Source organism: Mus musculus, chromosome Y (assembly GCF_000001635.26).
Source record: "Mus musculus strain C57BL/6J chromosome Y, GRCm38.p6 C57BL/6J".
Taxonomy (NCBI): domain Eukaryota; kingdom Metazoa; phylum Chordata; class Mammalia; order Rodentia; family Muridae; genus Mus; species Mus musculus.
Window position 1 is genome coordinate 1,715,888 of NC_000087.7, and position 72,089 is coordinate 1,787,976.

At 38.9% G+C, this 72,089-nt stretch overlaps 1 pseudogene; it reads left to right on the forward strand.

The window, feature by feature from the left end:
• Gm17790 (predicted gene, 17790) lies at window positions 20,308–29,286 on the forward strand (annotated as a pseudogene).

Below are 72,089 nucleotides of genomic sequence, written 5' to 3' on the forward strand. Positions count from 1 at the left end.
CAAACTATTCATGATAATCCAAGACAACTACAGATGAAATAGAATTTATGTTTCTTCTACATCTATGTCTGTCTCTCCACCTATGGAACTGTAAGCCATGCATTGTTGTCTAATTTATCTTAGATTATCAAATATAAATACATATATATGTCAAATATATATCAAATATATACTTATATATTTGAAAAGAGTCTACAGAAACACAAATGAAGTAATATATAGTGTGACACCTGTTTAAACTTTCAGCACCCAACAGTAACAGCTAAAATCTCCATAATTTCATAGCAGATCTGATTTCTGTACTAAACTACAGCGCTGCTAGAGCTACAAAAATTGTCTCAAAAATATCCAGCCATGAACCTAAACAAAAGATACTGCAAATTTCATTTCATACAAAAAAGTACTGTACTAAAAACTGAATACTACCTTTCAATACAGACAGTTTTAAGCAAGATGCAAATATTTGAAAAGTTTTGACTATAACTGTAACATTTAGCATTCATTTTCTACTTAAGATATCCTATAATCCACAGGAAAAAGAAAGACAAACAAAAGAATTAACAATTGAGTGATTGTTATTACCAAGATGATCTGTGGACATGTTTATGTGGGATTTTTAAAATTTCTGTTGGTGGGGAGAGTGGACCACTGTGAGGTTCAGTCAGCACTACGATTTGGTTATGGGTTATATAAGAATGCTTGTGATGCATGTGCTTATGAAAAAGTCACATAATATACATTTGAGAAGCACTTCTCCATGGTTTCCCACTTGCCTGCCTGTCACCAAGAAGTGTTTAAAACCAAGATCCTGTTCTCCACCATCTTCTTTTTCATCAGAATGTTTTATGATAGAAGCACTGAAACTAGAATAAATACTGATGATATGGTGCTCACTATAGAAAGAAAAATATGAATATTTAAGAAAACACATGCATCAAATCTTTAAAATTCAAAAAGTGAGTCAGAACACACTCAGATATATGACCAGAAGCAAAAACAAAGAAAATCCTTTTATAGCATATGTGCTTATACAGGGTTTTGCTAACTGAATATGGACATTCAAATTTATAAATGTATATTTACACTCTAGAAACAAGCACTATTTTTAATGATAGAATCTAGTGAAAGCTAATTGTGCATATGTCAGAAAAAGCCCATTCCAGCAACTGAGGAGTTGAGTAAGGTGGAACAGGATTTTGCTGGTCAGCAGAGCTTTAGATTAAATTGAGGACTAGCCTGACCTTGTGAACCCTGACTTTCAGTGAAAAATAAAAGAAAGCACAAAAGACAAGAGAGAAAGCAAAATATTATTTTGAGAGTCTACGATATCATTTGAATTTTGTCTACATTTTCTTAGCATGGTCTCATCAAATGTATAAAAAGATGATTACTGAAGAACTTGACACAACAGGAAGGATTAAGAGAAAAGAATAACCATAGAGTATTATGAACATTTGAAAATGAGCATATGTATGTATACTACAGAGAAGGAATGCTAACATATGTTTTAGAAGTGAATCTGGAAGTAGAAAATGACACCTTTTGTCAATGAAATATCTGAATATGTCAATGGGAGGGATTAATACATTAATTTATATTTGTGTTTCAGATTAAAGAGCAGTGTTCAAAATGTTTATATTGAACATGCCTTTCTCTTAAAATACTGATAATACAACTCATTTTTATAAATATGATAAAAACGATGTCCCCCAAGTATTATATTAGAGGATAAAATATTTTTGGTGAATCAGAACATGGTTGTAGTATTTCAAGTATTAGGTAGAGAGTATGAGAATCATATTGTCTGTGTTTGTCAGTCTGTATGCAAAATCAACTGCAAATTGCAAATGTCATCCTCAGTTAAAGGTTGATAAAAGGTGAAGTGGGCCTTTGACAAGTTTGATACTTTATGACACCAGTATTTATAATACTGAAGCAAACAATGTATAAGTTAGTAAAATTTTTTTGGAGATAAAATAAATTATAAGAATATGCATTGTAGAGAACTTAGGAAATTAGTCTGAACAGGTGAGAGGGTGCGCCAGAGAACCGGACAGCTTCTGGGAAAGGCGGAAGCACAGAGCCACTGAGGCAGCACCCTTGGCTGGCCGCAGACAGCCGGCACCGTCCGAACCAGAGGACAGGTGTCCGCATGGCTTGGAGGCGGCCTCAGCCTCAGGAGCAGCGGTCGCCACCTTGGTTCCGGGACTTCCTGGAACTTAGGAATTTAGTCTGCACAGGTGAGAGTCTGCACCACAGAAGCTGACAGCTTCTGGGAACTGACAAAGCAACACAGCTTCTGAGAAAGGCCCTGTTTTGGGCCTTCTTCTTCGGCACACCTTCCCTGTAAGAGAGCTTGCCAGCAGAGAGTGCTCTGAGCACTGAAACTCAGAGGAGAGAATCTGTCTCCCAGGTCTGCTGAGAGACGGTAACAGAATCACCAGAAGAACAATCTCTAAACAGAGTCAACTATAACTACTAACTCCAGAGATTACCAGATGGCGAAAGGTAAACGTAGGAATCTTACTAACAGGAACCAAGACCACTCACCATCATCAGAACCCAGCACTCCCACTTCGTCCAGTCCAGGACACTCCAACACACCCGAAAACCTAGACCTAGATTTAAAAGCATATCTCATGATGATGGTAGAGGACATCAAGAAGGACTTTAATAAATCACTTAAAGAAATACAGGAGAACACTGCTAAAGAGTTACAAGTCCTTAAAGAAAAACAGGAAAACACAATCAAACAGGTAGAAGTCCTTACAGAAAAAGAGGAAAAAACATACAAACAGGTGATGGAAATGAACAAAACCATACTAGAACTAAAAAGGGAAGTAGACACAATAAAGGAAACCCAAAGCGAGGCAACGCTGGAGATAGAAACCCTAGGAAAGAGATCTGGAACCATAGATGCGAGCATCAGCAACAGAATACAAGAAATGGAAGAGAGAATCTCAGGTGCAGAAGATTGCATAGAGAACATCGACACAACAGTCAAAGAAAATACAAAATGCAAAAGGATCCTAACTCAAAACATCCAGGTAATCCAGGACACAATGAGAAGACCAAACCTACGGATAATAGGAATTGATGAGAATGAAGATTTTCAAGTTAGGGCCAGCTAATATCTTCAACAAAATAATAGAAGAAAACTTCCCAAATCTAAAGAAAGAGATGCCCATGACCATACAAGAAGCCTACTGAACTACAAATAGACTGGACCAGAAAAGAAATTCCTCCAGACACATAATAATCAGAACAACAAATGCACTAAATAAACATAGAATACTAAAAGCAGTAAGGGAAAAAGGTCAAGTAACATATAAAGGCAAGCCTATCAGAATTACACCAGATTTCTCACCAGAGACTATGAAAGCCAGAAGAGCCTGGACAGATGTTATACAGACACTAAGAGAACACAAATGCCAGCCCAGGCTACTATACCCAGCCAAACTCTCAATTACCATAGATGGAGAAACCAAAGTATTCCATGACAAAACCAAATTCACACATTATCTCTCCACGAATCCAGCCCTTCAAAGGATAATATCAGAAAAAAACCAATACAAGAACGGGAACAACGCCCTAGAAAAAACAGGAAGGTAATCCCTCAACAAACCTTAAAGAAAACAGCTACAAGAACAGAATGCCAACTTTAACAACAAAAATAACAGGAAGCAACAATTACTTTTCCTTAATATCTCTGAACATCAATGGTCTCAACTCCCCAATAAAAAGACATATACTAACAAAACTGGCTACACAAACAAGACCCAACATTTTGCTGCTTACAGGAAAGACATCTCAGAGAAAAAGATAGACACTACCTCAGAATGAAAGGCTGGAAAACAATTTTCCAAGCAAATGGTATGAAGAAACAAGCTGGAGTAGCCATCCTAATATCTAATAAGATTGACTTCCATCCCAAAGTCATCAAAAAAGACAAGGAGGGGCACTTCGATCTCATCAAAGGTAAAATCCTCCAAGAGGAACTCTCTATTCTGAATATCTATGCTCCAAATACAAGGGCAGCCACATTCATTAAAGAAACTTTAGTAAAGCTCAAAGCACACATTGCACCTCACACAATAATAGTGGGAGACTTCAACACACCACTTACACCAATGGACAGATCATGGAAACTGAAACAAAACAGGGACACACTAAAACTAACAGAAGTGATGAAACAAATGGATCTGACAGATATCTACAGAACATTTTATCCTAAAACAAAAGGATATACCTTCTTCTCAGCACCTCATGGTACCTTCTCCAAAATTGACTACATAATACGTTACAAATCAGGCCACAACAGATTCAAAAATATTGAAATTGTCCCATGTATCCTATCTGATCACCATGCACTAAGGCTGATCTTCAATCACAAAAAAAATATAATAGAAAGCCAACACTCACGTGGAAACTGAACACACTCTTCTCAATGATACCTTGGTCAAGGAAGGAATAAAGAAAGAAATTAAAGACTTTTTAGAGTTTAATAAAAATGAAGCCACAATGTACCCAAACCTTTGGGACACAATGAAAGCATTTCTAAGAGGGAAACTCATAGCTCTGAGTGCCTCCAAGAAGAAACGGGAGAGAGCACATACTAGCAGCTTGACAACACATCTAAAAGCTCTAGAAAAAAAGAAAGCAAATTCACCCAAGAGGAGTAGATGGCAGGAAATAATCAAACTCAGGGGTGAAATCAACCAAGTGGAAACAAGAAGAACTATTCAAAGAATTAACCAAACGAGGAGTTGGTTCTTTGAGAAAATCAACAAGATAGATAAACCCTTAGCTAAACTCACTAGAAGGCACAGAGACAAAATCCTAATTAACAAAATCAGAAATGAAAAGGGAGACATAACAACAGATCCTGAAGAAATCCAAAACACCATCAGATCCTTCTACAAAAGTCTATACTCACCAAAACTGGAAAACCTGGATGAAATGGACAAATTTCTGGACAGATACCAGGTACCAAAGTTGAATCAGGATCAAGATGAACATCTAAACAGTCCCATATCACCTAAAGAAATAGAAGAAGTTATTAATAGTCTCCCAGCCCAAAAAAGCCCAGGACCAGACAGGTTTAGTGCAGAGTTCTATCAGACCTTCAAAGAAGATCTAATTCCAGTTCTGCACGAACTTTTTCACAAGATATAAGTAGAAGGTACTCTACCCAACTCATTTTATGAAGCCACTATTACTCTGATACCTAAACCACAGAAAGATCCAACAAAGAAATAGAACTTCAGTCCAGTTTCTCTTATGAATATCGATGCAAAAATCCTCAATAAAATTCTCGCTAACCGAATCCAAGAACACATTAAAGCAATCATCCATCCTGACCAAGTAGGTTTTATTCCAGGGATGCAGGGATGGTTTAATATACGAAAATCCATCAATGTAATCCATTATATAAACAAACTCAAAGACAAAAACCACATGATCATCTCGTTAGATGCAGAAAAAGCATTTGACAAGATCCAACACCCATTCATGATAAAAGTTCTGGAAAGATCAGGAATTCAAGGCCCATACCTAAACATGATAAAAGCAATCTACAGCAAACCAGTAGCCAACATCAAAGTAAATGGTGAGAAGCTGGACGCAATTCCACTAAAATCAGGGACTAGACAAGGTTGCCCACTTTCTCCCTATCTTTTCAACAAAGTACTTGAAGTATTAGCCAGAGCAATTCGACAACAAAAGGAGATCAAGGGGATACAAATTGGAAAAGAGGAAGTCAAAATATCACTTTTTGCAGATGATATGATAGTATATATAAGTGACCCCAAAAATTCCACCAGAGAACTCCTAAACCTGATAAACAGCTTCAGTGAAGTAGCTGGATATAAAATAAACTTAAACAAGTCAATGGCCTTTCTCTATACAAAGAATAAACAGGCTGAGAAAGAAATTAGGGAAACAACACCCTTCTCAATAGTCACAAATAATATAAAATATCTCGGCGTGACTCTAACTAAGGAAATGAAAGATCTGTATGATATGAACTTCAAGTCTCTAAAGAAAGAAATAAAAGAAGATCTCAGAAGATGGAAGGATCTCCCATGCTCATGGATTGGCAGGATCAACATTGTAAAAATGGCTATCTTGCCAAAAGCAATCTACAGATTCAATGCAATCCCCATCAAAATTCCAACTCAATTCTTCAATGAATTAGAAGGAGCAATTTGCAAATTCATCTGGAATAACAAAAAACCTAGGATAGCAAAAACTCTTCTCAAGGATAAAAGAACTTCTGTTGGAATCACCATGCCTGACCTAACGCTTTACTACAGAGCAATTGTGATAAAAACTGCATGGTACTGGTATAGAGACAGACAAGTAGACCAATGGAGTAGAATTGAAGACCCAGAAATGAACCCACACACCTATGGTCACTTGATCTTCGACAAGGGAGCTAAAACCATCCAGTGGAAGAAAGACAGCATTTTCAACAATTGGTGCTGGCACAACTGGTTGTTATCGTGTAGAAGAATGCGAATCGATCCATACTTATCTCCTTGTACTAAGGTCAAATCTAAGTGGATCAAGGAACTTCACATAAAACCAGAGACACTGAAACTTATAGAGGAGAAAGTGGGGAAAAGCCTTGAAGATATGGGCACAGGGGGAAAATTCCTGAAGAGAACAGCAATGGCTTGTGCTGTAAGATCGAGAATTGACAAATGGGACCTAATGAAACTCCAAAGTTTCTGCAAGGCAAAAGACACCGTCAATAAGACAAAAAGACCACCAACAGATTGGGAAAGGATCTTTACCTATCCTAAATCTGATAGGGGACTAATATTCAACATATATAAAGAACTCAATAAGGTGGACTTCAGAAAATCAAATAACCCCATTAAAAAATGGGGCTCAGAACTGAACAAAGAATTCTCACCTGAGGAATACCGAATTGCAGAGAAGCACCTGAAAAAAATGTTCAACATCCTTAATCATCAGGGAAATGCAAATCAAAACAACCCTGAGATTCCAGGTCACACCAGTCAGAATGGCTAAGATCAAAAATTCAGGTGACAGCAGATGCTGGCGTGGATGTGGAGAAAGAGGAACACTACTCCATTGTTGGTGGGATTGCAGGCTTGTACAACCACTCTGGAAATCAGTCTGGCGGTTTCTCAGAAAATTGGACATAGTACTACCAGAGGATCCAGCAATACCTCTCCTGGGCTTCTACCCAAAAGATGCCCCAACTGGTAAGAAGGACACATGCTCCACTATGTTCATGGCAGCCTTATTTATAATAGCCCGAAGCTGGAAAGAACCCAGATGCCCCTCAACAGAGGAATGGATACAGAAAATGTGGTACATCTACACAATGGAGTACTACTCAGCTATTAAAAAGAATGAATTTATGAAATTCCTAGCCAAGTGGATGGACCTGGAGGGCATTATCCTGAGTGAGGTAACACATTCACAAAGGAACTCACACAATATGTACTCACTGATAAGTGTATATTAGCCCAAAACCTAGGATACCCAAGATATAAGATACAATTTCCTAAACACATGAAACTCAAGAAAAATGAAGACTGAAGTGTGGACACTATGCCCCTCCTTAGGAGTGGGAACAAAACACCCATGGAAGGAGTTTCAGAGACAAAGTTTGGAGCTGAGATGAAAGTATGGACCATGTAGAGACTGCCATATCCAGGGATCCACCCCATAATCAGCATCCAAACGCTGACACCATTGCATACACTAGCAAGATTTTGCTGAAAGGACCCAGATATAGCTGTCTCTTGTGAGACTATGCTGGGGCCTAGCAAACACAGAAGTGGATGCTCACAGTCAGCTAATGGATGGATCACAGTCTTCCAATGGAGGAGCTAGTGAAAGTACCCAAGGAGCTAAAGGGATCTGCAACCCTATAGGTGGAACAACATTATGAACTAACCAGTACCCTGGAACTCTTGACTCTAGCTGCATATGTATCAAAAGATGACCTAGTCGGCCATCACTGGAAAGAGAGGCCCATTGGACTTGCAAACTTTATATGCCCCAGTACAGGGGAACACCAGGGCCAAAAAGGGGGAGTGGGTGGGCAGGGGAGTGGGGGTGGGTGGATATGGGGGACTTTTGGTATAGCATTGGAAATGTAAATGAGTTAAATATCTAATAAAAAATGGAAAAAAAAGATATTTTGCCACAACAATAAAAAAAAAAAAGAAACTCCAAAGTTTCTGCAAGACAAAAGATACCGTCAATAAGACAAAAAAAACACCAACAGATTGGGAAAGGATCTTAACCTATCCTAAATCAGATAGGGGACTAATATCCAACATATATAAAGAACTTAAGCAGGTGGACTTCATAAAATCAAATAACCCCATTAAAAAATGGGGCTCAGAACTGAACAAAGATTTCTCACCTGAGGAATACAGAATGGCAGAGAAGCACCTGAAAAAAATGTTCAACATCCTTAATCATCAGGGAAATGCAAATCAAAACAACCCTGAGATTCCACCTCACACCAGTCAGAATGGCTAAGATCAAAAATTCAGGTGACAGCAGATGCTGGCGTGGATGTGGAGAAAGAGGAACACTCCTCCATTGTTGGTGGGATTGCAGGCTTGTACAACCACTCTGGAAATCAGTCTGGCGGTTCTTCAGAAAATTGGACATAGTACTACCAGAGGATCCAGCAATACCTCTCCTGGGCATATACCCAAAATTTGCCCCAACTGGTAAGAAGGACACATGCTCCACTATGTTCATAGCAGCCTTGTTTATAATAGCCAGAAGCTGGAAAGAACCCAGATGCCCCTCAACAGAGGAATGGATACAGAAAATGTGGTACATCTACACAATGGAGTACTACTCAGCTATTAAAAAGAATGAATTCATGAATTTCCTTGCCAAATGGATGGACCTGGAGGGCTTCATCCTGAGTGAGCTAACACATTCACAAAGGAATTCACACAACATGTACTCACTGATAAGTGGATATTAGCCCAAAACCTAGGATACCCAAGATATAAGATACAATTTCCTAAACACATGAAACTCAAGAAAAATGAAGACTGAAGTGTGGACACTATGCCCCTCCTTAGAAGTGAGAACAAAACACCCATGGAAGAAGTTACAGAGACAAAGTTTGGAGCTGAGATGAAAGGATGGACCATGTAGAGACTGCCATATCCAGGGATCCACCCCATAATCAGCATCCAAATGCTGACACCATTGCATACACTAGCAAGATTTTATCGAAAGGACCCAGATGTAGCTGTCTCTTGTGAGACTATGCCGGGGCCTAGCAATCACAGAAGTGGATGCTCACAGTCAGCTAATGGATGGATCACAGGGCTCCCAATGGAGGAGCTAGAGAAAGTACCCAAGTAGCTAAAGGGATCTGCAACCCTGTAGGTGAACAACATTATGAACTAACCAGTACCCCGGAGCTCTTGACTCTAGCTGCATATGTTTCAAATGATGGCCTAGTTGGCCATCACTGGAAAGAAAGGCCCATTGGACATGCAAACTTTATATGCCCCAGTACAGGGGAACTCCACGGCCAAAAAGGGGTAGTGGGTGGATAAGGGAGTGGGGGTGGGTGGGTATGGGGGACTTTTGGTATAGCATTGGAAATGTAAATGAGCTAAATACCTAATAAAAATGAAAAAATTATTTTAAACAGCAATAACAACAGCAAAAGTAGAACAAATAAAAAAACTCAAACACAAATCACTGTTCTTGACTTACAGATCAAAGACCAGAAGTGTGAAATAACATATGAGAACTAAATTTATTCACAAAGATTGAGTTGTAGCCTGTTTAGTTTTCCAGTGGTTTGTTGACCAGGCAAGGGGAGTAATGTATCAGTCTGACTAATAGTTAACTATATTTAGATTATTCATACAGATGTGAATCCAAAAAGAGTCACATTTTTTTAAACTAAACAGCAAAATCTTTTTTATTTAAGAAGAAAACTCAAAAGCTAGTGTCCAACAAAGAGGTTTGTCAGTTAACAAATGTAAGGGCACTTGATACCTTTGAAAGACCAACACACATTATGTATTGGCATCCTGGACAGTCTATGACTGTTCTTCATAAGACCTTTTAATATTTTTCTCAGAACCATTATTCAGTCTATGGTTTGTATCTGAAATTGGAGGAATGCTAATCTATGTTTTCCACTGCTGCAATAAATCATGTCCCCATAAGTTCATGGTTATATTAGCCACATATAGCTTTAATTTTCCTATTTCTCTCCCTGGCCCCATAAAATAGACCCATCTTATACATTGTTTTACCTGAGATAAAGTTCCAATCCCCAGAAGCTCAATATTTACCTTCTGAAGAGGCCAGTGGAGCCACAGGGTCATACATTGTTATTAAGTCTCCATACTTGCCAAGAATAAGTTTATTTCCTAAGTCTAATATATTCTACAAACCATGTTTATCAAACTATGCTGAACTTGTATCCCTGTGATATATACTTATCACATTTGCCTTGTTATATCCCTGAAAACATGATATATAATATTCCTTTTGCACTTTGTAATAGTGTCTTCCCAAATACTTTTATGACTCCCCTTCAGCATAAGATATTCCTTCACTTATCAGCCCCACGGACAACAATGTACCCTGAGTACTCCTATACTTCTACCCAGGTGCTAATAGTTAATTATCTGAATGGCTGATTTCTATCAATTCTAACTACTTCTTATATAAAATTTCTTAAAAGTAAGTAGGGGGCTGATCTCTGAAACCCTGACTGGGCATTTGTTCGGTTATTCCCTGGCACATTTCTAAATACAACTTTCAATAATCAGACTGCTATGAAAATGTTTTTTTCCTCATGTCTAACAGAGATTGAGATCCAATGAACTATTCTTTTTTTTTTAATTTTCAGTAGTAGAAATTTATTTATTTTTGTTATTTTTTTAATTAGATATTTTCTTTATTTACATTTCAAATGCTATCCCGAAAGTTCCCTATATCCTCCCCCTCACCCTGCTGCCATACCCACCCATAATCAGCCACCAAATCCAGACACTATTGCATATGCCAGCAAGATTTTGCTGAAAGGACCCTGATATAGCTGTCTCATGTGAGGCTATGCCAGTGCCTGGCAAATATAGAAGTGGATACTCACAGTCATCTATAGGATGGAACACAGGGCCCACAATGGAGGAGCTAGAGAAAGTACCCAAGAGCTGAAGGGGTCTGCAACCCTATAGGAGGAACAACAATATGAACTAACCAGGACCCCCAGAGCTTGTGCCTTTAGCTGCATATGTAGCAAAAGATGGCCTAGTTGACCATCATTGAGAAGAGAGGTCCCGAGGTCTTGCAAACTTTATATGCCCCAGTACAGGGGAACACCAGGGCCAAGAAGTGGGAGTGGGTGGGTAGGGGAGCAGGGTGGGGGGAGGGTATAGCAAACCAACAACAAAGAAGGTTTTATGTCAATGAAATCTAAAATAGAATATGCTCAAATAAATTTTATCTGATGTTGACCAAATTATATGTAGAGAACTAAAAAGGATTTAGTTGGGCCAATTTACAAGACACATTTTCTTTTTACTAAGTGGCTTCTTCAATATAATATCAGTAAAAATATTTAATCTATGTTCCTGAAACAGCAAATTACATTGATGAGCATCATTTACTTCTATAAACTTAATCAGTTAAATTCCATTTTGTTAGAAACAACTCAATATCCTGACATAGCAAAGAATTGCAACATGATGGAGGAACATATTTTATTATCTCATTGCTATGATTGATTTTATTCTAAATGAGACAACCAAGACAGTTTAATGAAACATTACATAACCTTAAAAATTAACTTTTGCCAAAAATGATGTCTTTCCACAGGTTTACATTTATGGTGCTAACTCACACATAGTATAATAATTGAATTTTAACACCTAAAATATGTAAATTACAAAAAGCAAGTGGTATTATATACTGCTTGTGCTGTCAAGTTATGAGAAATCAGATTTCCACTTTTATATCTGGATTATTATTTTCTGGATTATCATTTATACACGTATATGTATGTCAGAGTGTATGCTTCCTCGATGCCAGAAAGGGTGCAGGATACTCTGGAGACAGGATTACTGATGGCTAAGAGAAGAAGGAATAGAGTCAGGCCTACAAATTCTATAGTCCAGAAAAAAAAGAAAGGCAGAAATTTTCATTCCACAATTGGAGGACTCCCAGACAGGCACTTCCTGATTAGAAGTCTGTCTCCTTGAGAATATTGTGATTTTCTCAGTCTCCAATGTTCTCATTTCTAAGCTCTGCAGGTCAAACAAGGCCTCCTTATGGTGTATTTTTTGCTTCTCATAGAAAGATTCATCTCTTGGTAGGCCATGACTTGAGGAAGGTATAACTCCCTGAACACAGGCCTGAAACATCATGGGAATTAAGGCTGTCCTTGATGACTCCAACACAGGGAATGGCATATTCTAAATCCTATGTACTGAAAAATTATGGTGATTATGAAACTTGTTATTCTGGTCCAAGGTTAACAAAATATAGGTGTCCAGGTGGAGGGTCCCCTGGATGCATAAGCTCTTTCAGAAGGCCTGGTATCCCAGTCTATCCTTCTGGGTTCTCAGGAGCCTATGCTACAGGTCATGACCCAACAAAAACTGTGATTTCATCTCTCCTTTTTTCATAGGCTTTCTAGTTCTGTGTAGGTACTACTGTAAGATCAGATATTGCACATAATTTTGGGTATGAAATCCAACAGCAGAACACTTATATAAACTGCCCATCAGAGTCCAAAGTGTCTCCAAGATGATCAAATAGCCTAAGAGCAATGCTGTTTAAAGTGTGGCTCTTAGACCTCAACACTAGAATCACCTTGAAATTGTGAAACAGAAAAATGCACAGGCCCAATGTAGTCCCCTGGATCCCATAGTCTAGAGTGACACATAAATATGAAAATGTTTATGCAAAAATGCACAGAGGAGAGAAAGGAAACAATGAGAAATAGAAAGAGAGAGAGATGGAGAAAGATAGAGACAGAGAGACAAATATAGTGAAAGAGAGAAAGAAAGAAAGAAAGAAAGAAAGAAAGAAAGAGAGAAAGAAAGAAAGAGCACAATAGGATGCAGAAGAAATGGATTGAGCAATATTGTCTCAGAGTATAAGGAACAAAGAACAGGATGAAGGATAATGACCCAAGAGACAAAAGACTTATCAATTCACCACACTGAATGGTCAAAAGACAACTTGAGCTGGCAAAAGTATCTGTCCCATCCAGCAGGACCCAGTTATTTGTGGATACAAGGGGGACCACAAACCTGGAAGAGAAATGGGCAGAAGGGAAAGAGAAGCAGAGACCAAGGAGGGAATTCCTGTCAAGGTCTCAGTTTATTACTCTGAAAGCCAGGTATTAAGCACACAGCGAGAGGAATAGGTAGGGGATGAAGGGGATTAACTAAGAACAAAGAAGTGGGCATCTGGGGGCATGAAGGCTGAATTCAGGCTGCAAGCAGGAGGCACTCTGAGTCCTATCTCCAGAATGTAGATCTCTCCTTAACAGCCTTGCGTGGTAGGCTGGGCTCAGTACATAACTCAGGTCCTTAGAAGTGTTGGGAGTCAGGAAGAGATAAGGAAGAGGGGACTATAATTCAGCTTTTTATAGTCACAGGTGCCAGGAAGGGAATAGGGAGGAGGGGGTAATGAATCGCTCCTTAGCACAAGGCCATTTGGCTTGTTATGGTGGGAAGCTGTGAAAGGCCCACTTTCTCATGGTATGGTCTCCAACAAGTATCAACTCCCTGCCTTGAACTAATGGCTCTGACAGTTGTTTGGCTACACTAGAGATATACCTGCCTCCCACAATGGATGAGCCACCAAACAAAGAAGGTCACTCACAGGGAGAAGTTGACAGAGATTTGAGAACATCAGGTTACATAGGCTGATAAACATTTCTTTCCTTAATACTATTGTCAGATAGATATAGCACCTACAAGAATCCACTGGGAGTAAAATGCTGTGATGTACTTGGAAATATTATTTCATGCCTGAAAACTGAATGTCTTCTTTTCCCTCCATTTTACACCCCAATGCCCAGGAAGAGTAAAAGCTAGGCACTTACAGTATAATGGGTTTGACATGTCAGATCTTAGCTTATGAGATGGACAAAATAATATTCCAGAATCCTTGACCTTTAGAAATTATGATAATTAGGAGAGTTAATTATCTTCCCAGTGGCATTATTTCTTGTGCCTTATTACTCAAAAGTCAAACTCAAATCTATCTTCTCCAGGAAGTTCCACACACTTTGCCAAGAAGTTACTTGCCTTTCCCTTACTGTTTTATACTTAGATGTAAGTCAGCTTCCTTCTAACTCTATTTGATCTCTCTATGCTCCCTATAATCTCTCCCAAGTGGACTTCCTAGTCACGTAAACACAACTATGGATGAACTGTATAGGTACAGATTGAATGCCTTGAGAGCAGTTGATGTTTCTACAACACTGGTGATATCACAGGGGATACCAGGAGATGTCCAGGATACAATTGAATGTTCAGAGAAGGAACAGAGTAATAAGAATAGAAGAGAGCAAAACTTCCCAGCTTAAAGGACAGGAAAACATTTTCAACTAGATGATAAAAGAAAACTTCTCTAACCTAAAGAAAAAGATGAATATACATGTACAGGAAGCCTACAAAACACCAAGTAGATTGTACCAAAAAATAAAATTATCTCATTTCATAATAATCAAACCACTAAGTTCACAGAACAAAGAGTATTAAAACTCTAAGGAAAAAAATGTCAAGTAACATATAAAGACAGACATAAACTAGTTACACCAGACTTTTCAACAGAGACTCTAAAAGCCAGAGAGACTGGACAGAAGTCATGCAGACCCTAAGAGAACACAGATGCCAGCGCAGGATACTATACCCTGTAAAACTGTCAATCATCATAGATGGAGAAACCAAAATATTCCTTGGAAAAACAAAATTTAAACAATAATTATATATTAGCCCATCCTTACAAAAGATAATAGAAGAAAAACTCCAACCTAAAGATAGTATCTACACAAAAGAAAAAATGAGGAATTAATAACATGTTGCAACAAACCCAAAAGGAGAGAATGACATAAATAATGCTAACCTACAATAAGAAACATAACAGGAACAATAATCTGTCTTTAATATCTCTATCAACTGACTCACTTTTCCAATAAAACAGACTGGGTATGCAAGCAGGCTCCACTATTTTGCTGCTTACAACAAAAACACCTATATGACATAGATAGACACTATCTCAGAACTAAAGCCTGGAAAAATGTTTTCCAAGCAAATGGTCCTAAGAAAAAAGTACTATTATAAAAATCCAGTACAATAGACTTTCAACCAAACATTATCAAGAGAGACAAGAAAGGATACTTCATATAATAAAAGGAAAAGCCCACCAAGAGAAAGTCCCAATTTTGAATATCTATGATACAAATGCAAGACACCCATATTCATAAAAGAAACTTTATTAAAATTCAAAACACACATTGCACCTCACACAATAAGAGTGGGGTACTTCAACATTCCACTCTCTTCAATGGACAGATCATGGAAACAAACTAAACAGAGACACAGTGAAACTAAAAAAAGTTAAGAAACAATGGATTTAACAGATATATACAGAATACTTCACCCTAAAACAAAAGAATATACCTTCTTCTCAGCACCTTACACTACCTTCTCCAAAACTGACCATATAATATGAAACAAAAGAAGGTTCCACTGCATCCTATTCAATTAGCTCAGACTAAGGCTAAAGTTCAATAACAACTAAAGCTACAGAAAACATAACCATGGAAACTGAACAACTCTCTAATCAGTGATAATTTGGTCAGGGAAAAAAAGGACTTGCTATAATTTAATGAAAATGGTGATTCATCATATGCAAACTTATGAGACACAATAAAACCAGTGCTATGAGGAAAAGTCATAGCACTATTGATCCTAGTTAATGAATTGAAGAGATTCTGTACTAACAACTTGAACATCAGACCTGAATGCTGTAGAACAAAAATAAGCAAATGCTCCCAAGAAGAAAAGACAGGAAATAATCAAACTCAGGGACAAAATCAAACAATTAGAAAAAAAGAAAATGATATAAATAATAAACAAAACCTAAAACTGTTTCTTTGAGAAAATCAACAAGATAAATAAACCCTTAGTCAAACTAACTTAAAGGTAAAGAGAGATTATTTAAATCAACAAAATCATAAAAGAAAATGCAGACAACTCTGGAAACTGAAGAAATTTTAAAAAATCATCAGATCCTACTACAAAAGTTTATAATCAACAAAACTAGAAAATCTAGATGAAATGGATGATTTTCTTGACAGATTGCATAGAAATCCAAAGGTAAATCAAGAGCAGGTAACGTCTCATATTCCCTAAGGAAATAGAGGATATTAAAAACCTTCCAATTGAAAAATGCCCAGGATCAAGTATCTTTAGCATGTAATTCTACCACATTCTCATAGAGAGCAAATATCAACATTCCTTAAACTATTTCATACAATAGAAACAGAAGCAGCATTACCTACTTCATTTTATGAAATTAGAGATACTCTGTTAGAGAGAGAGAAAAAAAGAGAGAATTTCACTTATGAATAGTGCTGCAAAAGTATTCAATAAACTTCTAGCTAACAAAATCCAAGAACACATCAAAACCTGTGAGGAGCTGCCCTTGCAATCGCCATTACAAGATGGTGCTGACATCCGGTGTTTTAACTGGTAAACAAGTAGTCTGCGCATGTGCTAGGGTATTTTTCCATTCCTTGTGCCCTGCCTGTCCCGTGGCGTCATCTGTGCTGATGGTGAGCAACCAGTCAGGGTGAAAAATGTCTCCAACCGCTCTTGTGTTCTATTTAAGGACCGAGTTTCCTGTGTTCTGGGTCTCCTCCCCAGAAGCTGATCATCTTTCTCTCGAGATGCATTAAAGCTTTGCTGCAGAAGGATCCGAGTGTGTCCTGTGTGTGTGTGTCCTCGCTGGCGAGACTCCTTATCACAAAGACACAAAAACCATCATTTACCATGATCAAATAGTCTTCCTGCTAGGGATGCAAGATTGGTTCAATACATTCAATAGGTTCAATAAGTCCAATAGGTCCAATCCATTGATGCAATCCACTATATAAAGAAACTCAAAGGAAAATAAAATCCCCTGATCATCTCTCTTAGATGCTAAAAAAGCATTTAGCAAAATATAACATCCCTTCATGCTAAAATTATTGGAGAGATCAGGAATTCAACCTAAACATAATAAAATAAATAAACATAATAAAACATAAGCATAATAAATGTAACATACAGCAAACTACTGGAGAGTTACTTGATGAAATCCCACTAAAATCAGGCACAAGACAAAGCTGCACATTCTCCTTGTACCTATTCAATATATTACTCAAATGTCTAACTAGATCAATAAGACAATAAAAGAAGATCAAGGGTATCATATTGATGAAATAGGAAAGTCCATTTATCATTATTTGCAGATGACAATATGCAGAATGACACCAAAAATTCTACTAGAGAACTTCTACAGTTAATAAGCAACTTCAGCAAGGTGGCTTCATATAAAATTAAACAAATCAGAGGCCTTCCTTTATACAAATGATAAACAGGCTGATTAAGAAAGTAGGGAAACAACATGCATCACAATAGTAAAATATAATAAAAAATATCCTGGTGTAACTATAACCAAATAAGTGAAAAATCTGGATGACAAGAACTTAAAGTCTCTCAAGAAAGAAATTGAAGAAGACCTCAGAAAAGGAGGAGATCTTCCATACTCATGGATTAGTAGGATTAACATTATAAAAATGGCCATCCTACCAAAATCAATGTACATGTTTACCATAATCACTATCCCAACACAATTCTTCAAAGATATGAAAAGAGCAATTCTCGAATTCATCCGGAAAAGCAAAAAACTCAGGGTAGTGAAAATAATTTTTTACAATAAAAGAACTTCTGGGTGAATTACCATACCTGACCTCAACCTGTACTATATGGCATAGTGATTAAAAAAACAAAAAACAAAAAACAACACCCCCCCCAAAAAAAAACACCAACAACATAGTATTGAAGCAGAGAGAGAGGGGTTGATCAGTGGAATAGAATCAAAGACTCTGGTTTAAAACCACACTCTTATGGACATTTGATCTTTGAAAAAGAAGCGAAAAATATACAATGGAAAAAGAAAGCATCTTTAATTAATGGTAATGGGCTAGCTAACTAGAAATCTGTATGTAGAAAGATGAAAATAGGCTGCCACTGCCACTGCAGCAGCTGCATCTGTGGCTGCTGCTCCCACTGCTGCAGGAGGCTGCTTTGGCTGGAAAATGTGCTTGCTCCAGTAAGCAATCAGAGGAGTGAGCTTCTGTGTGTTTTTTAAGAGTCTTGAAGATATGGGCACAGGGGAAAATTTTCTGAACAGAACACCAATGGTTTGTGTTAAAAGATCAAGAATCAACAAATAGGACCTCATAAAAATGCAAAGCTTCTATAAGGCAAGTGACAAAAAGGCAATCTACAGACTGGGAAAAAAATCTTTACCAACCCTAAATCTGATAAGAGGCTAATATACAATAAACACAAAGAACTCAAGAAGTTAGAATCCAGAAAACCAAATAACTCTAGTAAAAAATTGGGGTACAGAGCTAAACACAGAATACTCAACTAAGCAATACCAATGGCTGAGAAGCACCTAAAAAGAAACAAAAAACAAAAAACTGTTCAACATCCTTAATCATCAGGGAAATGCAAATCAAAACAACCCTGAGATTCTACCTTACACCACTCAGAATGGTTAAGATCAAAAACTCAGGTGACAGCAGATACTGGTGAGGATGTGAAGAAAGGAGAACACTCTTCCACTGCTGGTGGGATTGCAAGCTGGTACAACCAGTTTGGAAATCAGTTTGGCAGTTCCTCAGAAAATTGTACATAGTACTACCAGAAGATCCAGCAATAGAACTGGGTATATATCCAGAAAATGTCCCAATCGGTAATAAGGACACGTGCTCAACTATGTTCATAGAAGCCTTAATTATAATAGCCAGAAGCTGGAAAGAACCCAAATATCCCTCAACAGAGGCATGGATATTGTACTGGCTAGTTTATTTATTTATTTTTTATTTTTGTCAACTTGACACAGCTGGAGTTATCAGAGAGAAAGGAGCTTCAGTTGAGGAAATGCCTCCATGAAATACAACTGTAAGGCATTTTCTCAATTAGTGATCAAGGGGGGGAAAGGCCTCTTGTGGGTGGGACCATCTCTGGGCTGGTAGTCTTGGTTCTATAAGAGAGCAGGCTGAGCAAGCCAGGGGAAGCAAGCCAGTAAAGAACATCCCTCCATGGCCTCTGCATCAGCTCCTGCTTCCTGACCTGCTTTAGTTCCAGTCCTGACTTCCTTGGTGATAAACAGCAGTATGGAACTGTAAGCTGAATAAACCCTTTCCTCCCCAAAGTGCTTCTTGGTCATGATGTTTGTGCAGGAATAGAAACCCTAACTAATACAGATACAGAAAATGTGCTACATTTACAAAATAGAGTGCTACTCAGCTATTAAAAACAATGAATTTATGAAAGTCTTAGACAAATGGATGGATCTGAAGAATATCATCCTGAGTGAGGTAACCCAATCACAAAAGAACACCCATGATATTCACTCACTGATAAGTGGATATTATCCCAGAAGCTCAGAATACCCAAGATACAATTTGCAAAATACATGAAACTGAAGAAGGAAGACTAAAGTGTGTATACTTTGATCACTTTTAGAAGAAGGAACAAAATATCCATGGAAGGAGTTATAAAGACAAAGTGTGGAGCAGAGACTCAAGGCATGACCCTCCAGACACTGTCCAACCTGGGAACCCATCACATAAATAACCATCAATCCCAGACACTATTGTGGATGCCCAGAAGTGCTTGCTGACAGGAACCTAATAAAGCTCTTTTCCTGCAAGGCTCTGCCAGTGCCTGACCTATACACAAGTGGAGGCTCACAGTTATCCATTGGATGAAATATAGGGTCCCTAATGAAAGAGGTAGCGAAAGTACCCAAGGAGCTGAAGGGGTTTCAGCCCCCTAGGAGGAACAACAATATGAACTAACCAGTACCCCATAGCTCCCTGGGACTAAACAGCTAATCAAAGAAAACACGTGGTGGGACTCATGGTTCTAGCTGCATATGTAGCAGAGGATGGCCTAGTTAGCAATCAATGGGAGGAGAGGGCCTTGGTCCTGTGACCAAGTCTGAACCTCTTATAACTTCAATATTCTTGAGATCCATAAAAGGGAAGTCCTCAAAAGATTAGAGATGTGTCAATGGGAGGAGGACCTGTTGAGCTCTAAACTGAATGGAAAATTCAATAAACATCTCCAGCCATCTCCCTTGGTACCTGAATGGAGAGCAAAAGATAATGATATAATAATAATTGCTGACAAATGGAAGAATAACTAAAGAGGCAGATGTTTGCATATTGGAGTCTTTATACAGCAGATAGTTAAGTGAAGAAGATAAGCCAACGAAGAAGGCAAACATGAAGACAGAATAGAGCACAGGAAGAGAGGATGCAGTAAGTAAAAGATCTCCAAAACCACTTAACAGAATCTTTACAAGTGTGAAATTGGAACTCAGGAGTAGACCATCAGAATATTCTGATGTTTCTTATTCAGAAGACTCTGGACCTGATTTAAATTAATTTAAAATTAATTTTTCCACTGAAGATTTTGAAAGTTCAGGTGATAAAAAGAAACATGAAATAACATGAAATAAACGTTAAAGAGGAATCTGATATAGTGAGCAATCTCCTTCAAAAGAGCCAGAACCCATCTAGAAATGAAATCCAGTTAAAAGGGAATGTCCTACCTCAAGGAGCACAGAGAAAGAAGCTATTCAGGGCAAGCTGTCCATGTCAGGGTTGCACTATTCCATGTGTTTACAAAGGAAGATGAAAATCACAGACTGCAGTGGTGAGAAGAACTCTCTCTAGGATTCCAGCAGCTTTAGGCAATAAATCAGTGGGATTTGGATACCATGACAAGACTGAAGATCAGGATTTGATGACTTCTTCCTGGACTAAACAGTTTGATTGAACTTCTGAACTCTGAGATTTTAAGGCTCAGGACTTAAGTAGAAGCCAGAAATATATCAAAAAGGAAAGTTCTCCAGAAATCAGTCAGAAGGCACAAAGCAGACATTATGTGGCAAGAATAACTTGAGTATTCAGAGTTGAAAGTACACACTGAATCTCAGCTTGGTTTCATGCCAGATAAGTAATGGCAATCTAAACCCAGAAAGAGAAAGACCTATTGGTGAAACTTCTTTTTCAGTGCTCCTTCAAACCACCAAGAGACCTGCAGCAAACCCATTGCCTATCAGCAACCAGGCAACAAAAGGTAAATGTCCTTAAAAAAAAAAAGAAATGGAAACAGCCAAACAATGTCTTGGGAAGATTCAGAAATTGAACAGAAATGACCATACTCACTTCTTAATGTGACAGAGCTGCTATTGCAGTCACTCTTCTTTTTGAATGCCAATCTTGGGGTTTCAAAGCCTGGAGGTTCCCCCATCTACTGCTTAAAGCAGTTTGTGTGTACGTTAAGAATTCTGAAACCAAAGTATTCCACAACAAAACCAAATTCACACATTATCTTTCCACGAATCCAGCCCTTCAAAGGATAATGACAGAAAAAAAACAATACAAGGATGGAAACCACGTCCTAGAAAAAGCAAGAAAGCAATCCTTCAAAAAACCTAAAAGAAGACAGCCTCAAAAACAGAATGTCAACTCTAAAAACAAAAATAAAAGGAAGCAACAATTACTTTTCCTTAATATCTCTTAATGTCAATGGACTTAACTCCCGAATAAAAAGTCATAGACTAACAAAGTGGCTACACAAATAGGACCCAACATTTTGCTGCTTACAGGAAACCCATCTCAGTGAAAAAGACAGACACTACCTCAGAGTGAAAGGATGGAAAACAATTTTCCAAGCAAATGGTCTGAAGAAACAAGCTGGAGTAGCCATTCTAATGTCGAATAAAATTGACTTCGAACCCAAAAATATTAAAATAGACAAGGAGGGGCACTTCATACTCATCAAAGTAAAATCTTCCAAGAGGAACTCTCAATTCTGAATATCTATGCTCTGAATTCAATGGTAGCCACATTCATTAAAGAAGCTTTAGTAAAGCTCAAAGCATATATTGCACCTCAAAACATAATAGTGGGAGACTTCAACACACCACTTTCATCAATGGACAAGTCCTGGACACAAAAATTAAACAGGGACACAATGAAATTAACAGAAGTTATGAAACAAATAGATTCAACATATATCTACACAATATTTTATCCTAAAACAAAAGGACATACCTTCTTCTCAGCACCTCATTGTACCTTCTCCAAAATTGACCATATAATTGGTCACAAAACAGGCCTCAACAGATACAAAAATATTGAAATTGTCCCATGCATTCTACCAGATCACTATGGACTAAGGCTGATCTTCAATAACAACATAAATAATAGAAAGCCAACATTCATGTGGAAACTGAACAAAACTCTTCTCAATGATACCTTGGTCAAGAAAGGAATAAAGAAAGAAATTAAGGACTTTTTAGAGTTTAATGAAAATGAAGCCACAACATACCAAAACTTACGAGACACAATGAAAGCATTTCTAAGAGGGAAACTCATAGCTCTGAGTGCCTCCAAAAAGAAAGTAGAGAGAGCACACACTAGCAGCTTGACAACACACCTAAAAGCTCTAGAAAAAAAGGAAGCAAATTCACCCAAGAGGAGTAGACAGCAGGAAATAATCAAACTCAGGGGGAAATCAACCAAGTGGAATCAAGAAGAACTATACACAGAATCAACCAAAAGAGGAGTTGGTTCTTTGAGAAAATCAACAAGATAGATAAACCCTTAGCCAGACTCACTAAAGGGCACAGGCAAAGCATCCTAATTAACAAAATCAGAAATCAAAAGGGGAACATAACAACAGATCCTGAAGAAATCAAAAACACCATCAGATCCTTCTACAAAAGGCTATACCCAACAAAACTGGAAAACCTGGGTGAAATGGACAATTTTCTAGACAGATACAATGTACCAAAGTTAAATCAAGATCAGGTTAATGATCTGAACAGTCCTATATCCCCTAAAGAAATAGAAGCAGTCATTAATAGTCTCCCAGCCCCCCCCCAAAAAAAAACCCAAGACCAGATGGGTTTAGTGCAGAGTTCTACCAGATCTTCAAAGAAGACCTAATCCCAGTTCTTCACAAACTATTCCACAAAATAGAAGCAGGAGGTATTCTAACCAACTCATTCTATGAAGCCACAATTACTCTGATACCTAAACCACAGAAAGACCCAACAAAGATAGAGAACTTCAGACCAATTTCCCTTATGAATATCGGTGCAAAAATCCTCAATAAAGTTCTCACTAACCGAATCCAAGAACATATCAAAATAATCATCCATCCTGACCAAGTAGGATTCATTACAGGGATGCCGGGATGGTCCAATATAAGGAAATCCATCAACATAATCCAGCATATAAATAAACTCAAAGACAAAAACCACATGATCATCTCCTTAGATGCTGAGAAAGCATTTGACAAAATCCAACACCCATTCATGATAAAAGTCTTGAAAAGATCAGGAATTCAAGGACCATACTTAAACATGATAGAGGCAATCTACAGTAAACTTGTAGCAACATCAAAGTAAATGGTGAGAAGCTTGAAGCAATCCCACTAAAATCAGGGACTAGACAAGGCTGCCCACTTTCTCCCTAACTATTCAACATTGTCCTTGAAGTCCTTGCCAGAGCAATTAGACAACAAAAGGAGATCAAGGGGATACAAATTGGAAAGGAAGAAGTCAAAATATCACTTTTTGCAGATGATATGATAGTCTATATAAGAGACCCTAAAAATTCCACCAGAGAACTCCTAAACCTGATAAACAGCATCAGTGAAGTAGCTGGATATAAAATTAACTCAAACAAGTCAATGGCCTTTCTGTACACAAAGGTAAACAGGCTGAGAAAGAAATTAGCAAAACAACACCCTTCTCAATAGTCACAAATAATATAAAATATCTTGGCGTGACTCTAACTAAGGAAGTGAAAGATCTGTATGATGAGAACTTACGTCTCTGAAGAAATAAATTAAAGAAGATCTCAGAAGATAGAAAGATCTCCCATGCTCATGGATTGGCAGGATCAATATTTTAAAAATGGCTATCTTGCCAAAAGGAAGTTACTGATTCATTGCAATCCCCATCAAAATCCCAACTCAATTTTTCAAAGAATTAGAAAGTGCAAGTTAATCAGGAATAACAAAAAACCTAGGATAGCAAAAAATCTGCTCAAGGATAAGAAAACCTCTGGTGGAATTACCATGCCTGACCTAAACCTGTACTACAGAGCAATTGTGATAAATACTGCAGGGTACTGGTATAGCAACAGAGAAGTAGACCAACAGAATAGAACTGAAGACCCAGAAATGAACCCACACACCTATGGTCACTTGTTCTTTGACAAGGGAGCAAAAACTATCCAGTGGAGAAAAGACAGCATTTTCAACAAATGGTGCTGGCACAACTGGTGGTTATCGTGTAGAAGAATGCGAATTGATCCAATTCTATTTCCTAGTACTAGGTCAAATCTAAGTGCATTAAGGAACTCCACATAAAACCAGAGATACTGAAACTTATAGAGGAGAAAGTAGGGAAAAGCCTCAGAGATATGGGTACAGAAGAAAAATTCTGGAATCGAACAGCAATGGCTTGTGCTGTTAGATCAAGAATCGACAAATGGGACCTGATAAAATTGCAAAGCTTCTGCAAGGCAAAAGACACCGTCAATAAGACAAAAAGGCCAACAACAGATTGGGTAAGGATCTTTACTTATCCTCAATCATATAGGGGACTAATATCTAAGAACTCAAGGAGGTGGACTCTAGAAAATCAAATAACCCCATTAAAAAATGGCGCTCAGAGCTAAACAACAACAACAACAAAAAATTCGAACCCGAAGAATACTGAATGGCTGAGAAATACCTGAAAAAATGTTCAACATCCTTAATCATCAGGGAAATGCAAATCAAAACAACCCTGAGATTCCACCTCACACCAGTCAGAATGCCTAAGCTCAAAAATTCAGGTGACAGCAGATGATGGCGTGGATGTGGAGAAAGAGGAACGCTCCTTCATTGTTGGTGAGATTGCAAGCTTGTATAACCACTCTGGAAATCAGTCTGGCAGTTCTTCAGAAAATTGGACATGGTATTACCAGAGTATCCTGCAATACCTCAAATTGGCATATATCCAAAGATGTTCCAACTGGTAAGAAGGACACATGCTCCACTATGTTCATGGCAGCCTTATTTTAGAATCCAGAAGCTGGAAAGAACCCAGATGTCCCTCAACAGAAGAACGAATACAGAAAATGTGGTACATTTATACAATGGAGTACTACTCAGCTATTAAAAAGAATGAGTTTATCAAATTTTAGGCAAATGGATGGACCTGGAGGGCATAATCCTGAGTGAGTTAACCAACCACAAAAGAACTCACACAGTATGTACTCACCGATAAGTGGATAAGAAACTTAGAATACCCAAGATATAAAATACAATTTGCAAAACACAGAAAACTCAAGAAGAACAAAGACCAAAGTGTGGACACTTTGCTCCTTCTTAGAATTGGAACAAAACACCCATGGAAGGAGTTACAGAGACAAAGTTTGGAGGTGTGCCGGAAGAATGGACAATCTAGAGACTGCCATATCCAGGGATCCATCCCATAATCAGCTTCCAAACGCTGACACCATTGCATATACTAGCAAGATTTTGCTGAAAGGACCCAGATATAGCTGTCTCTTGTGAGACTGCCGGGGTACTGGTTAGTTCATAATGTTGCACCTAGCAAACACAGAAGTCTATGCTCATAGTCAGCTATTGGTTGGATTACAGGGCCCCCAATGGAGGAGCTAGAGAAAGTATCCAAGGAGCTAAAGGGATCTGAAACCCTATAGGTGGAAAAACAATATGAAGTAACCAGTACCCCCTGGAGCTTGTGTCTCTAGGTGCATATGTATCAGAAGATGGCCTAGTCAGACATCAATCGAAACAGAGGCCCATTTGTCATGCATACTTTATAGGCCTCCATACAGGGCACCACCAGGGCCAAGAAGTGGGAGTTGGGTGGTTGGGGCAGTGGGTGGAGGAGCGTGAGGGGGACTTTTGTGATAGCATTGGAAATGTAAATGAAATACCTAATTAAAAAAAGAAATCTGCCTAAAGAACAAAATAAACCTGTTGCTGCATTTTTATTGTGCCATAAGCACTCAGTGATAACCCTTGGGACTTGTGGGGGACAGGGAGAAGGAGGGTAGTAGAACCTTAAAAAAACCTTGAATTGAAAAGGGTTTTTGTCAGGGCTTGAATTTAATTTTGTGGTTGGTAGTGTCTTGATTTCATTTTTTTCAGTAGTAGAATAAAAAATTATCAATAATTTATTTAACAGATTTTCTTAAAGTTAACACCTTTTAAATTCTTTCTTTTTATTTATTTATTTATTTTTAAAAGTACATTACTTGATTTTCAACTTTTTTAATCTTTATATTCTCATATCTTTTTAAAAATATTTTTTATTTCTTTAATAATTTTTATTACATATTTTCCTCTATTACATTTTCAATGCTATCCCAAAAGTCCCCCACACCCTCCCACCCACTTCCCTACCCACCCATTCCCATTTTTTGGCCCTGGAGTTCCCCTGTACTGGGACATATAGAGTGTGTGTGTCCAATGAGCCTCTCTTTCCAGTGATGGCCGACTAGGCCATCTTTTGATACATATGCAGCTAGAGTCAAGAGCTCCAGGGTACTAGTTAGTTCATAATGTTGTTGCACTGACAGGGTTGCAGATCCCTTTAGCTCCTTAGATATTTTCTCTAGCTCCTCCATTGGGGGCCCTGTGATCCATCCAATAGCTGACTGTGAGCATCCACTTATGTGTTTGCTAGGCCCCGGACTAGTCTCACAAGAGACAGCTATATCAGGGTCCTTTCAGCAAATGCTTGCTAGTGTATGCAATGGTGTCATCCTTTGGAGGCTAATTATGGGATGGATCCCTGGATATGGCAGTCTCTAGATGGTCCATCCTTTTGTCTCAGCTCCAAACTTTGTCTCTGTAACTCCTTCCATGGGTGATTGTTTCCAATTCTAAGAAGGAGCAAAGTGTCCACACTTTGGTCTTTGTTCTTCTTCAGTTTCCTGTGTTTTGCAAATTGTATCTTATATCTTGCTATACTAAGTTTCTGAGCTAATATCCACTTATCAGTAAGTACATATCATTTGAGTTCGTTTGTGATTGTGTTACCTCACTCAGGATGATGCCCTCCAGGTCCAACCATTTGCCTAGGAATTTCATAAATTCATTCTTTTTAATAGCTGAGTAGTACTCCATTGTGTAAAGGTACCAAATTTTTTGTATCCATTCCTCCTGAGGGGCATCTGGGTTCTTTCCAGCTTCTGGCTATTATAAATAAGGCTGCTATGAACATAGTGGAGCATGTGTCCTTCTTACTGGTTGGGACACCTTCTGGATATATGCCCAGTAGAGGTATTGTGGGATCCTCCAGTAGTACTATGTCTAATTTTCTGAGGACCGCCAGACTGATTTCCAGAGTGGTTGTACAAGCTTGCCTTCCCACCAACAATGAAAGAGTGTTCCTCTTTCTCCACATCCTCGCCAGCATCTGCTGTGACCTGAATTTTTGATCTTAGCCATTCTGACTGGTGTGAAATGGAATCTCAGTGTTGTTTTGATTTGCATTTCTCTGATGATTAAGGATGTTGAACATTTTTTCAGGTGCTTCTCAGCCATTCGGTATTCCTCAGGTGAGAATTCTTTGTTTAGCTCTGAGCCCCAGTTTTTAATGGGGTTATTTGATTTTCTGGAGTCCACCCTCGAGTTCTTAACATATATTGGATATTAGTCTTCTACCTGTTTAGCTGTTTTCTCCTGTATTTCTTTAAGTGATTTATTAAAGTCCTTCTTGATGTCCTCTACCATCATCATGAGACATGCTTTTAAATCCGGGTCTAGCTTTTCGGTTGTGTTGGGGTGCCCAGGACTAGGTGGGGTGGGAGTTCTGTGTTCTGATGATGGTGAGTGGTCTTGATTTCTGTTAGTAGGATTCTTACATTTGCCTTTCACCATCTGGTATTCTCTGGAGCTAGTTTTTATAGTTGTCTCTGGTAAGAGCTTGTTCCTCAGGTGATTATGTTAGCCTCTATCAGCATACCTGGGCGACTAGCTCTATCCTTAGTTTCAGTGGTCAGAGTACTCTCTGCAGGCAAGCTCTCCTCTTGCAGGGAAGTTGCCCAGATATCTGATGTTCTAACCTGCCTCCTGGCAGAACTTGTGTTCCACTCACCAGAGGTCTTAAGGTCCCATGTAGGGTCCTGTGAGGACCTTGGGGGTGTCCAAAACTCTATGCTCAAGGAACCTCACTGCTGGAGTGAACAGGAAGAGACTTATGTCCCTGATCAGGCCGGGTTATCTGCTTCCTTAATCAATGCAGTCTCACGTCCCTCGAGATTGGATTGGAGCAGGCGCTGTGTTCCACTCACCAGAGGTCTTCGGGTACCGTGGGGGATCCTATGTGGGTCCTTGTGGTGTCCAGAGACTCCACAGGTCAGGAACCCCGATGCTGCAGTCAAATTATTCCTTTTCAAAAAGCTATTTATTTGGAATTTTTCTGGAGAAATATCTCACTAATTTAGATTTAAAAATGTCAAGGCTTTAAAGTTATTTTTGATAGTGTGTGTGTTACATGTGGTGAAGAACCACAGTAACAGGAGCTAGTCTGACTCTTAAATTTGATATTCAGTTTAAAGTCTTAAACAGCAATTTGATTCATTGATTATTTTAAATTAAAGTGTATATGAAATCATTTTACTTTATGTATTTTATGTGTTTTTTTATAAGCTATTAGCTTCACTTTTGCTAGCATTCAAGGGGCATACTATAATACAGGTTAATTCCCTTTTATCCCACCTTCCATCTGCAGCCCAATCCCCAATGTTTTGAGACTCTTCTCTTTGCAGGGAAACACATTCAGAGCTAATATTTAAGAACCACATAAAAGAGTCCTTATTTCTCATTTCTTTTGACATTGTGGTTTTCTTCTACAAGTAAAGAACCAGGCTTGTTTCATTTTCATTCTTCTCGATGATATCTGAGTCCCAAAGAGAACAGATTTATTGTCTTTTTCCTGCTTATGGGGAAATTATAAGTTTGGTTAAAATGTCATGATTGTCATTTTCCAAGGACCTTCTTCAATACTGCTGGTGTTGGAAGAGTCAACATCTATCACAGGCAATATATTACCATGCTTTTATTAACTATACATCATTAAAAAAATACAATTTCATTTAGGATGTTAAAATCTGCATAAAAGCCATAATATGTACCATATTAAGTTGTTTATTAATAAAGTAAAATAGATTCATATATCTCAAATCTCAAGTCCAAGTGAATTAAGAACTTCAGAATAAAACCAAGTACACTGAATTTAATTGAAGAGAAAGTGGGAAGGAACCTCCAACACATTGGCAACAGGGGAAATTTCCTAAACAGAACTCTAGTGTCTCAGGTTCTATGATCAAGAGCTGATGAATGGGACCTCATGAAACTGAAAAGTTTTTGTTAGGGAAAAGTCACAGTCAATAGGACAAATCACCAACCTACAGATTGGAAGGAAATCTTCACTAACCCCAAATCCTATAGAGGGGTAATACCCAAAATATATGAAGAACCCACGAAACTACCTCCAAAAAAACCAAACAACCCAATTAAAAAAAATGGCATGTAGAACTAAATAGAGATTTCACACAAGAGGAATCTCAAATGGCTGAGAAGCAATAAAGAAATGTTTAAATTCCTTAGTCATCAGGGAAATGAAAATCAAAATGTCTCTGAGATTCCACCTTATTCAAGTCAGTATAGCTAAGATCAAAACCTGATGATCAAAACACATGATGGCATTCCTGGTGGGATTACAAACTGGTACAACCACTCTGGAAATCTATCTGAAAAGAGGATATAGATCTACCTGAAGACCTAGCTATACCACCCCTGCATATATACCCCCAAAATGCCCTGAGGCATGAGGACACAGTTTCCAGTATGTCCATAGAGTCCTTATTTATAATAGCCAGAAGCTAGGAATAACCCAGATTTCTCACAAGTGCTGAGTGAATACATATAGCGTGGTTCATTTACCCAATGAAATACTATTCAGCTCTTATAAATGAATATATCATGAGTTTTGCAGGCAAATGAATAGAACTAGAAAATATCGTCCTGAGGTAACTCAGACCCAAAAAGACATGCACAGTATGTACTAGCTAATAAGTGGATTTTAACTAAATATGTAGAGAACACCTAGGATACAATCCAAACAAACAAACAAACAAACAAACAAACAAACAAACAAACAAACAAACAAACAGAAGTGCTCAATTGAGGATACATCAATCCCACTTGGAAGGGAGAATAAAATAATCACAGGAGGCAGAATGGAGTAGGGGCATATGTTGGAGAGTGGAGGGAAGGGGAATTGGGAACATAATCAGGTATGGGGGAGGCGGGACAAGAGAGAAGCCCTGAGGGCCAGCAGAATGAATGAAAATATGCAGCCTTGGGAAGGGGGTGTAGGAGGAGCCGCTAGAATGGACTAGAGACCTCTCGAAGGTGAGAGACTTTCAGGACTCAGAGGGAGGGACCTTACATGAAATGCCCAGAAATGGGGAGAGAGAATTTGTAGAGTCCACCTCCAGTAGAAAAACAGAACATCAAGTGGAGGGATGAGGTTGCCATCCCACAGTCGAAAACTCTAACCCAGAATTGTTTCTGAGTAAAAGAACTGCAGGAACAAAATGGAGAATGACTGAGGGGAAGGGGGTCCATTGATTGGCCCAACTTGGGATTCATCTTAAGGGGAGGCTCCAAGGCCTGACACTATTACTGATGCTACAGTGTGCTTTCAGACAGAAGTCTGGCATGACCATCCTCTGAGACTTCCAACAAGCAGGTGACTGAGACAGAAGCAGATACTTACACTCAACCATTGGACTGAAGTCAGGGACCTCTGTGATTGAATTATGTAAAGGCTGGAAGAAGCTGAAGAGTGACCCCATAGGAAGAGCAGCAGTCTCAACTAACTTGGACCCCTGAGATGTCTCAGACACTGAACTACCAACCAGGAGGCATATATGAGCTGGCCCAGGACCCCCAACACATATATTATAGAAGTCTTCCTTGTCTGGCCTCAGTGAGAAAGACTGGAGGTCCTAGGGAGTGAGAAGAACTTGCAGAATGGGTCTAATCCTCTTAGAGACAGGGGAAAGAGAAATGGGATAAGGAATTGTAGGTGAGGAGGCTTGAAGGGCTATTAGCTGGACACTAAAACATTAAAAGTAATAAAAAATCGGTTATAGAAAATCAGTGTACCTTGAAGGCCTCATCTATTTATTCTTTTCTATTGAGTGGAACTTATTTTTCTACAAACCAATCTTTCATTTTAGTAATATAGAGAGGAATTTGAAGTGATCTTTCTATTCTAAGGACCTTGCTCTGTGGAACTGTGAAAAGCAGCCTGTTTTCTGGCCGAGATAGGTTTAAACCCTGAGACCCAGGAGATTAATCTGCAAGGAACAGAAGGTCCATTTCTCAGACACAGGCTCCTGTCACAACATCCCAGCTTCATAATTCTGTGATCATCAGTCACACAGGCTGTATTGACTCCACCCCACAGTTACCTGGCAATAGCCAGATAGCCCCAGCCCACTATAAAAGGAGTTGCTTGCCCCCTCCTCATTCTCTTGCTTTCTCTCTTACCCTCTTGCTCTTACTCTCACCTCTTGCCCTCCTTCTCCCCTTTCCTTCCCTCCTCTCTCCAAGTGGCCATGGCTGTCCTCTGCTTTTCTACTCTCTCCCTTTCTCTCCCTTTCTGTAATAAATGCCTTTAAACCATGGACTGTCTATTCTCATTAGTGCAGGACTGGTGCAATGGAGCAGGTTTCCCTCTAACAAACTGCACTTCTAACCTCCAACCATGTCTGTCACTTGAACTAGCCAGACTCTTTTGTCCCCGAAGTAACCTGCAAGAGCTTCCTTCCTGCTCTTTTTCCTTTGGCCCCCAGGATAGGGTTTGCCTGAGGTCCCCACTTTGTTCTGCTCTTCTGAGACATACAGGAGTGTCTGTGATGCCTGAGAGGGAGGGCCTGTTGTCTCTGGCCTCCGTGTGGCCCAAGGACCTCAGAACTGTCTCTTCATGGTGCCTAGTGATCTGTGGTGCCTGAGTGTTGGAATCTGACTCCAGCATTTCTATGGGGACTCAGGTCTGTGCCCTTTCTTGCCAGCCGGTAAGAATTCCAGCCTGGCAGTTCCATGGGGTCAGCGGCCCAGGCAAACTCCTCGCATCTCACCCAGTAGCCCTGGCCCCGAGCAGATTCAGGATCCCATTTTTTTTGCCCCACATTATTCTTATCTTAGGTCACATGGAGACCAAATAAAAATGAGAATCACAATGTGAACTACTATGTCATTTTCTTGCTGCTACCATAATCCTGTGCCTATGATACACTCTGACCTCTATTAGTGATGCGGTTTCAGCAGGAAGTTTCAGGTACTGCTGCCAAACCAACAGATTTTTCAAGGGACTAGAAAGAGGTTCCTTAAACTACTCCAATTATTTGGTCAGAGATTAGATCAAGGTGACTCATTGTGAAGCTGTTGGGCTATTTAACCACGTATGATACCTCCACTCCTACCCTTTAGAGTTCAGTGCATGGTAGTGTGTAGGCCACTAAATATATGATGACTTTCTTGGAATACTTCCCCAGGCCCCATATTTGTTATATAAAAGAGTATAGACAAGTAACTGCTCCTCTGAGTTAGAACTAACCCTTCCCAGTTCAGTTGGTGCTAAGACACATTAGTGGAAGCACCACTCTTATTCCTCACTACTGTTAATGATGCTTGGCAAAGTGTTTACTAAGGAGTTACCTGCTACAAAGTCCTTCCAAAGAAACTAACCTTACTAGTAAACTCAAATTTCACTGTCATTTTTTTAAAGCATGTAAATCCTAATAGAGTGGCTTGCCAGGGTCTAGCCATCACACACTTATTACATCACTTGGAGACTTTCCCAGTAAACTGTGAACCTTGTTTACTTGGTTCTAGAGCTTATACTTTAAAATGAAAATAACAACCAAAACTAAAAATCTCTCAGATAGAATAAGGTGACAGTAGTTCATTTACAATAATAATTCAGTAGAAAATCCAGCATAAATTAGAAATTGGAAACCAGCACTGTGTCCTGGCTTCTCTGGCCTAGACCTGTCTCATAGGCATGTGTTGGGCACACCTTGAGATCCTCTATAGATACAGGCAGAGTTGGCATCACTGCAGAGCAGGCTGAATAGCAATATTGAGGTCTTTCAGTGCAGGCAACAGATTCCCTTGTCCTCATCCAAAGAGCTGGTATTTAGGCCATGCCATTTCCTGACCATGATGAGGTGATGCAGGCACCTGTCAAAGCATCAACAACAGATGGCCCAAGGAGCCATGAGAATATATAAATTGGAGGAAACACTTGTGTTCCATAGGCATTATGGCTAAATCCTATGATCTACATTGTTTTGAACAGTTTACTCATTGACTGTGTGACTTAGTGCTGGAGATGTATTTTTCTGCATTTATATGCTTAGTCATGATGGAATTATTTGTTTTATGCTTTTTTCCTTTTCTTGTTGGGGACCAAAATTTTAATTATTATGAAATTGTTAGTTCTAAAATATATTCCTCACCAGTAGAGTGTAAGCTTCAAAGATCAAGGGAGGGAATGTAATCAGCATAGTAAAGTATAGCATGAAACACTATGCTTTGAACTCAGAGGCGAGTAAGGCAAAGCTATGCTAGTGTCTTTCCATGTATTATTGTAGACAAAGATAGCCACTCAATATATTAGTAACTTGGAAGTGTGACCTAAACCAAGTTTCACCTAGTTTTCAGTGTGTCTACAGATAGTTCTTCCTGGTCAGCTCACAATGACCAGGCTATCTGTAGCAGATAGTGACTACAATCTCTACCCTGATTCTCTGAATGTTGAGCCAGTAAAAGCCATGGTTTGCCAGCAACTAATTGGGGACACACAGGATTACTTAGTCCACACTTTCAAACTTAGTCCACTGTCAAACACTCCCAGTCTAATAAGTTAGATCCAGTTCATAAATCACTATACCGTCACCTGGAAGAAATGCTTCCACAATATAATCTGAGACCTACCATGGCAAAAGGATAGTCTCTCACAGGATCCAGGATTTCACAGGCATGCTTTCCATCAGATACTTGTGACCTGTTCTATAGGATCCATGACCTGTAACTGTTTTGGTGCTGTCAATACTACTAAGGTAAAGATATTGTTCTTGTTTTCAAGGAGAAGTGATATTCCTACTCTAGCCTACAGGAAGATCATCTCAATTCTGTATTTTATTCAATGTGACTAATGTGCATTGTCATGCTAAATGGTCCTCTAGAGATCCATTCTAAAACAAAAATTAAGTGATGCTGTGCTTTGGGTCAGGGTAAGTATTCCATATTTTTGAAGTCCAAATTTCAATAATATCTGGAGACAGCATAAATAAGGACTTCTTCTTACTTCTCAAGTGCTTGCCCCAGTGGAAGGAGCCTTAAACTTTCACATCTGACACACTCACTTTAGGCACTCATATACTCTGGTGGCCAGGTTACAAGTTAAAAGTTCTTATTTCCTCATAAAGACAGGTCCAACTTTAACCTGGTAACCTCTACATGAAAAGAAAACATTTCTAACACCTCAGACATAGCCAATGATGAACACTCCTATCCACTTCCTCAATGTTTATATAACCATTATATCTGTCAATAAGAAATAGCCATTTAACTGAACAACCTGAGAGAGAGAAAGCTCTTTCTGTCTGTCTGCACTAGGTGCCAGACCTAGAACCCACTAATCTGCCAGCCAAGTTAAGCTTCATTCCATCCAGTGAAGCCTAGTGTCCTAGTGTCTGGACATGAGGGAAGATGCTCACTCAACTCAAGAAGCTTGAACCCAGGCAGACACTGGGCCATGATCCTAAAACAGAGAGAGAAGTGCATTCATAAAAGTCATGTATAGAATACCTGGTGTCCTAAGACAACTAGCATCCCTACCTCAGCACCTGTCATTAAACAACTTCAGAGACTTTTCCATTTAAATGGAACTGATCCAATTCAAATAATACAACCCATGTACTGAAAGAAAAAAAAACAAGTACAGAAGCTGCAGCAATGGCTCTTTGATTAAGAGAATTTTCTGTTCTCAAAGAGGAACTGCATCTTGCCTAACAATTATCTATAATAGAAAATCTGTTTTCCTCCTTTGGCTTCTGAGACCAACACAAGCAGAGTGGCCACAGACAAACAGTAAGCAAAAGAACCATTCACACAATAAATGAAAATAAATACAAATAAACAAAAAACAACACCCCAAATTATAGTCATTGCTAACACCATGTGTAATATGGCATTTCCCAACATGAAATTGAAGGACATTATCTCTGTTTTATGGGTATTATAATGCTGTATTGCAAGTAAAACTGACTCACATAGGTCTGGGTTTGCTGATTTCATTTCTATTTACTTACTATTTCTTTAAATTCTTAAATTTCCTGAGAATTATTGAAGAATAGAGGTGTGCTTGTCAATAATTTGTCCACAGTATTAATAATTACGTAGTGTTAAAGGGTATTAAATATTAGAGTTAGCTAGATACATGATAGTGTGATACAGAATACGATTGATTCATTCATAATGTATGTAACCATAGTATAAGTCACACAATCTACACAAAAGACATGATTTTTCCTCTGTATCTTTAGCTGGCTGTGAAATCACTATGTGGCCCAGACTGCGTGGGATATATAGAGGTCTATATCACTTGTAATTTATAGGTTTACAGGAGTGAGACACCACTTCTTTTTTTCCAATATTTTATTAGGTATTTTCTTCATTTACATTTCAAATGCTATCCTGAAGCCCCCCATATACTACCCCACCCAGCTCTCCTACCAACCCACTCCAATTTCTTGGCCCTGGTGTTCCCCTGTTCTAGGGAATATAAAGTTTGCAAGACCAAGGGGACTCTCTTCCCAATGATGGCCGACTAGGCCATCTTCTGCTACATATGCAGCTAGAGACGCGAGCTCTGGGTGATACTGGTTAGTTCATATTGTAGTTCATCCTATAGGTTTGCAGACCCATTTAGCTCCTTGGGTACTTTCTCTAGCTCCTCCATTGGGGGCCTTGTGTTCCATCCAATAGCTGACTGTGAGCATCCACTTCTGTGTTTTCTGGGCACTGGCATATCCTCACAATAGACAGCTATATGAGGGTCCTTTCAGCAAAATCTTGCTGGCATGTGCACTGGTGTCTGCATTTGGAGGCTGATTATGGGATGGAACCCCGGATGCAGCAGTCTCTAGATGAACGATCCTTTTATCTCAGCTTCAAACTTTGTCTCTGTAACTCCTTCCATGGGTGTTTTGTTCCTAATTCTAAGAAGGGGCGAAGTGTCCACATTTTGGTCTTCCTTCTTCTTGTGTTTCATGTGTTTTACAAATTTTATCTTAGGTATTGTAGGTTTCTGGGCTAATATACACTTATCAGTGAGTACATATTGTGTGAGTTCTTTTGTGATTGGGTTACCTCTCTCAGGATGATACCCTCCGGATCCATGCAGAGGAATTTCATAAATTCATTCTTTTTAATAGCTGAGTAGTACTCCATTGTATAAATGTACCACATTTTCTGTATCCATTCTTCTGCTGAGGGACATCTGGGTTCTTTCCAGCTTCTGGCTATTATAAATAAGGCTGCTACGAACATAGTGGGGCATGTGTCCTTCTTACCAGTTGGAACATCTTCTGGATATATGCCCAGTAGAGGTATTGCAGGATCCTCCAGTAGTACTATGTCCAATTTTCTGAGGAACCGCCAGACTGATTTCCAGAGTGGTTATACAAGCTTGCAACCCCACCAGCAGTGGAGGAATATTCCTCTTTCTCCATATCCTCGCTAGCACCTGCTGTCACCTGAATTTAAGATCTTAGCAATTCTGACTGGTGTGAGGTGGAATCTCAGGGTTGTTTTGATTTGAATTTCTCTGATTATTAAGGTTGTTGAACATTTTTTCAGGTGTTGCTCAGCCATTTGGTATTCCTCAGATGAGCATTAATTGTTTAGCTCTGAGTCCCATTTTTTAATGGGGTTATTTGATTTCGTGAAGTCCACCTTCTTGAGTCTTTATATATATTGGGTATTAGTCCCCTATATGATTTAGGATTGGTAAAGAACCTTTCCCAATCTGTTGGTGGCCTTTATGTCTTATTGACAGTGTCTTTTACCTTACAGGAGTTTTGCAATTTTATGAGGTCCCATTTGTCGATTCTGGATCTTACAACACAAGCCATTGCTCTTCTATTCAGGAATTTTTCCCCTGTGCCCATATCTTCAAGGCTTTTCCCCACTTTCTCCCCTATAAGTTTCAGTGTCTCTGGTTTTTATGTGGAGTTCCTTGATCCATTTAGTTTTAACCTTAGTAGAAGGAGATAAGAATGAATCACTTCGAATTCTTCTACATGATAATGGCCAGTTGAGCCAGCACCATTTATTGAAAAAATCTGTCTTTTTTTCCCACTGGATAGTTTTTGCTCCCTTGTCAAAGATCAAGAGACCATAGGTGTATGGGTTTCTGGGTGTTCAATTCTATTCCATCAGTCTACCTGTCTTTCACTATACCAGTACCAAGCAGATTTTATCACAATTGCTCTGTAGTACAGCTTTAGGTCAGGCATGGTGATTCCACCACAGGTTTTTTCAATATTGAGAAGAGTTTTTTGCTATCCTACTTTTTTTGTTATTCCAGATGAATTTGCATATTGCTCTTTCTATTTCGTTGAAGAATTGAGTGGGAACTTTTATGGAGATTGCATTGAATTTGTAGATTACTTTTGGCAAGATAGACATTTTTACGATATTAATCCCGCTGATCCATGAGCCTGGGAGATCTTTCCATCTTCTGAGATCTTCTTCGATTTCTTTCTTCAGAGAATTGAAGTTCTTTTCATATAGATCTTTCATTTCCTTAGTTAAAGTCACACCAACATATTTTATACTTTTTGTGACTATTGAGAAGGGTGTTGTTTCCCTATTTCTTTCTCAGCCTGTTTATCCCTTGTGTAGAGAAAGGCCATTGACTTGTTTGAGTTAATTTTATATCCAGCTACTTCATTGGAGCTGTTTATCAAGTTTAGGACTTCTTCTGAAATAGTGATATTTTGACTGCTTCCTTTCCAATTTGTATCCTCTTGATCTTCTTTTGTTGTTGAATTGATTTCGCTAGGACTTCAAGTACAATGTTGAATAGGTAGGGAGAAAGTGGGCAACCTTGTCTAGTCCCTGATTTTAGTGGGATTGCTTAGAGCTTCTCACCATTTCCTTTGATGTTGGCTACTGGTTTGATGTAGATTGCTTTTATTATGTTTAGGTATGGGCCTTGAATTCCTGATCTTTCCAAGACTTTTTACCAGGAATTGGTGTTGGATTTTGTCAAATGCTTTCTTAATATCTAAAGAGATGATCATGTGGTTTTGTCTTTGAGTTTGTTTATATAGTGGATTTCGTTGATAAATTTCCATATATTAAACCATCCCTGCATATCTGGAATGAAGCCTACTTGGTCAGGATGGATGATTGTTTTGATGTATTCTTGGATTCAGTTAGGGAGAATTTTATTGAGTATTTTATGCATTGGTATTCATAAGGGAAATTGTTTTGAAGTTCTCTATCTTTGTTGGGTCTTTATGTGGTTTAGGTATCAGAGTACTTGTGGCTTCGTAGAATGAATTGAGTAGAGTACCTTTTGCTTCTATTTTGTGGAATAGTTTGTGAAGAATTGGAATTAGATCTTCTTTGAAGGTCTGATAAAACTCTGCACTAAACCCATCTGGTCCTGGGCTTTTTTTGGCTGGGAGACTATTAATGACTGTTTCTATTTCTTTAGGGAATATAGGACTGTTTAGTTCATTAATCTGATCCTGATTTAATTTTGTTACCTAGTATCTGTCTAGAAATTTGTCCATTTCATCCAAGTTTTCCAGTTTTGTTGAGTATAGCCTTTTGTAGAAGGATCTGATGGTATTTTGTATTTCCTCAGGATCTGTTGTTATGTCACCTTTTTCATTTCTGATTTTGTTAATTAGGACACTGTCATTGTGCCCTCTAGTGAGTCTGGCTAAGGGTTTATCTATCTTATTGATTTTCTCAAAGAACCAACTCCTGGTTTGGTTGATTCCTTGAATAGTTCTTCTTGTTTCCACTTGGCTGATTTTGCTCCTGAGTTTGACTATTTCCTGCTGTCTACTCCTCTTAGGTGAATTTGCTTCCTTTTGTTCTAGAGCTTTTAGGTATGCTGTCAAGCTGCTAGCATATGCTCTTTCTAGTTTCTTTTTGGAGGCACTCAGAGCAATGAGTTTTTTTCTTAGGAATGCTTTCATTGTGTCTTTTAAGTTTGGGTATGTTGTGGCTTCATTTTCATTAAACTCTAAAAAGTCTTTAATTTCTATCTTTATTCCTTCCTTGACTAAAATTTCATTGAGAAGAGTGTTGTTCAGTTTCCATGTGAATGTTGGTTTTCTATTATTTATGTTGTTATTGAGGACTAGCCTTAGTCCATGGTGATCTGATAGGATGCATGGGACGATTTCAATATTTTTGTATCTGTTGAGGCCTGTTTTGTGACCAATTATATGGTCAATTTTGGAGAAGATACCATGAGGTGCTGAGAAGAAGGTATATCCTTTCATTTTAGGATTAAATATTCTGTAGATATATGTTGAATCTATTTGTTTCATAAATTCTCTTAATTTCATTGTGTCCCTGTTTAATTTTTGTGTCCAGGACTTGTCCATTGATGAAAGTGGTGTGTTGAAGTCTCCCACTATTATGTTCTGAGGTGCAATGTGTCCTTTGAGCTTTACTAAAGTTTCTTTAGTGAATGTGGCTACCATTTCATTCGGAGCATAGATATTCAGAATTGAGAGTTCCTCTTGGAAGATTTTACCTTTGATGAGTATGGAGTGCCCCTTCTTGTCTATTTTAATATCTTTGGGTTGGAAGTCAATTTTATTCGACATTAGAATGGCTACTCCAGCTTGTTTCTTCAGACTGTTTGCTTAGAAATTTGTTTTCCAGTCTTTCCCTCCGAGGTAGTGTCTGTCTTTTTCACTGAGATGGGTTTCCTGTAAGTAGCAAAATGTTGGTTCCTCTTTTTATATCCAGTCTGTTTGTCTATGTCTTTTTACTGGGAAATTGAGACCATTGATATTAAGAGATATTAAGAAAAAGTAATTTTTGCTTTCTATTATTTTTGTTGTTAGAGTTGAAATTCTGTTCTTGTGGCTGTCTTCTTTTAGGTTTGTTGAAGGATTACTTTCTTGCTTTCTCTAGGGTGTAGTTTACGACCTTGTGCTTGTGTTTTTCCTTTATTATCCTTTGAATGGCTGGAGTTGTGGAATGATATTGTGTGAATTTGGTTTTGTCATGGAATACTTTGGTTTCTTTATCTATGGTAATTGAGAGTTTTGCTGGGTATAGTAGCCTGGTCTGGCATTTGTGTTCTCTTAGGGTCTGCATAACATGTGTCCCGGATCTTCATAGTCTCTTGTGAGAAGTCTGGAGCAATTCTAATAGGCCTGCCTTTATATGTTACTTGATCTTTTTCCTTTACTGGTTTTAATATTCTATCTTTATTTAGTGCATATGTTGTTTTGATTATCATGTGTCAGGAGGAATTTCTTTTCTAGTCCAGTGTATTTGGAGTTCTGTAGGCTTCTTGTATGTTCATGGACATCTCTTTCTTTAGGTTTGGGATGTTTTTTTCTATAACTTTGTTGAAGATATTTGCTGGCTCTTTAAGTTGAAAATCTTCATTCTCATCTACTTCTATTATCCTTAGGTTTGGTCTTTTTATTGTGTCCTGGATTTCCTGGATGTTTTGAGTTAGAATCTTTTTGAATTTTGCATTTTCTTTGACTGTTATGGCCATGTTCCATATGGAGTCTTCTGCAGCTGAGATTCTCTCTTCCATCACTTGTATTCTGTTGCTGATACTTGTATCTATGGTTCCTGATTTCTTTCCTGTGGTTTCTATCTCCAGAATTGTCTCCCTTTGGGTTTTCTTTATTGTTTCTACTTCCATTTTTAGATCCTAGATGTTGGTATTCAATTCCATCACCTATTTGGTAGTGTTTCCCTGTAACTCTCTAAGGCATTTTTGTGTTTCCTCTTTAAAGGCTTCTAGCTGTTTACCTGTGTTTTCTTGTATTTCCTTCTTAAAGTCCTCCATGAGAAGTGACTTGTCTTGCTTTTCTGGTGTGATGGTGTATTCAGGACTTGCTATGGTGGGAAAGTTTGGTTCCGATATGCCAAATAACCTTGGTTTCTGTTGCTTCTGTTCTTACACTGGCCTCCTGCCATCTGATTATCTAAAGTATTTGATGTCCTCAATATATCTGATTGGAACCTCTTCTTCCTATAATCCCAGTTGATTCAGGACTCCTCAGAATCCAGCTTTCTGTGATCCTTTGCTTGTGAGCTCCTGTGAACATGCAATTCTGGGTTCTTCAGAGTTCTTGGCAATCAAGTTCCTCTGAGACCCTGAAATACTGGTGTGACCAAGCTCCTTTTATCCTTGGATACTGTCGTCAAAGATCCTGGTCATGTTACAATGCCTGGAAATGGTGTCTTCTTTGAGGAGCATGGAGCTGTCTGGTCAGTGGTCCTAAGATCGTGTGTAGAGTCCTCTAGGGACTGTGGGGGTGTCCACTGACTCTGCACCCAAGGTGACCAAGTGCTGGTGCTTGTGCCCCTGGTCAGGCTGGGTTTTCTGCTTCCCTAGTGCTGTCTCAGGTCCTGAGACATTGGATTGGAACAGATGTTGAGTTCCCCTCACCAGAGGTCCTAAGATCGCATGGAGAGTCCTCTAGGGACCTTGGGAGTGTCTGTCAACTCCGCACACAAGGTTGAGACACCACTTCTTAATAAAGAAGTTGGTCTTAAGAGTGAAGAGTTATAAATCTATAACATACATCCATATATACATTTTTCAAAATGATATATAAAGTCAGTCAATATAAACAGCAAATAACCTGAGTAAATCTTGGAAAATAGGTTTAAGACCATATAACATCCCAATAAGAAGAGAAAAATAAAAACAACCAAAATAAAAAACCCAAACCCAAACAAAAAAGAAAATTATGGACATTCTTTCACTGCAGATTCAACAGTATAGTCCTACAGCCTTTGGCTGGTCTTAGACGCTTACAAGGCAGTCACACCAGTTCTCATACAGGATATTGTCAGAGAAGGAAATCAGACACAATTGCAGCCTGGCTGGCTCACTGGCTACATAAAATTAGAACATCTTGACACTTAAAAAATAAAATATGAGGACGAAAATCCTCAAAAGAAGTCCGTGGTTGCCTGGCATGGGGCTCATCAGGTAGCTGCTGAGCCAGCAGCTCCTTTTGCAGAAGGCTCTCTTCAAGGGTTGTTGCCAGTTCCAAATCATCTTGCAATTTCCCAGACCTGAGACAAAATTGCACTTAAAACACAGGCCTAGTAGAGACCAGATATATCAACTGCCATGGTGATATCTCCCATCCCCTCATCTGTACTGGTAGGTCAATATTGAACTTTTAACTGACATCACTGTTTGTATCCCCAAAGAATAAGATTCATACCTTAGTAGCTGAGCCTAGAAATATTCTCGGCCTTAAACATGCATCAGAATTTGTTCTAGGTACTGTATGTGCTCTGTTCTATGAAAAGACTACAGTCTTTCTCCTACAATTCAGGGGGATCATTTTTTTTTTGCCAATAATCGACCATAGTAATTAATATAGAAGGGAAATAAAACTTTTCATGATGAGTTACTTGTGAATTTTAGCGATACATATACTACTGCTTTGTAACCTGAGCAACAGAGGGAGAGCATATGCTTTCTCATTCTTCCCATTCAGTATGAGTGTATTTTGTAGCAATGATGGATCAGCATTTCTCCAGTTGTGTGCCTGAAAAGAATATACCTCTGCAAGCTCTGGCACCAAACAGATACCTGAATTTCCTTTGGACTAGAGCTGGGAAACTACATTCTGGCTCTCTATGGGAATTTGTTATAGAACACTCTCACAAAGAATCTGAACAACCCTCCAGTGGAGATATCTTCATGGATTAATTCAGAAAATTTAGTATATTCTATTCAAAGAAACATTTATATGGAAATGTGTAAAGACTGAAAAAAGAATTGTTACAGGAGTGAACACTAATACTTACAGTAAATATTTATATATAAACATGTAATTTCATCCAGTCATGATGTTGTACAACTTGAGATTCTACCACTTAGAGGAAGAAGAAGATAGATCTCTGTGAGTTCAAGAACAGCCTTCCCAAATCTTACTAGAGTTCACAGAAGGGAGTCACAAAGCCTCAGATACATGGAGTAGGAAACATACTGATTTTTTTCTGGAAGAAGTTTCTTTTGACTAGACCAGCAAAACACTTTGAGGTATAATCCCTTCCAGTGGATTATAGCTTTGCTGATGAACAAAAGCACATAAAAGACAGAGATCCTAAGTACAGAGGAGCCAGGTGATTCCATCCTCTCAATACAGACCTGGCTCCAAGCTTATCTGGAAGAACTAAATGTGATTTTGCATAATTTCTTCTAAGACCCTTTCTGAATGCCAAGATCTTCCTGCTTCTGCATATTCCAGAATGTTTCCTTCAGTCTTTCCTAATACTACTCATTAGAGTGTGGTGTTCTTATTGAAGTGTTGTACATGGCCATGCACAGATGGTCATACAAGAGCAAGAACATACAGATCTGAAGAGATGCTGGTCATCCAGTCAAGCCAGAAGCTTTTGATGAAGTACAAAACCCTGTTTCATGATAGTGATTGAAAAGAAAGAAACCAAATTGTTACCACTAGCCAATGTGTGCAAAGGTGCGCCCGTGAGTGCACACACACACACACACACACACACACACACACACACACACACACACACACGATGCCCCATACCACCCACAAGTTCCATGGTAAACAAATATTTGAGCTTAAACTAAGTGCATCAGGTCAGTATGAAGAGATTTAGAAGTTTGTCATCCATTCTTTGGAAATGAGAACACCAGTGCAGAACATGAACTGTTTGGGTATAAGCCCCAAGTATCTGGCTCTCTCACTCTACTTATAAAAGGTCCTTCCCACTTCCATGGTCATCTAGTCAGCTCCAGGCAGTAAGCTCCTAGAAGAGAGAACGCTCCAACAACACTCAGAGGAAACAGGGCTGACAGGCCTTCTGTCTTTGTGAACCAAGAAATTGGTGGAGGGAAGAAACCTCTTTGGGTGTCAGGAAGTAAGGAAGAGGCAACATGCCACCCAAATCCAAGACAATGAGAAGTAAATATTTGGCACTCCCTTGGGCTCTTGCCCTTGCAAGCAGCTTCCCACCAGTGATGTCAAATATACCCTTGCTATGAATATGAGTCACAGGACCCAGAACTTATTCAAGGTTCAGAGTATAGTACCACACCTATCATAATACCATGTAGGTTTGTTACATATTATTCACCTGTCACCCTCATTGATTGCAGCTTCAAGGTGAGCAGGAATTTGATTGCCAATTATTCATTTTCCTATAAGAGGCTAACTACCAAGAATACATGTGCATAAAAAAAATAAACACAGTATATGAACTGGTTGACTGGTGGGAAGTGTGGATTACTAAGTTGATTGTTGAAAGCACAGATTGGTGGATGATCAGACAGGCAGTTCAATGGCAAATGATGACAGACATTGGCCTGACACAGCTGCCTGACTCTATCTGCTGTTGCTGGGTGTAAAATTCACTGAAGTCTTCCTGTTGGTGCTTACATGTTGACTTCAAGTCCCCATAATGCTGGTGTTGCAGGACCAACTCACCCTGAAATTCCTTATTTTCCTGCTTCAGATATCTAACTTATTCTTAAGTTGAGTTTTATCAGTTTGGTGCCAGCTGTGGATGTTGGTGGTGGTATACTCTGCATAGTATGGTCCTGCCAAACTCATCTTTCTATCCCGACTTGACTAACTATTCCAGGACTTAGTAACTTATTAAGACCTAGGAAAGGTTATTTGGTTCTCTGGAGTCTAACTTCTTGAGTTCTTTGTATATATTGGATATTAGCTCTCTATTGAATTTAGGATTGGTAAAGATCTTTCCCCAATTTGTTTTTGTCTTATTGGCAGTGTTCTTTACCTTACAGAAGCTTTGCAATTTTATGAGGTCCCCTTTGTCATTTTTTTTAAAGACAGGGTTTCTCTGTATAGCCCCTGTTGTCCTAGAGCTCACTTTGTAGACCAGGCTGCACTCGAACTCAGAAATCCTCCTGTCTCTGCCTCCTGAGTGTTTCAATTAAAGGCATGTGCCACCATGCCTGGCTAGTCAATTCTTGATCTGACAGCACAAGCCATTGCTGTTATGTTCAAGGTTTTTTACCCTGTGCCAATATGCTCAAATCTCTTCCCCACTTTCTCCTCTGTAAGTTTCAGTGTCTGTGGTTTTATGTGGAGGACCTTTATCCAATTGGACTTGAGCTTTGTAGAAGGAGATAAGAATGGATTGCTAACCACCAGCTGAGCCAGCACAATTTGTTGAAAATGCTGTCTTCTTTCCACTGAATGGTTTTAGCTCCCTTGTCAAAAAGATCAAGTGACTATAGGTGTGAGGGTTCATTTCGGGGTCTTCAGTTCTTTTCCATTGATCTACCTGTCTGTCATTGTACCAATACCATGTAGTTTTTATCACAATTGCTCTGTAGTACAGCTTTAGGTAAGGCATTGTGATTCCAACAGAAGTTCTTTTATTGTTGAGGGTAGTTTTTGCTATCCTAGGTTTTTTTGTTATTACAGAAGAATTTGCAAATTGGCCTTCTAACTCTGTGAAGAATTGAGTGGGAATTTTGATGGAAATTGCATTGAATCTCTATCTCTATATCATCTATATCTATATGTATATGTATAGCTATAACTATAATCTATCTCTATCACTATCTCTCTATCTCTAATCTATATCTATCTATATGTAATCTATCTTTATCTAATCTCTATATCATCTTTTTCTATCTCATCTCATCTCATCTCATCTCATATCTATCTATCTATCTATCTATCTATCTATCTATCTATCTATCTATCTATCTATCTATCTATCTATCTATCTATCTATCTATCATCTATCAATCTATCTATCAATCTATCTATCATCTATCTATCTATCTATCTATCTATCTATCTATCTATCTATCTATCTATCTATCTATCTATCTATCTATCTATCTATCTAATCATCTATACCTATACCTCTCTCTATCACTATCTCTATCTATAATCTCTATATCAATAACTATATCTATATCACCTCTACCTCTATCTATCTATCTATCTCTATCTCTACCTCTATCATCTCTATCTCTACCTCTACCTTTACCTCTACATCTCTATCTCTATCTATATCATTTATATCTCTATCTCTCTCTATCTCTTTCTCTTTATCTATCTCTATCTCATCTATCTATATTATCTATATCTATCTATCATCTATATCTATATCATCTATATCTGTCTCTGTCTCTGTCTATCTCTTTCTCTATCTATATCATCTCTCTCTATCTCTATCATCTCTCTCTCTGTCTCTCTCTCTATATATATACACACATATATGTATATATATATACATATATATATACACACATATATATCTATATCTATACCTATACCTATCTATCATCTATATCTATATCATCTGTATCTATCTATATCATCTATATCTGTATCTGTCTATCTCTAACTCTATCTCTATCTATCACTATCATCTATATCTATCTATCTATCTATCTATCTATCTATCTATCTATCTATCTATCTATCTATCTATCTATCATCTTTCATCTATCTATCTATCCATCCATCCATCCATCCATCCATCCATCCATCCATCCATCCATCCATCCATCCATCCATCCATCCATCCATCCATCTATCTATCTATCTATCTATCTATCTATCTATCTATCTATCTATCTATCTATCTATCTATCTATCTCCATTCCAATCACTACTCTTCAGTGAAATACATAAGGATATTAAAAAGTGGGTGATGGGCATTCACCCCACAGTCCCTAACTCATACTGAAAGACTCTGAAAGGAGCCCCTTGCTCAGGCTTCAGGACAATAGCAGACACCCAAGAACTCACGATAGACTGAGCTTGTTGCAAACCACATGAGGCTTTATTCGGAGAAAGCCAGAGCTCTGGGGACGACTCATATCCCACGCAGGGGTAGAGGAGTCGACCTTGAGGGGAAAGAGGTCCCAGTTTTTATAGGCCTCAGGGGGGAAAGGAGAAGGGGGAGAGTAGGGGATTTACAGATCTAAACAATGTCTATTCTCAAGAAATGGGTATAGGAGGGGTACAAGGGAAGAGTCTAATGAAGGTGCAGCAATGGGCACACACCTGGTCAGAACATTGGCAGACACACAGGTTTGAGGAGTGGCCAGAGCATTGTGCACCTGTATTTTTCTAAATCAGTGAAGCTAGTTCTGCTAACGCTGACATCTATCTTGCCAATTTCAGGGCTTCTGTGTCCTTTTACATTCTGTCAGAATCTTTCAATACCTTATTAACTTATGGACTTAAAGCCTCACTTTGTTTAGCCTCACTTGAGCCCCCAAAGCCAAAATTATTTTGCTTTCAAATAGTGTGAACCTGACATAGTATTTGAAATTAATGGACATCTGTCCTGGACCCACCTCCTCCAAAGCTTCAGACACTCCTCAAAGATCTTTGATGAGGCTGTAAATTAGGACATGTGTGGGGCATTGGGCTATGCACAGACAAGCTAGTCTCCAGTGGAGCTGAGGTCTGAACGCTGGAATGGTGATAATTCACCTACATGACACACTAGGTGTTCACTTATGCTCCTGGAACTGTGGCTCCTGCCTAAGTTACAGCCCCCCTGCCAAGCCCCCACAAGAAAAGGATGGCTAGAAGTCACGTAGGCAATGTCCCAAGCTTCTGACCTTCAGGCTGACCTCCTCCTCAGTTACCTAGCAACAGTAAGATAAGACAGCATACCTTAAAAGGGTCTGTTTGGCCTCTCCTTTCTCTCCCACTCCTCTCAATCCCCTCTCTCTTACTCCTTACTCTCACCTCCTCACTCCTCTCTCTCTGTCTTCTCTCCTCTCTCACTCCTCTCTCATTCCTTTGTTCTCTTACCTCTCACTTCTCTCTCCTCTCTCTTTGTCTTCTCCTCTCCTCGCTCCTCTCCTCTCACTCTCTCCCTCTTACTCTCTTTATCTCTAGCCTTTCCTCTCTCTCCTTTCTACCTTTTCTCTTTCCTCCTCCCTCTCTATAATACAGCTCTAAAACCATAGACAGTCTCTGCTCATCAAGGCTGTGCTTACTCTCAGAAGTGTGGGAACCTCTCTTCTCTAATCCTTCTCTCTCATAACCCCAGGGTTTTAGAGAGTAGTCCCAGGGCTCCCAGGTTGGGCTGCCCCTTGTCCACCCTCCAAAGAGTGGGTCAGAAGCTTGGATGCCCACCTGGGGCTGAGTGAAAAGAGTCTGGGAGCCCTCCAATGTCTGCCTGACTAGAGTATAGGTGGAACTCTGGTGAGGCGTGGGCCTTCCCTTTCCCCGCTTCCCCAGGGCCCCCTTTATAGTTCCCACAGACATAGGTAGTTTTGATTTATGAATCCCAAATAACCCTTTGACAATATGTAGATAATTTGCTCTTTGAAATCATCACACAAGAGCTATGGCTAAAATTGAGTGAACAACTTATACAGAACTGAGGGAAGGTAGGGTATTGTGTGTTGGACAAGGATGCTTAGATTTACAAAAAGGAGGTGCAATATTTTGACTATACCTCCAGAGTAAGTAAGAGATTGTTATCCCAAGCCATAAAAGAAATAGTTCTGAGAATGCCCCCCCTCATAAAATCAAGGTTAGTGTGGACATTCCTGAAGATGGTGGACTTCTGCTGCCCATGGAGACCTGAGATTGTCAAACTGGCCAAGTCCCTGTATGAAACAAAAAAGAACAGCCAGTCTTCACATGGACAGATAACAATCAGAAGGCCCTGGATACATTAATGTAAGCCCTCTTGTCAGCCACTACCTTAGGACTGCAAAATGTAACTTAGCCCTTATCCGATTTTCTAGATGAAAAAATGTAGTAGCCAAAGGTGTTCTAACCCAACATCTGGGACCATGGCAATGTCCAATAGCCTATTTGTCTCAAACCTGCTCAATCTAGGATTGCTACCCTGCCTTTGCTTGGTGGCAGCAGTGTGTCCCTTGTTGAAGGTTGCAGATAATCTGACATTATGTCAAAGTCTGATTTTCACCCCTTACCATCCCATAGAAGAAATACTAAAGCAGCATCCATACTATTGCCTTAGTAATATCAGCATGACATTTTATCAGACTATATTGCTGAACCCTGCCAGAATTTCTTTCCAGACACTTGCTTTGCTGAACCCTGCTGCTCTGCTGCCCCACTCAGACCTGGAGACTTGACTTCATGATTATATGGAAATGTTGGCATACGTACATGGAATTTGAGAACTTACAAGACATGACTGTCCAAAATGAAGAAGTAACCTAATTCACTAATGACAGAGGCTTCCTACAGTGTGAACAAAGGGAATCAAATCTTAAACAAGATACATAGATCCACTCACATGGGCACCTGGAGAATTCAAGAACTGAATCATCCTGCAGAGTTCAAGATATAAGATGTGTGTTCCAAAGTTGATAAAAAAAATCAAGGCCAGCTGCAAAGTCTGCCAGCTCATTAACTTAAATAAGAAAACCAAAATGAGGGATGCAGCAGAGGGGCACAAGACCCAATGCTTTTTGTGAAGTTTATTTCACTGAGGATAACCATGGAAAACACAGGTACAGGATTTCTGCAATTTAAACAGTTTCTGGTTGGACTTAAGCAATTCCTACCAAAGACAAATGTGCTCAGATTGTGGCAGAACACTTACTCAAAGATATAATAGTAAGGATTTGCTTCCCATAGATAATAGGGTCATTTAATGATCAGATTTTCTGTCCTAGGTAAGTCAGAATTTGGCTATTGCCATGGGATTAATTGGAAATCCCATTGTACATACAAGACCTAGAGTTCAGGATAGAAAGAAAAAATAAATAGCACTCTAAAAGAGACCCTAATTAAATTAACCCTAGAAACTGGTGATAACTGGTTGTCTCTAATTTCCTTTGCCATCTTCGTGGTTTAAAATTCACCCTCTCTGATGAGACTTTCCCCCTTTAAAATACTATTTAAAATGTCACCCCCTATCACACCTAACTAACAGGTGAAGTCATTGGAGAATTTAAGGAACTGTGCTTCTTGGACAACCTAAAAGGCTATCCAATGATCCCACAAGCAAGTTCTGCCTAAATTTCAGGCTCTAAATGAAATAGGTCCCATCTCAAACATGCCCACCATGTTAAAGGCAGGCAGAATTGCATCTTGGATGCATCTAACACCCTTCCTAGGAATGCATACCTGTTCCTGGAATAAGAAGGTCCCTGAAGACAGCTCAAACTGGATAAAAGACATGATGGTATTTCAAAGACCCCCCAAAACATGCTCATGCTCTAGATGCAATGATGAGTCTACAGAAATTGGTGTGGACTTTCAGAATATGATTCTAGGACAGATGAGCTACTCCTCCTTTCTCGCTCCCTTCAGCACTGGTGAAGCTAGTAACAAGAATTGCCTATCATGATGATGAGGAGGCAATGCAATAAGGACAGTGGGCTTATCAGGCATTAAAAAGGAGACCATTACAATTACTTAGGCTGCCATGATGGGTTTGGGACTGGTGGGAGCAGTGACTGGCATTTCCACACTAGCCTTTGGAGTTTCAGCTATGCCAACTTAATACAGCCATTAAAGAACAGAAAGAGAAATAGCCCACTTAGAAAAATTGATAAACTCTGTGGCAGAAATTGTGGTACAGACTAGGAGAGAGTTACACTTGTTTTAACAGCAAGGGGTACTATGTGCTATTCTGATAGAGGAATGCTGGTTTAGGGGAATCATTATGAGGTAATCAGGGACTCAATGATTGGAGTAAGAGAAAATTTAGACAAATGACAGAAAGAGATATATGTTGCACAAAGATGGTTTACATCATGGTTTAAACCTCTTCTTCATAGACAACTCTGATTTCTGCCCTGATCAGCCACCTATTTATAATACTGTTGCTGTAAATTTTAGTTACTACATATTAAGCAGAGTGGTGTGGTTTATTAAAACAGTAAAGACAATGGTGCTCATCATACTTGATCCCAATTTATAGATATAAAACCTTATTGACTGAATGAACAAATTGAAAAATATGCCCCTGACACCATTGGCGACCACATGATTTGGGATCCTATGTAGCCAGATGAATGGGGGAATTGTAAAGTCCAACCAACTCTGTTTTTGAAGAATCATCATTTTATGTGGGACAAGGAGCTCAATTCCAATTCCAGGAAGAAAATTACAGAGTCCCACTGAGCAAATATCCTATAGCAACATACTCCCAACTATTAGCAATAGTCAGATAAACCATTATTGCCAAATAAAGGTACATTTAGAAAACTTAATATATGCTGCAGAGAATAGATATCTTAGCCATGCCTTTTGAAAGGAGTTTTGTACCCGTGTTCAATTCCTACAGATTATGCCAGAAATACAGTTTTAAAAATATCAACTAGTTGACCCATTTGGAACTTCCCCAAGTTTTTTTTGTTTTGCTTTTGTCCCCAATGAATCTTGAAAATTTATTATTTTGGAGAATATTAGTTATTGATCTTTTTGCTTTATAGCTCATGATAGTCAGAAAATATACATTTTGAAATAAAGTAAAAAGAAAATAATTATATATAGTACATATGACAGATTGCTTATTTATGCATCAGCAAAGCCGTCCTAAAAGTGAATTTATGGCCCACAATTAGGAAATGTGGCTGTTTTCTGTCTAAAGCTGCAGCAGCTCAAATCCTTCTAGGTCAGTGAAGGGACAGAGAGATAAACTGATGGGCTATCACCCACCATGTCTGGGTGTAAATCTATATTTCTACTCTCTCCCTCCCTCATATATACGCGACTAGGGTTCTGCTGGTTTAACACTACACTATATAGTCATCTGTGGTCATTTGGTTTGTAAAAATATGTATAAAACGAGCGGGAAGCCTCTCCCATGGCTTGGACACAGCCATTGGCCTGGCATGAAAGGTACACTAGGAAACATGGAGCAGCAATACTGAGTAAATACTGATGGCAGTGAACATCCTCTTTCTCAGAGATTCACCCACAGTGAGTTTCCCTAAGTTTGCTGTAATCATATTAAACAACCTGAACATATAGAGTTCGGGGGGGGGTTGTCATTCTGACCAATTGCAGTGGGGAAAATGAAGACTTTTCTCTAGAGCTCATAATAAAGAACTTAGGTGTTTTATATTGGAATTGGACCCTCGGTCATCTTGGATATTGCAACGTGGGCACAACATAATGTGGATCTTGGTACTCAGAGAGCCAGCAACATCCTTGAGAAATTCCAGGTCATTATTTGATATGTGCAGAACAAAAGATGGCCATTGTACTGTGCACAGACATATGTTGACCTCAGGTTTATGTGGACTTCCAAGTGAAATCATTAGACAGTTGTGTTGATTCTCAGACCACAGTGAATCCCAAACAGTATTTGTGATGATTGTGCATTGTGAAGTGAGATGGCATGTGTAATACTGGACAGAAATGTCTTCTGTTCCCTTTGCCAAGTCATTTACAAAATTATGTTTCATCTGTTTTGTGGATAAATAATCATTCTTTCCCAATGGGATTCAATAAAACAGGGAATAACTCAAGAGGTACACTTCTTTGGAGACCTCATTTTCACTTATCCCCTGGTTAGTCCCAGCATTACATTACACATTGCCCTTTTCTTCCAGGACCAAGGGGTTATATCTCTAGGAAACTACTCCATCTCCAGGACTGTGTGGCTTAGCAATAAATGAACACATAGTTGTTTATACTGGTGGTAGTCATCCAATGTAAAGTCCAAAGAACTTGAGCCCTAGCTTGTGTCCTGTGTCCACATGTCATTTTCAAGGTCTAAGACTTTTTGTGTGCAGGCAACACATTCTTAGCAACAGCATCTAAGAGTTGCAGGTACTAGTTGTTTTGGGTTTTATTCTTTATGTTTTTCTCTGAGAAGTTTCTAACAGCATGGATTTCAGTCACAAAGAGAATTGGGTTTTAGCAATGGGAAATAAGAAAGGTTCTGGACTCCATGTATTATTGATTCTATGAAATGCTTTATTAAAGCATTTATTGTGCCTTTAAAGTTTTAGAACATGACTCTATACTTAAGTGTAAAACATTTTTTTTTGGTGTTTTTGAGACAGGGTTTCTCTGTGTAGTCCTGGCTGTCCTGGAACTCACTTTGTCGACCAGGCTGGCCTCGAACTCAGAAATCCACCTGCCTCTGCCTCCCGAGTGCTGGGATTAAAGGCGTGCGCCACCATGCCCGGCGTAAAACATTTTTAACTAAACTTTTTTTATTAGTTATTTTCTATATTGCATTTCAAATGTTATCCCCTTTCCTCATTTCCAGTCTGAACCCCCATCCCACCCCCTCTCCCCCTGCTTACTAACCCACCCATACCTGCTTCCCTCTCTTGGTATTCCCCTAAACTGGGGCATCATTTCTTCACAGGACTAAGGGACTCTCCTCTCACTGTTGTACCACAAGGCTATCCTCTGCTACATATGCAGCTGGAGCAAGTGGTGGTTCATGCTTTTAATCCTGGCACTTGGGAGGCAGAGGCAGGTAGATTTCTGAGTTCAAGGCAAGCCTAGTCTACAGAGTGATTCCCAGGACAGCTAGAGCTACATAAGGAAACTCTGTCTCAAAAAGAACAAAAACAAAAAAAATTTGTTCTTAAAATAGAAGCTACTTAGGAGGCCTGGGTACTAGGTCATCATAGATATTAGTCGAAGGCAGAAGGTCTTTTGTGTTTCTTTTCCAACCTCTACAATTATAGCCCCAGCATTATTGTGAATTGGATCATGTGGGGGTCCTGGGAATGTGAAAATCTTTAAGACAAATGTAGGACACATGCTTTTACTCCTATATCGCAAGGGACAGGGAACCTGGTGGCTAAAAGCACACTGGAAGCTGTAATGAAATACTAGGTATACTGTACTTCTTCCCCTCACTTCTAAGTACACAATACTGATAATATGCTGGCTTAAGAATGAAGGCAATAAGGCAGATCTATGACAATTTCTCTCTCTCCATGAAGATCTCATATCCTAAAAATATTAGATCATTAGATGGAGTTGTGTATGGAATTTTAGTATCTATTAGTAAAACATTAAGTCTTTATGCCAGCATTCCATCTTCCTGAAGGTTTGACCAACCATGCTGTAAGAGAGCATGGGGAATCTTCTATGAACTGAGTGGAGAGCAAGAAGTTGGTCATGACTCTAGTATGAATGCTCATCTGAACAGTGACAAAGGGCTATTATTTGTTCTAATGCAAGCTGTCTCCATTTAGTGCACACGATGCAGAAACCAATATTCTGAAAGCCTTTCAGTTCTAGGTCATATGCCTCTCCCAACAGGTTGTTTAATATGTGGTCACTCAGTAAAACTTTGACTTTAGTAAGCTCCTCAAAGGTTGCGTTTTAAACTATAGGCAATCTCTGTTTTTGTTACTGGGGATAACAGATACTGTAATAAATTACATCAAATTCTAGGGACTGAAGATCAGAAAGTGGTGATGGTCAGTTTACTAGCAGTTCTACCACCATTATTTGTTTGTAATACTATGTTTTGTCCTATCTGTGCTCCAAATAGCACATATTTAGCACATATTTAGATTAGGTCTGACAGTGGAGCAAGAAAGCCAAACAAGTCAGAGCAAAGTACTCAGTGTTTGACATAGAAAGTTATATGTTACATAATCTTAGGCAAGAATGCAAAGAATCCTAAGTCCTGTAAAAGGGAACATGCCATCTCATTTGTACAGAGGAGCATTGTGTATAGTTATGTCATGGCTTAACCAGTTGAGTCAGGCTTAAGACATCTTAAGATAAGAATATCATCAAACTTGTCTGTACAGGGATCCTTTATGATCAAGTTTCCTTAATAAGGTCACAAGTCTCTTCCAGTCGGTGCCAGCACCAGGACGCCTTTGGCACAGAGTCCACCAAGGTCCCGTAGAGGACTCTCCACGCGATCTTAGGACCACCGGTGAGTGGAACACAACTTCTGTTCCAATCCAATCTCGAGGGACCTGAGACAGCATTAGAGAAGCAGGAAACCCGGCCTGACCAGGGTCACAAGTCCCTTCCGGTTGGTGCCAGCACTTGGTCACCTGGGCAAAGAGTCGACAGACACCCCCAAGGTCCCCAGAGGACAGCTTCTGAGACAGACACTGTTTTGGGCTCCAGACATCCAGGCACCTTCCCTGCCAGAGGAGAGGTGTTCGCTCTGCCCAGGAAGGTGCCAGAGCTCCTGGGGGAGCCATCTTGGTTCCCAGATCCCTCTGAGACTAGTCTGTGCAGGTGAAAGTGTGGACTACAGAAGCTAACAGCTTCTGTGACAGGACGAAGCAACACAGCTTCAGGGACAGGTCCTGTTTCGGGCCTTCATCTTCTGCCAGGAGGGAGGTCCAAACGCCAGGTATGTGTGGACCTTCCCTGTAAGAGGAGAGCTTGCCTGCAGAGAGTGCTCTGATCCCTGAATCCCAGATGAGAGATCTAGTCTCCCAGGTCTGTTGATAGAGGCTAACAGAATCAAAGGGGAAACAAGCTCTAACCAAAGACAACTAAAACAACTAACTCCAGAGATTACGAGATGACAAAAGGCAAACAAGAATCTTACTAACAGAAACCAAGACCACTCACCATCATCAAAATGCAGCACTCCCCCCTCGCCCAGTCCTGGGCACGCCAACACACCTGAAAAGCTAGACCCAGATCTAAAAGCATATCTCATGATGATGGTAGAAGAAATAAAGAAGGACTTTAATAACTCACTTAAAGAAATACAAGAAACACTACTAAAGAGTTACAAGTCATTATAGAAAAACAGGAAAACACATTCAAACAGGTTATAGAAATGAACAAAACAATACTAGACCTAAAAAGGAAAGTAGACACAATAAAGAAAACACAAAGTGAGGCCATGGTGGAGATAGAAACCCTAGGAGGGAAATCTGGAACCATAGATGCCAGCATCAACAACAGAATACAAGAGATGGAAGAGAGAATCTCAGGTGTAGAAGATTCCATAGAGAGCATCAGCACAACAATAAAAGAAAATTCAAAATGCAAAAAGATCCTAAGTAAAAACATCTAGGAAATCCAGGACACAATTTGTAGACCAAACCTACAGATAATAGGAGTAGACGAGAATGAAGACTTTCAACTTAAAGGGCCAGTAAATATCTTCAACAAAATTATAGAAGAAAACTTCCCAAACCTAAAGAAAGAGATGGCCATGAACATACAAGAAGCCTATAGGACTCCAAATAGACTGGACCAGAAAAGAAATTCCTCCTGACACATAATAATCAGAACAGCAAATGCACTAAATTAAGAGAGAGTATTAAAAGCAGCAAGGGAAAAGGGTCAAGTAACATAAAGGCAGGCCTATCAGAATTACACCAGACTTTTCACCAGAGACTATGAAAGCCAGAAGATCCGGGACACATGTTATGCAGACACTAAGAGAACACCAATGCCAGCCCAGGCTACTATACCTAGCCAAACTCTCAATTACCATAGATGGAGAAACCAAAGTATTCCATGACAAAACCAAATTCACACATTATTTTTCCATGAATCCAGCCCTTTAAAGGATAATAACAGAAAAAAACCAATACAAGGATGGAAACTACACCCTAGAAAAAGCAAGAAAGCAATCCCTCAACAAACCTAAAAGAAGACAGCCACAAGAACAGAATGCCAACTCTAACAACAAATGTAATAGGAAGCAACAATTACTTTTCCTTAATATCTCTTAATATCAATGGACTCAATTCCCCAATAAAAAGACATAGACTAACAGACTGGCTACACAAAGAGGACCCAACATTTTGCTGCTTACAGGAAACCCATCTCAGACACTACCTCAGAATGAAAGGCTGGAAAACAATTTTGCAAGCAATTGGTCTGAAGAAATAAGCTGGAGTAGCCATTCTAATATCAAATAAAATCGACTTCCAACCCAAAGTTATCAAAAAAGACAAAAAGGGACACTTCAAAGATAAAATCCTCCAAGAGGAAATCTCAATTCTGAATATCTATGCCCCAAAAGCAAAAGCAGCAACATTCATTAAAAAAATTTAGTAAACCTCAAAGCACACATTGCACCTCAAACAATAATAGCGGAAGACTTCAATTCAACACTTTGAACAATGGACAGATCTCAGAAAGAGAAAATAAAAAGGGACACAGTGAAACTAACAGAAGTTATGAAACAAATGTATTTAACAGATATCTACAAAATATTTTATCCTAAAACAAATAGATGTACTTTCTTCTCAGCACCTCATAGTACCTTCTCCAATACTGACCATATAATTGATCACAAAACAGGCCTCAACAGATAAAAAAATATTGAAATTGTCCCATGCATCCTATCAGATCTCAGTGGACTACGGCTGATCTTCAATAACAACATAAATAATAGAAAACCAACATTCACATGGAAACTGAACAACACTCTTCTGAATGACACTTTGGTCAAGGAAGGAACAAAGAAAGAAATTAAAGACTTTTTAGAGTTTAATGAAAATGAAGCCACAAAATATCCAAACTTATGGGACACATTGAAAGCATTTCTAAGAGGAAAATTCATAGCTCTGAGTGTCTGCAAAAATAAACTAGAGAGAGCACACACTAGCAGCTTGACAGCACACCTAAAAGCTCTAGAAGAAAAGGAAGCAAATTCGCCCAAGAGGGTAGAAGGCAGGAAATAATCAAACTCAGGGGCAAAATAAACCAAGTGGAAACAAAAAGAACTATTCAAAGAATCAACCAAATGAGGACCTGGTTCTTTGAGAAAATTAAAAAGATAGATAAAGCGTTAGCCAGACTCACTAGAGGGCACAGGGAAAGCATCCTAATTAACAAAATCAGAAATTTAAAGGGAGACATAACAACAAACCCTGAAGAAATCCAAAACACCATGAGATCCTTCTACAAAAGGATATACTCAACAAAACTGGAAAACCTGGATGAAATGAACAATTTTCTAGACAGATACCAGGTAATAAAGTTAATTCAGGATCGGGTTAATGATCTAAACAGTCCTATATCCCCTAAAGAAATAGAAGCAGTCATTAATAGTCTCCCAACCAAAAATAGCCCAGGACCAGATGGGTTCAGTACAGAGTTCTGTCAGACCTTCAAAGAAGATCTAATTCCAGTTGTTCACAAACTATTCCACAAAATAGAAGTATAAGGTACTCTACTGAAATCATTCTATGAAGCCACAATTACTCTGATACCCAAACCACAGAAAGACCCAACAAAGATAGAGAACTTCAGACCAATTTTCCTTATGAATATCGATGCAAAAATACTCAATAAAATTCTCACTAACAAAATCCAAAAACACATCAAACCATCATCCATCCTGACCAAGTAGGATTCATTCCAAATATGCAGGGACGGTTTAACATACAAAAATCCATCAACTTAATCCACTATACAAACAAACTCAAAAACAAAAACTGCATGATCCTCACGTCAGATGCAGAGAAAGCATTTGACAAAATCAAACACCCATTCATGATAAGTCTTGGAAAAATCAGGAATTCAAGGCCCATATCTAAACATGATAAAAGCAATCTACAGCCAACCAGTAGTCAACATCAAAGTAAATGGTGAGAAGCTGGAAGCAATCCCACTAAAATCAGGGACTAGACAAGGCTGCCCACTTTCTCTCTACCTATTCAACATTGTACTTGAAGTCCTAGCTAGAGCAATTAGACAACAAACGGAGATCAAAGGGATACAAATTAGAAAGGAAAAAGTCAAAATATCGCTTTTTGCAGATGATGTGATAGTATATACAAGTGACCCTAAAAATTCCACCAGATAACTCCCAAGCCTGATAAACAGCTTCAATGAAGTAGCTGGGTATAAAATTAACTCAAACAAGTCAATGTCCTTTCTCTACACAAAGCATAAACAAGCTGAGAAAGAAATTAGGGAAACAACACCCTTCACAATTGACACAAATACTATAAAATATCTTGATATGACTCTAACTAAAGAAGTGAAAGATCTCTTTGCTAAGAACTTCAAGTCCCTGAAGAAAGGAATTAAAGAATATCTCAGAAGATGGAAAGATCTCCTATGCTCATGGATTGGCAGGATCAACATTGTAAAAATGGCTATCTTGCCAAAAGCAAACTCCAGATTCAATGCAATCCCCATCAAAATTCCAACTCAATTCTTCAATGAATTAGAAAGAGCAATCTGCAAATTCATCTGGAATAACAAAAAACCTAGGATAGCAAAAACTCTTCTCAAGGATAAAGTACCTCTGGTGGAATCACCATGCCTGACCTAAAGTTTTACTACAGCTCAATAGTGATAAAAACTGCATGGTACTGGTATAGTGACAGACAAGTAGACCAAGGAAATAGAATTGAAGACCCAAAAATGAATCCACACACCTATGGTCATTTGATCTTCGACAAGGGGACTAAAACCATCCAGTGGAAGAAAGACAGCATTTTCAAGAAATGGTGCTGGCAGAACTGGTGGTTATCATGTAGAAGAATACAAATTGATCCATTCCTATCACCTAGTACTAAGGTCAAATCTAAGTGGATCCAGGAACTCCACATAAAACCAGAGACACTGAAACTTATAGAGGAGAAAGTGGGGAAAGCCTCGAAGATAAGGGCACAGGGGAAAAATCCCTTGATAGAACAGCAATGGCTTGTGCTGTAAGATCGAGAATTGACAAATGTGACCTCATGAAACTGCAAAGCTTCTGCAAGGCAAAAGACACCGTCAATAAGACAAAAAGGCCTCCAACAGATTGGGAAAGGATCTTTACCTATCCTAAATCTGATAGGGAACTAATATCCAATATATATAAAGAACTCAAGAAGGTGGACTCTAGAAAATCAAATAACCCCATGCAAAAAATGGGGCTCAGAGCTAAACAAAAAAATTCTACCTGAAGAATACTGATGAATATTAATATTCATTACGTGAATGGCTAAGAACCTGAAAAATGTTCAGCATCTTAATCATCAGTGAAATGCAAATCAAAATAATACTGAGATTCCACCTCACTCCAGTCAGAATGGCTAAGATCAAAATTCAGGTGACAGCAGATGCTGGCAAGGATGTGGAGAAAGAGGAACACTCCTCCATTGTTGGTGGGCCTGCAAGCTTGTGCAACCACTTTGGAAATTAGTTTGGTGGTTCCTTAGAAAATTGTACATAGTACTACAGGAGGATCCCAAAATACCTCTCCTGGGCATATATCCAGAAGATGTCCCAACGGGTAAGAAGGACACATGCTCCACTATTTACATAGCAGCCTTATTAATAATAGCCAGAAGCTGGAAAGAACCCAGATGCCCCTCCACAGAGGAATGTATAGAAAAAGTGTGGTACCTTTACACAATGGAGTACTACTCAGCTATTAAAAGTAATGAATTTATGACATTCCTAGGCAAATGGTTGGATCTGGAGGGCTTTATCCTGAGTGAGGTAACACAATCACAAAAGAACTCAAATGATATGTACTCACTGATAAGTGGGTATTAGCCCAGAAACTTAGCATAACCGAGATATAAGAGACAATTTGTAAAACACATGAAACTGAAGAAGAACGAACACCAAAGTGTGGACACTTTGCTCCTCCTTAGAATCGGAAACAATCACCCATGGAAGGAGTTACAGAGACAAAGTTTGGAGCTGAGACAAAAGGATGGACTATCTAGAGACTGCCATATCCAGGGATCCATCCCATAATTAGCCTCCAAAGGATGACACCATTGCAAACACTAGCAAGATTTTGCTGAAAGGGCCCAGATATAGCTGTCTCTCGTGAGACTAGGCCGGGCCCTAGCAAACACATAAGTGGATGCTCACAGTCAGCTATTGAATGGATCACAGGACTCTCAGTGGAGGAACTAAAGAAAGTAACCAAGGTGCTAAAAGAGCCCTATAGTCAGAACAACAATATGAACTAACCAGTATCCTCAGGAGCTCGTGTCTCTTGCTGCATATGTATCAGAAGATGGCTTAGCTATCACTGGAAAGAGATGCCCATTGGTCGTTCACACTTTATATGCCTCAGTATAGGGGAATGCCAGTGCCAAGAAGTTGGAGTGGGTGGGTATGGGAGTGGAGTAGGAGGGTATGGGGGACTTTTGGGATAGCACTGGAAATGTAAATGAAGAAAATACCTAATTAAAAAACGTTTGCTTAGTAAGATTAACTTTATAACTGGGAGTACAGAAAAGTATGTGCAAAAATGCCATTTTTGTATTGTATATAAGTTAGTAAAATAATGAGTTTTGAGACACTTATTAGGAATTTAGTCACTAAGGGCAAAATTTTTTCCTATGAGAATACATAACTTACTGATATATGTTCATGTAAGACTTAGCAATTATATCTATACCAAGTAAGTGAGGACTGAAGAGACAAGATAGAGAACAGTATCCTTGGTCAGGCTTGGTATTCATGTCTTCCTCCATAAAATTTTTATGCCCTGGATAGTAAGTCTTGTGCATAGAGTAATGTAATGTTATAAGATTCACAAGTTTGGTACCACATTTGGAAGAAGTGTGGTTTGGTACAGTATGGTTACTTCCATTATAAGATTTATTGTAATTGTCTAAGGGACAGACAACAGCTGTTGTTTACATCTAGAATTGGAATTTCTTTCTTTATTTAATATTTTTATTAGGTATTTTCCTCATTTACATTTCCAATGCTATCCCAAAAGTCCCCCATACCCTCCCCCCCCACTTCCCTACCCACCTATTCTCATTTTTTTGGGGGGGCCCTGGCATTTCCCTGTACTGGGGCATACAAAGTTTGCAAGTCCAATGGGACTCTCTTTCCAGTGATGGCCAACTTTTGATACCTATGCAGCTAGAGTCAAGAGCTCCAGGGTACTGGTTAGTTCATAATGTTGTTGCACGTACAGGGTTGCAGATCTCTTTAGCTCCTTGGTTACTTTCTCTAGCTCCTCAATTAGGGACCCTGTGATCCATCCAGTATCTGACTGTGAGAGCATCCACTTATGTGTTTGCTAGGCCCCAGCCTAGTCTCACAAGAGACAGCTATATCAGGGTCCTTCCAGCAAACGTTTGCTAGTGTATGCAATGGTGTCATCCTTTGGAGGCTAATTATGGGATGGATGCCTGGATATGGCAGTCTCTAGGTGGTCCATCCTTTTGTCTCAGCTCCAAACTTTGTCTCTGTAACTCCTTCCATGGGTGATTGTTTCCAATTCTAAGAAGGGGTAAAGTGTTCAAACTGTGGTCTTCCTTCTTCTTCAGGTTCATTTGTTTTGCAAATTGTACCTTATGTCTTGGGTATACTAAGTTTCTGGGATAATACCCACTTATCAGTGAGTACATATCATTTGAGTTCTTTTGAGATTGTGTTACCTCACTCAGGATGATGCCCTCCAGGTCCAACCATTTGCCTAGGAATTTCATAAATTCATTCCTTTTAGTAGTTGAGTAGTACCCCATTGTGTAAATGTACCACATTTTCTGTTTCCATTCCTCTGTTGAGGGGCATCTGGCTTATTTCCAGCTTCTGGCTATCATAAAAAAGGCTGCTATGAACATAGGGGAGCATGTGTCCTTCTTACTGGTTGGGACATTGTCTGTATATATGCCCAGGAGAGGTATTTTGGGATCCTCTTGTAGTACTATGTCCAATTTTCTGAGGAACCACTAGACTGATTTCGAAGTGGTTGTAAAAGCTTGCCTTCCCACAAACAATGGAGGAGTGTTCTACTTTTTCCACATCCTTGCCAGCATCTGCTGTCACCTGAATTTTTGATCTTAGAAATTGTCACTGGTGTGAGATGGAATCTCAGGGTTGTTTTGATTTTCATGTCTCTGATGATTAAGGATGCTGAACATTTTTTCAGGTGCTTCTCAGCCATTCGGTATTCCTCAGGTGAAAATTCTTTGTTTAGCTCTGAGCCCCATTTTTTAATGGGGTTATTTGATTTTCTGGAGTCCACCTTCATGAGTTCTTTATATATATTGGATATTAGTCCCCTATCAGATTTAGGATAGGTAAAGATCCTTTCCCAATCTGTTGGTGGTCTTTTTGTCTTGTTGACGGTGTCTTTTGCCTTGCAGAAGCTTTGCAGTTTCATGAGGTCCCATTTGTCAATTCTCAATCTTACAGCACAAGCCATTGCTGTTCTATTCTGGAATTTTTCCCCTGTGACCATATCTTCGAGGCTTTTCCCCACTTTCTCCTCTTTAAGTTTCAGTGTCTCTGGTTTTATGTGGAGTTCCTTGGTTTATTTAGATTTGACCTTGCTACAAGGAGATAGGAATGGATCAATTTGCATTCTTCTACATGATAAGCACCAATTGTGCCATCACCATTTGTTGAAGATGCTGTCTTTCTTCCACTGTATGGTTTTAGCTCCCTTGTTGAAGATCAAATGACCATAGGTGTGTGGATTCATTTTTGGGTCTTCAATTCTATTTCATTGGTCTACTTGTCTGTCACTATACCAGTACCATGCAGTTTTTATCACTATTGTTCTGTAGTAAAGCTTTAGGTCAGGCATGTTGATTCTACCAGAGGTACTTTTATCCTTGAGAAGAGTTTTTGCTATCCTAGGTTTTTTGTTATTCCAGATGAATTTACAGATTGCCCTTTCTAATCCGTTGAAGAATTGAGTTGGAATTTTGATGGGGATTGCATTGAATCTGTAGATTGCTTTTGGCAAGGTAGCCATTTTTACAATGTTGATCCTGCCAATCCATGAGCATTGGAGATCTTTCCATCTTCTGAGATCTTCTTTAATTTCTGTCTTCAGGGACTTGAAGTTCTTATCATGCAGATCTTTCACTTAATTAGTTAGAGTCATGCCAAGATATTTTATATCATTTGTGACTATTGAGAAGAGTGTTGTTTCCCTATTTCTTCCTCAGCCTGTTTATTCTTAGAGTAGAGAAAAGATTTTTTTGAGTTAATTTTATATCCAGCTACTTTCCTGAAGCTGTTTATCAGGCTTAGGAGTTCCCTGGTGGAAATTTTAGGGTCATTTATATATACTATCATATCATCTGCAAAACGTGATACTTTGACTTCATCTTTTCCAATTTGTATCTTCTTGATCTCCTTTTGTTGTTGAATTGCTCTGGCTAGGACTTCAAGTACAGTGTTGAAGAGGTAGGGAGAAAGTGGGCAACCTTGTCTAGTCCCTGATTTTAGTGGGATTGCTTCTAGCTTCTCACCATTTACTCTGATGTTGGCTATTGGTTTGCTGTGGATTGCTTTTATCATGTATAGGTATGGGCCTTGAATTCCTGTTCTTTCCAAGACTTTTATCATGAATGGGTGTTGGATCTTGTCAAATGCTTTCTCAGCATCGAACGAGATGATCATGTGGTTTTTTGTTTTTGAGTTTGTTTATATAAAGGATTACGTTGATGAATTTCTCTGTATTAAACCATCCCTGGACGCCTGGAATAAAACCTACTTGGTTAGAATGAATGATTGTTTTAATGTGTTCTTGGATTCGGTTAGCAAGAATTTTATTGAGTATTTTTGCATCAATATTCATAAGGGAAATTGGTCTGAAGTTCCCTATCTTTGTTGGATCTTTCTGTGGTTTAGGTATCAGAGTAATTGTGGCTCCATAGAATGAGTTGGGTAGAGTACCGTCTACTTCTATTGTGTGGAATTGTTTGTGCAGAACTGGAATTAGATTTTCTTTGAAGGTCTGATAGAACTCTGCCCTAAACCCATCTGGTCCTGGTCCTTTTTTTTTTTTTTTTTGGCTCGGAGACTATTAATGACTGCTTCTATTTCTTTAGGGAATATGGGACTGTTTAGATCATTAACTTGATCCTGATTTAACTTTGGTACCTGGTATCTATCTAGAAATTTGTCCATTCCTTCCAGGTTTTCCAGTTTTGTTGAGTATAGCCTTTTGTAGAAGGATCTGATGGTGTTTCTGATTTCTTCAGTATCTGTTATTATGTATCCCTTTCATTTCTGATTTTGTTAATTAGGATGCTGTCTTTGTGCCCTCTGGTGCGTCTAGCTAAGGGTTTATCTACCTTGTTGATTTTCTCAAAGAACCAGCTCCTCGTTTGGTTGAGTCTTTGAATAGTTCTTCTTGTTTCCACTTGGGTGATTTCCCCCTGAGTTTGATTATTTCCTGGCGTCTACTCCTCTTGGGTGAATTTTCTTCATTTTTTTTCTAGAGCTTTTAGATGTGTTGTCAAGCTGCTAGTGTGTGCTTTCTCCAGTTTCTTTTTGGAGGCACTCAGAGCTATGAGTTTCCCTCTTAGAAATGCTTTCATTGTTTCCCAAAGGTTTGGGTACGTTGTGGCTTCATTTTCATTAAACTCTAAAAAGTCTTTAATTTCTTTCTTTATTCCTTCCTTGAGAAGATTGTTTTTTCTTTTTCCACGTGAATGTTGGCTTTCCATTATTTAAGTTGTATTTGAGGATCAGCCTTAGTCCATGGTGGTCTGATAGGATGCATGGGACAATTTCAATATTTTTGTATCTGTTGAGGCATGTTTTGTTCAATTTTGGAGAAGGTCCCATGAGGTGCTGAGAAGGAGGTATATCCTTTTGTTTTAGGATAAAATATTCTATAGTTATCTGTTAAGTCCATTTGTTTTATAACTTCTCTTAGTTTCACTTTTGGTTGTAACTGGAACTAGAGACCCACCTCCATCCAAACCGAGTGTGTCTCTCAGGGAACTCAGAAATGGTCAAGCTGGACCTTCCCCTGCAATGCTTAGCCTCATACCCAAGCTGGTACCCATACTGTATTTGTTGTATCACGAACCAGCATGCACAGTTCTGAGTACTGTGCAGCTCCCAAGGGAGAATTGTCAACCTCAGATTCAGCAAGGCCTCTACAAGAATTATGTCACTTGTAACACCACACTTTGTGGCTCTTAGGCTATAATATGACCTGAAGGTCACCCTCCTCATCCCTAATATTTCCACATCCTGAGGAACCAAGGGGACCTTGCATTAGCAGCAAGGGTGGAAAACTGGAGACCACCTAAGAGACTAAGCCTGTCTTGTCAGAATAAAAACCATATTCTTATAATATCTGAAATTTCTGTTTTTCTAGCCCTAATAGCAAATCTTAATCTCAAATCAGACCAAAAGTCACAATATGTGCTGGAATGTTTTTAGAATGAAAATTAATAGCTGCCACCTGCAAGCTTTTGGGGGCAGGGATGCACGCCCACTGCAGTCAGGCTGAAGGTGTTGATTGACCTGCTTGAAAAACAGAATCTAGACAGTAAAAGGTAACATTACAAAGCTTCTTTTGGGGAAGTCTAGGTACTTTATTCAGTTGCAAATTAGCAAGGCTCAAGCTCTGTCTCCAGCCTCCTTGTGGGGGAGCTGGTTTTTAGAATTGTAGGAAGGCCGCAGCTTCTCTGGGAGTGGAGGCTGTGCTCTAAATTAACTTTGCTAGGTAATTAAGAATTTTAGCTATCTACAATAGAAATTTCTAATATTGGACTAATATTAGACCAGTCCAAGATTGAGTTAGAATAACTGGTCACATTGAAGAAAAGAAAAATCATTATGACTCTATTAAATGACTAATTTTACTAAGTCAGAATATACAGTCTCTGATGTTCTTTTTGCCATAAAGTTAAAAGATTTAAAACAAGGCAGCTTCACTAGTCCAAACTGGAAAAATGGCAAGCAAGGATGGATCTAAAACATGTACTCAATTTAGCTTCCTTGTCACTTCAGTCAGGGCACTGAGTCAACTCATCTGCCAGCTCGTCACACGAATTAACCATCATGCTTCTGCAGCATTCTGTGGAAAGAACCTATGTTTTTTTCCTTCCCTAATAAGGTAACTGTTTAGGATCAAACCATATGCCAATAAGTAGATCCTTTTAAGATATTATAAAGCATTTATTAAATTCTTTGACATCTAAATTTCAAAATTCTAAAATGAAAGTATAGTTTAAATAGTGTGCACGGGAATGCACTAAATAATATGCATGGGGATATAATTTCCCCCTTCTTTGTCTTTTAAGAAGTTAAAGTTTTAAAGTTTCACAATATCTCGTCCTTAGAATTAATAACTTGTTGACAAAACATCTCAAATATTTGACTGTATAGTCAGTATTCATGCAACAAGGGCAGTTACTAATTGCACCTTCAATTGTTTCTCTTAAGGAGCGGTTGTAACTAGAAAGCTTGAAAAGTTATTAACAGTCACATGTCATAATTTATTTATTTAATAACTAGAAATGAGAGTATTTATTTGTAGTAATTTATTAAGTAAAAGTCCTCAAGAATTAAGACTATTGTGTGGAAACAGGTAGTAACTGAGGACATTAACAGCAAAAATTGACATGTATAATTTCTAAGATTATTAAAATATCTTAAACCATAACTGTTTTGAATATACAAAGAACGAGGTTATATATCTAATCTATCTTCTATGTACGATTTATAGACTGCCTGAGATATAAATTTAGCATGGCATTGTCTTAAGATGTCCAGGCAATCCAGAACAATTTATTAAATGCCTAAAATCCACCTTCTTAGCATTTTTTCTATTATTTGTACTCACATAAGCAATTGCAAATTTGAGAATGAATAGCATCTGAGGGACGAACAATCTTAAGCAATTGTGAGCGCTGAGATATAACATTGACTATTACTATACAAATTAAGGTTTGATTGTTCAGTATTTTAAAACACCATCTACAGCACACAACTAGATTATCTGTGCTGAAACAAGGGGAAACTCAAAGAATGCTCATGTGATCTAATTCACATCTACTTATTTCCTATAGAGGGATTGTTTTCAAACACAATAATTGGGATGTATGCATGCATGAATTTATAGAAGATATAAAAGCATGCATAAAAACAATTTTTAGCTTATTTTTGGGATATTGATTGTCAATCTATTTAAAATGATGGTATGTAATAGGTCAATTATTAATATTCTGTAATAACCGAATTAAATGCTGTTTTGAACACAGAATAGACACTTAGGTTTTTAAGACACAATTTTTGTTATAGGTTTGTTTTTTGTTTTTGTTTTTCTTGCTTGTTCTGCTCTGCTAGTCCCATCTTGATCTGTGCTGATATGGAACTAATTCTATTCCTATAAAGCTAGATATAACTAGAGCCTTACTTTCCATTTGCTTGCTCCTGATCTAACAAGATGCAGGCACAAAACTTCAGAAAGGACACAATCTACACTGATTTGACGTGGCTCCATACTGCCAATTTTAGAGCCAGTCTGGCAGGGTGTGCTAGAATAGTACAAAGACAAATTATTTCTAGGTTCATTCCATAGGCTGCTCTGGATGGGAAGCCACTTCCCACAGGATACCCCAATAAGAAACCACTCTCCCTTAGTTGCCCATGATGAAAAGCATTATTCCAAGGATGCCCTGATGAAGAGCGTCTCTCCATTCACTGCCCCAAATGAGAAGAACTTCTCTATAGGCTGTTAAGATGAATCACCATGACAGAGATTTCATTCCCCTTTCTGATGTTTTGTAATTTCATTAAACCTCTCTTAGTTATATTTTTATTACCAATCCTGCAAGGATTCAATCCTTAGCTTCTATATTATTCAGGGTTCTCTAGAGTCACAGAACTTATGGATAGTCTCTAGATAATAAAGGAATTTATTGATGACTTACAGTCGGCAGTCCAATTCCCAACAATAGTTCAGTCGCAGCTGTGAATGGAAGTTCAAGGATCTAGCAGTTACTCAGTCTCACACAGCAAGCAGGCGAAGGAGCAAGAGCTAGAGCTAGACTCCCTTCTTCCAATGTCCATATATTGTCTCCAGCAGAAGGTGTAGCCCAGATTAAAGGTGTGTTCCACCACACCTTTAATCCCAGATGAAAGGTGTAGCCCAGATTAAAGGTGTGTTCCTTAAACTCGGAGATTCAATCTTCTGGAATCCATAGCCACTACGGCTCAAGATCTCCATACCAAGATCCAGATAAGGATCTCCAAGCCTCCAGATAAGGGTCACTGGTGAGCCTTCCAATTCAGGATTGTAGTTCATTCCAAATATAGTCAAGTTGACAACCAGGAATAGCCACTACAGCTTCCATCTCTTTCTTTCCTTTCCTTTCTTCCTTTCTTCCTTTCTTCCTTTCTTCCTTTCTTCCTTTCTTCCTTTCTTCCTTTCTTCCTTTCTTCTTTTCTTCCTTTCTTCCTTCCTTCCTTCCTTCCTTCCTTCCTTCCTTCCTTCCTTCCTTCCTTCCTTCCTTCTTTCTTTCTTTCTTTCTTTCTTTCTTTCTTTCTTTCTTTCTTTCTTTCTTTCTTTCTTTCTTTCTTTCTTTCTTTCTTTCTATTTTGTTTTTTTTTTAATTAGGAATTTATTTCATTTACATTTCCAATGCTATCCAGAAGTTCCCCACCCACTCCCCCACCCACCCACTCCCACTTCTTGGAGATGACTGTGAGCATCCACTTCTGTATTTTCCAGGCATTGGCATAGCCTCATAAGAGACAGTTATATTAGGGTTCTGTCAACAAAATCAAATCTTGTGGGCATATGCAATAGTGTCTGGGTTTGGTGGCTGTTTATGGGATGGATACCTGGGTGTGGGAGTCTCTGGGTGGTCCTTCCTTCCATGTCAGTTCTGAACTTTGTCTCTGTACTTCCCTTCATGGGTATTTTGTTCCCATTCTATGGAGGAATGAAGCATCCACTCTTTGGTCTTCCTTCTTTGTGATTTTCATGTATTTTGCAAATTGAATCTTGGGTATTCTATTTTTCTGGGCTAATATCCACTTATCAGTGAGTGCATATCATATGAGTTCTTTTGTTATTGGGTTACCTTACTCAGAATGATATCCTACAGATCTATGCATTTGCCTAAGAATTTCATAAATTTATTGTTTTTAATAGCCGAGTAGTACTCCATTGTATAAATGTTCCACATTTTCTATATCCACACGTCTATTGAAGGACAACTGGATTATTTCCAGCTTCTGGATATTATAAATAAGGCTGCTATGAACATAGTGAAGCATGTGTCCTTATTACAAGTTGGATCATCTTCTGGGTATATGCTCAGGAGAGGTTGAAAGACCCCTGAAGGGAGACCCTCACTCAAGCCTCGGGACAGCCACGGACCCAAGAAGACACTGAGACCGAACTCAAAATGTTGAAGGCAAGATTTAATAAAGCAGCAGCATGAAAGCACATAGACCAGAGCTTTGGGGTCGAAACTCATACACTTAGTGGTGTAGAGGAGAATCGACGACCAGCCAAATTTTTCACAGGCTTATATAGGAAAACTCAAGGGGGGAGAGTGGGGTAGGGAAAGTACAAGTTTACATAACTAAGGGGTTCTGCCAAGGGACAAGGGGTTCTGCCAAGGGATTCTACGTAACTAAGGGGTCATGTCCTATTATTTGGCAATGTACCCGGTTCATTCTGAGGTTGTTCCAGGAGGCCCTTATCTCAAAAATGTTCTTGGAATAGTCTTTAGTTGGGAGGGTTCGAACTCTAGGGTGAGGAGTTCAGAAATGCATTCTGGGGTGAAGAGTTCAGGAGTGTTCTGGGAACACTCTCTAGATGGGAGGGGTCGGGCTCTGGGGTGAGGAAGAGTTCAGTAATTTTTTATTCTTCAAGGTATTGCTGGGTCCTCTGGTAGTAATATGTTTAATTTTCTGAGGAACCGCCACACTGATCTTCAGAGTGGTTGTACAAGTTTGCAATCCCACCAAAAATGGAGATGTGTTCCTTGTTCTCCATATCCTCGCCAGCTTGTGCTGTCACCTGAGTTTTTGATCTTAGCCATTCTGACTGGTATGAGGTGGAATCTTAGGATTGTTTTGATGTGCATTTCCCTGATGATTAAGGATGCTGAACATTTTTTTCAGGTGCTTCTCAGCTATTCTGTATTCCTCAGGAGAGAATTTTTTGATAAGTTCTGCACCTCATTTTTAATGGGGTTATTTGATTTTTTGAAGTCCACCTTCTTGAGTTCTTTGTATATATTGGATATTAGTCCCCTATCAGATTTAGGATTGGTACAAATCCTTCCCCAATCTATTAGTGGCCTTTTTGTTTTATTGACAGTGTCTTTTGCCTTACAGAAGCTTTGCAGTTTTATGAGGTCCCATTTATAAATTCTTGATATTTCAGCACAAGCCATTGCTATTCTGTTCAGGAAATTTCCCCCTGGGCCCATATATTCAAGGCTTTCCCCCACTTTCTCCTCTATAAGTTTCAGTGTCCCTGGTTTTATGTGGACTGCCTTTATTCACTTAGATTTGACCTTAGTACAAGGAGATAGGAATGGATCAATTCACATTCTTCTACATGATAACTGCCAGTTGAGCCAGCACCATTTGTTCAAAATGCTGTCTTCTAATTTCACAACAAGAAAATGAAGTCTCAAGACAAGTTTTGTCACACAAATTGTATGTTTATGGCAAAGAGGGGATTCTTATGTACCTTTGTTGCAATTGTAAACTAGTAAAGCCAATCTGCAAACTACTCTGGAGGTTCCTCAAATACAAAACA